At 38.9% G+C, this 68,952-nt stretch overlaps 1 protein-coding gene across 1 annotated transcript; it reads right to left on the bottom strand.

Moving 5' to 3' along the window:
- Positions 1 to 18,590: 18,590 nt before the first annotated feature.
- Positions 18,591 to 21,151, bottom strand: GSPT2 (G1 to S phase transition 2). Its single transcript, XM_006943746.4, has 2 exons — positions 21,014 to 21,151; positions 18,591 to 20,907 (listed from the first exon to the last, which is right to left on the bottom strand). The coding sequence occupies exon 2, from the start codon at positions 20,894 to 20,896 to the stop codon at positions 19,013 to 19,015; it is 1,884 nt and encodes a 627-aa protein (XP_006943808.1). The 5' UTR covers positions 20,897 to 20,907; positions 21,014 to 21,151; the 3' UTR covers positions 18,591 to 19,012.
- Positions 21,152 to 68,952: the final 47,801 nt, after the last annotated feature.

Genomic DNA, 68,952 nt, shown 5'->3' with positions numbered 1-68,952 from the left:
AGATGCTTAACCTACTGAGCCACCCAGGAACCCCAATTTTATTTTAAATTTTACTGATACAAATTTAAATTTAATTTAATTTAAAATTAAATATTAAATTTATTTTTAACTTAAATATTAAATTTACATATTAAGTTAAATTTAAATTTATGTATTGAATTAAGTTTAAATTTAAATATTAAATTACATTTCCTCTATAACTGCTTATATATTTCCCACATAACATGTAGGGTTTCCATTATTATTGTTTTTTTTAATGCTGCAATTTTGGTTTGTCTTTCCCCTTTCACTCAAGAGCTTTTAATAGAGAGTTATATGGGCCCACTGTGCTTTTGCTGTACAACTCTGCTGTCCCTAATAGATTTTTAAAGTCTTTTGATGGAAAAACTTTTTTAAAAATTACCTTGATTTTATTATGATAAAAGAATACTGGTTGTATTTCTACTTTATTGAATTTGATGATACTTTCTTTGTGATTTGACATATAGTAAAATTTGATGAATCTCCTTGTATGCTTGAGATGGTATTTTTCTATTGTCTCGTTGTAAAGTTTGATATATATCCAATATATCTTCATTGATTATGTGGAATCAGGTTCAGTGTCTCCCAGGCAGACTTTGTAGGCCATCTTAGAGGGATGGAAAGGGAGGAGTTTAGCACACAGGAATAAGGAAGGGTGCACTGATCTGGGGACTGAAACATAGCCAGAGATCTAAGATTTTCTTGGCAATCATAAGCATTCATTTAGTCAATAAATATTCAAAACTGCTCTCTATGATAAGCCATCTTTCACTTAGTTCCAGTTTCTGATTAAAAGGCACAGGCAGATCTAACCACAGCAAAAATCTGTCAGTTTCATTGTTACACTGCTTTAATTTTCTTAACGCTTAGTCCTTCTCTGCTGACACTCGATTTTATTTTGTTTAATACCTCTCTCCCCACTAAAATATAAACTCCACAGGGGCACAGACATTTACTTGTTTAGTTTTCTATTCTGTCTACATCACCCAGAACACTGCTGGTCACATGGTACACTCTAAGTGTTTGCTCCATGATGTATGGATAATAAAACCTCCATGCCTTCAGAGAATGAAACATCTGATATAGGGGCAGGGACAGTAATATATTTTTATAAGAAAGCAATCCTATATGATGTCACTATACTTCACTACCTCACTTAATATCCAACACGCATATATATAAGCACCTGCTTTGTTCTTGCCCCTGTGCTAACCACTATGAATGTAGAAAGGAATTCAGCACAGTCCTTGATCTCCACTAGTATCAAATCCAGTAGGAACATCCAATGATAAATTGTGCATTAGGTCGTTATGCACTTAGCAGCTCCATAATGATAACAACAACAACAACAACAACAATCAAACCACAACGAGAATAAAATACAACAACAACATAAGCCAGTGATTCTCAATCCATCCAGAACCTCAGAATCAATTGGGACATTTTCTAAAAAGACAAAGCCTGTGCAAAATGGTAAAATTTTTATGGAGGAGAATTTAGCAATATTTAGCATATACTTGTTGTGCCATAAATCCCAGTTCTCAAAATCAAAGAAACACTTGGAAAATATGAAAGTATTGTTGATTGTAACAATATGTGTTATAACAAGAACTGGAATAATTAAATATCCATGAATAGAGGACTCAAAAATAAAATAATTGAATATTATGCAGCCACATAAAGGAATGATGACTATTTCTACACATTGATTTAGAATGCTCTCCAGGATATATTAATGAGTGAAAAAATCAAGATGTGGAAAGTTGAACATTGCATTATCACTTATAACACATGATGAGTATGAATACATGTGGAATTATAATCAACAAACTATAAAAATGTACACATGGCACAGAAGGTGCAGACTGGGAGGGACAAGAAGACAAGCTAGACTTTGCTAAAATATGTTCTTTAGTAGGTTTGACTTCAGCATTATGCAAAATTTCTACATGTTTATAAAAACTAATTAAATAATGGGGCACCTGTTGGTTAAGTGTCTGACTTCGGCTCAGGTCGTGATCTTATGGTTCGTGAGTTCAAGCCCCACGTCGGGCTCTGTGCTGACAGCTCAGAGCCTGGATCCTGCTTCGGATTCTGTGTCTCCTTTTCTCTCTGCCCCTTGCCCGCTCTCACTCTGTCTCTGTCTCTCAAAAATAAATAAACATTGAAAAAAAATTTTAAAAACCTAATTAAATAAGATAAAAGCAATGAAAAGAAAAAATGAATGTAATAGACTTTATCGTGCATCCAGTTGGTGGCATTACAACACAGAAACTATTTTGAATGATTATAAAATATAGTCATTGGTCCCATAAATTCCCAGTGGAATACAACCTGAGAATCAAAAGAATCAGATGAAAATTTTAAACTATTTTCAGATTCAGTATTGTGATTGGTATTGTTCGCACGTTATATATATATATATATATATATATATATATATATATATATATTTGGTTGTGAATTACAGAATAACGGTAATGAATAATTTTGTTGGTGTCACTGGGAGTCAGGATTTGTGTCTTCAGAGAAAGGATGCACTGATGAAAGTTCAATGACATAAAGTATATACACTGGAGCCCTGAATCTGAATGGGAGATATCAATACAAAGTTGTGTTATATTTTACTTCAAAAATACATATTTCTTAGTTCTGCCCCCTACAAAACACTAGAAACTGTGATGAACCTGGTAGCATGAAGCCAAACATCATGATTTAGCTCTCTACAAAGCACTTTCCACTCAAAAATACATCAAGATTACATGATGAATTAGCTAATTTCAGGAAATGTATAAGGTAACACTAGAACAATTTGATGTACCAGAAAGAAGGAAGGACTACTGTCATCATGTAAAAAGGATTCAAGAGCTAAACTGAAGAGCCTAGCTGCCTAAAAATGAAACAATCTGAGCATTTATAAGAATAGTTATTAAATATATTTAAACACATTAAGTGCCCTTAAATATTATATTCATAGTGATTCTGAAAATATACTGTGTGATAACCTTTAAAAGCACTAGGGAATAAATTCATAATTTTAAACTGATAAATAGAAAGAAAAGATCAAATAATGATCCTTCCATTTGTATACCTACTGTGCTACTACATAATTAAAGTGGGGAAAATTCTCTTTAGAGAATATTCTAGCCAATAAATGAGAAGGATAAATAAAATATCTTTATTCTATAATCTGTAATGAAATATTAGATCTAGGTGTTAATCATCAGTGTCTGCCCACATCATAAAAAAAGAGACAACTAGACATTATGTGTCTCCAGATGGAAACATACAGTACTACCTGTGAGACATTCTTGCTAAAAGAAAAAGAAAAAAAGGAAGAAGAAAAAAAGAACTTGGATCTAATAAAGGCTCTGTCTCTAACAATCAAATTATAGGTAAGCCAGGAGACAGATGGACATGTTAACAATGATAAAGGGAAGACATCAGTAAATCTATGAACCTCTAGAGAGTAAAAGACCCAAATTATTCAATTCATAAATTGCAAGAAAGGCAAAAGTAAAGAAGAAGAACTTATAGATTGAAATAAACCTAATAAGCATATTAAGAAATTATAATGCATGATAGTAAACTGGATCCCGAGTTGAAATAAATATTTATTTTTAAATAAATATTTGAAATCTGATTTTCTTTTTTTATTAAGTTTTTAAATTTTAATTGCAGTATAGTTAACATACAGTGTCATATTAGTTTCAGGTATACAATATAATGATTCAACAATTCTATACATTACTAGGTGCTCATCAAGATAAATGTACTCTTGGGGCGCCTGGGTGGCTCAGTCAGTTGAGCGACCGACTTCAGCTCAAGTCATGATCTCATAGCTTGTGAGTTCAAGCCCCGCATCAGGCTCTGTGCTGACAGCTCAGAGCCTGGAGCCTGCTTCGGATTCTGTGTCTCCCTCTCTCTCTGCCCCTAAACCACTTGCATTCTGTTTCTGTCTCTCTCAAAAATAAATAAACATTAAAAAACTTAAAAAAAAAAAGATAAATGTACTCTTAAATCCCCATCATCTATTCCACAGATGCTCCCCTACATCCCCTCTGATAACTATCAGTTTGTTCTCAATAGTTAAGAGTTTGTTTCTTGGTTTGTCTCTCTCTTTTTTTCCCTTTGTTCATTTGTTTTGTTTCTTAAATTTCACATGTGAGCTAAATCATGCAGTATTTGTCCTTCTCCGAGTGACTTATGAAATCTGATTTTCAAATCAGAGACATAGCCTTTATTAGATTCAAGTTAGATTTTTCTTCTTCTTGTTCCTCCTCCTCCACTTCCTCCTCCTTTTTGGAAAGTATACCTCACAGGTAGTGCTGTGTGATTTTATTTGGAAATACATAAGTGTCTGTTGATGGATGAATGGATAAAGATGTGAGATATATATGTATATACACATACATACACACACAGAGGAATATTACTCAGCCATAAAAAAAGTTTGAGATCTTGCCATTTGCAACAACATGGATGGATCTAGAGGGTATAATGCTAAGTGAAAAACAGACAGAGTCAGACAGAGAAATATGACTACCATATGATTTAATTATATGTGGAATCTAAAATACAAAAACAGAAGCATAAATACAGAGAACAAACTGGTTGCCAGAGGGGAGAGAGTTGAAGGATGGGCAACATAAATGAAGGGGACTAAGAGATACAAACTTCCAGTTACAAAATAAGTCATGGAGATGAAAAGCACAGCATAAGGAATGCAGTCAATAATATTGTAATAACGTTGTATGGTGACAGATGGTGGCTACACTTATCATGGTAAGCATTGACTAATGTATAGAGATGCTGAATTGCTATGCTATACACCTGAAACTAATATAACATTGTATAACAACTATACTTCAATTAAAAATTAAACAAGAAAAACTATCAAACAATTGGAAAATTTTAAGCTAGGAATGAATATTTGAAGATATTTAGGAATTATAATTCATTTTTAAAATACAATAATGCTATTGTGCTTATATTTTTTAAATGTCTATATCTTTTAGAGATACATACTGAAATAATCTTTTAAGTTATATGATGTTTAGAATTAGCTTCAAAATAAACTGTGAGTGGAGAGAAGTATGAGGGAGTATAGATGAAATAAGATTAACCAAGAATTCTTAATTGTTGAAGCTGTGTGAGACCTACCTGATTTCTTTATAATATTACTTCTTGTCATGTATCTCACACTACTTATAACAAAAAGCTTTTTTTAAATATCCAAAGACACAACATAGACTAATAAATCAGCATTTCTGGGTATGGAGCCAGGGCATTGGTATTTTTAAAAACTACTTTCAATGAGTCTACTATGCAGCTAAAGTTTAGGGACAATAGGACAAATAAATAGGGCCTTACCTCACCTTCCCTGGAATAAGAAGTATGGAACTACACTTTCATTGGTTCAGCTACTCAAAGATGCCACAAGTATACCAAAGCTTCCAACCTCCTACTCAACAATTTTCAGCAGGTTGACTCTATAACAACATGCTTGTCACAACATGTCTGCAACAACTCCAGGTATCTCTATCACATTGCAAGCACTGTCATCCTCTTTTCTCACATCTATCCTTTTTATTAAGACACAGTCTTATCTATATAAATACCCATACACTTCATTGTGCAGAACTGGGCCATGTGGCCACCCTTATGTACAAGGGAGGGTGAAAAAAACCTATCATCTGACAAAGGGGAATGGGATAGCCATGATTTGATTGGAGAAATTCTGAGCCTCCCCCCACCTTGCTGGACTGGACATATTACTTCCTTTTTTTTTTAATGAGTTTTTGGGGTGACTAAGTGGCTCAGTCAGTTAAGTGGCCAACTTCTGCTCAGGTCATGATCTTGCGGTTTGCGAGTTCGAACCCTGCATTAGGCTCTGTGCTGACAGCTCAGAGCCTGCAGACTGCTTCAGATTCTGTGTCTCCCTCTCCCTCTCCCTCTCTCTCTGCCCCTCCCCTGCTTGTGTGCTCTCTCTCTCTCAAAAATAAACAAACATGAAAATTTGTAAAAACAAAAAATCAGTTTTGTTTTTTTTTTTTTACCACAGGGCTATAGTAGGAAAAGCTATTGGGTCAGTCAACAACTCCAGTGAAAAGGAGAAGCAACAGAGAATTCCCAGGAAGATGGTGGCATAGGAGGACGCTGGGCTCACCGTGTCCTGCGGATCACTTAGATTCCACTCACACCTGCCTAAAATAACCCAGAAAACCACCAGAAGACTAGCAGAACGGGGTCTCCAGAGCCAAGCACAGACGAGAGGCCCACAGAGGAGGGTAGGAAGGGCAGAGAGGCAGTGCGCACTACACAGGCTGGCAGGAGGGAGCCAGGGCGAAGGGGCAGCCTGCTGGCAAAGCAGAGCCCCGAGTCTGGCTTGCAAAAGCAGAGGGGCCCGATGGAGTGTATTCTGACAGCAAACGGGACTTAACATCTGGAAAGTTATAAGTTAACAGCTCTGCTCAGAGAGCAGGAGGGCTGGAGGACAACGGGAAGGGAGAGTTGTTGAGCCCTGGACAACAGAGCGCAGCTTGGCGGGGAACAAAGGTGCTCACCAGCGCTATCTCCCTCACCCATCCCCCAGCCAAAATCCCAAAGGGACCAGTTCCTGTTAGGGTTAGGGTTAGCACTGCGCAAACACGAATGCTGTGCTTCTTCAAATCCATCCCTCTGGCGGGTCTCACTCCCTCCCTGTGCCTCAGGGCCCCTCACGAAGCGGATCTCTGAAGGAAAAGCGAGCTGAGCCTACCCTTCCCGCCCCTGTGCACCTTGCGATCCACCCCAGCTAATACACCAGATCCCCAGCACCACAAGCCTGGCAATGTGCAAGTAGCTCAGATGGGCCACGCCACCCCACAGTGAATCCTGCCCCTAGGAGAGGGGAAGAGAAGGTACACACCAGTCTGATTTTGGCCCCAGCCGTGGGCTGGGGGCAGACATCAGGTCTGAATGTGGCTCTGCCCACCAACACAAGTTATTCAAGACAGCACAGGGGAAGTGCCATGCCATTCCGCACCACTCCAGGGACTATCCAAAATGATGAAACGGAAGGATTCCCCTCAAAAAAACCTCGAGGAAATAACACCAGCTAATGAACTGATCAAAAATGATTTAAAAAATATAACAGAAAGTGAATTTAGACTAATAGTCATAAAATTAATCGCTGGAGTTGAAAACAGTATAAAGGACACCAGAGAATCCAATGTTACAGAGATCAATGGACTAAGGAACAGCCAGCAGGAGCTAAAGAATGCTACTAATGAGCTGCAAAATAAAATGGAGACAAACAGCTCAGATTGAAGAGGCAGAAGAGAGAATAGGTGAACTAGAAGATAAAATTATGGAAAAAGAAGAGGCTGAGAAAAAGAGAGCTAAAAAAATACAGGAGTATGAGGGGAAAATTAGAGAACTAAGTAATGCACTAAAGAGAAATAATCTACACATAATTGGTAGTTCAGAGAGGAAGAGAGAGGGAAAGGTGCTGAAGGTGTACTTGAAGAAATAATAGCTGAGAACTTCCTGGATCTGGGGAAGGAAAATGGCATTGAAATAAAGAGGCAAAGAGAACTCCCTTCAGACATCACTTGAATCAATCTTCTGCACAACATATCATAGTGAAACTGGCAAAATACAAGGATAAAGAGGAAATTCTTGAAAGCAGCCAGGGATAAACGTGCTCTAACATATAAAGGGAGACTGATAAGAACATTCATGGATCTCTCTATTGGAACTTGGCAGGCCAGAAAGGAAGGCAGGAAATCCTCAATGTGATGAACATAAAAAATATGCAGCCAAGAATCCTCTATCCACCAAATCTGTCATTTAGAATAGAAGGAGAGATAAAGGTCTTCCAAAACAAACAAAAACTAAAGGAATTCATCGCCACTAAACCAGCCCTACAAGAGATCCTAAGGGGGATCCTGTGAGAAAAAGTACCAGAGACATCACTACAAGCATGAAACCTACAGACATCACAATGACTCTAAACCCATATCTTTCTATGATAACACTGAATGTAAATGAACTAAATGCGCCAACCAAAAGACATAGGGTATCAGAATGGATAAAAAACAAGACCCATCTATTTGCTGTCTACAAGAGACTCATTTTAGACCTGAACACACTTTCATATTGAAAGTGAGGGGATGGAGAACTATCTATCATGCTACTGGAAGTCAAACGAAAGATGGAGTAGCCATATTTATATCAGACAAACTAGACTTTAAATTGAAGGCTGTAACAAGAGATGAAGAAGGGCATTATGTAATAATAACAGGGTTTATCCATCAGGAAGAGCTAACAATTATAAATGTCTATGCGCTGAATACAGGAGCCCTCAAATATATAAAACAATTAACCACAAACATAAGCAACCTTATTGACAAGAATGTGGTAATTGCAGGGACTTTAATACCCCACTTACAACAATGGATAGATCATCTAGACACATGGTCAATAAAGAAACAAGGGCCCTGAATGATACATTGGATCAGATGGACTTGACAGATATATTTAGAACTCTGCATCCCAAAGCAACAGAATGTACTTTCTTCTCGAGTGTACATGGAACATTCTGCAAGATAGATCACATACTGGGTCACAAAACAGCCCTTCATAAGTATACAAGAATTGAGATCATACCGTGCACACTTTTGGACCACAATGCTATGAAGCTTGAAATCAACCACAGGAAAAAGTCTGGAAAACCTCCAAAAGCATGGAGGTTAAAGAACAACCTACTAAAGAATGAATGGGTCAACCAGGCAATTAGAGAATAAATTAAAAAATATATGGAAACAAACGAAAATGAAAATACAACAATCCAAACGCTTTGGGATGCAGCGAAGGCAGTCCTGAGAGAAAAATACATTGCAATCCAGGCCTATCTCAAGAAACAAGAAATATCTCAAATACAAAATCTAACACCACACCTAAAGGAAATAGAAGCAGAGCAGCAAAGATACCCCAAACCCAGCAGAAGAAGAGAAATAATAAAGATCAGAGCAGAAATAAACAACATAGAATCTAAAAAAACTGTAGAGCAGATCAATGAAACCAAGAGTTGGTTTTTTGAAAAAATAAACAAAATTGTTAAACCTCTAGCCACGCTTTTCAAAAAGAAAAGGGAGATTGCTCAAATAGATAAAATCATGAATGAAAATGGAATTATGACAACCAATCCCTCAGAAATACAAGCAATTAGGGGCGCCTGGGTGGTGCAGTCGGTTGAGCGTCCGACTTCAGCCAGGTCACGATCTCGCGGTCCATGAGTTCGAGCCCCGCGTCGGGCTCTGGGCTGATGGCTCAGAGCCTGGAGCCTGTTTCCGATTCTGTGTCTCCCTCTCTCTCTGCCCCTCCCCCGTTCATGCTCTGTCTCTCTCTGTCCCAAAAATAAATAAATGTTGAAAAAAAAAAAAGAAATACAAGCAATTATCAGGGCATTCTATGAAAAATTATATGCCAACAAACTGGACAACCTGGAAGAAATGGACAAATTCCTAAACACCCACACACTTCCAAAACTCAAACAGGAGGAATTAGAAAGCTTGAACAGACCCATAACCAGCGAAGAAATTGAATCAGTTATCAAAAATCTCCCAGCAAATAAGAGTCCAGGACCACATGGCTCCCCTGGGGAATTCTACCAGAAATTTAAAGCAGAAATAATACCTATCCTTCTCAAGCTATTCCAAAAAATAGAAAGGGAAGGAAAACTTCCAGACTCATTCTATGAAGCCAGTATTACTTTTATTCCTAAACCAGACAGAGACCCAGTAAAAAAAGAGAACTACAGGCCAATATCCCTGATGAACATGGATGCAAAAATTCTCAATAAGATGCTAGCAAATTGAATTCAACAGCTTATAAAAAGAATGATTCACCATGATCAAGTGGGATTCATTCCTGGGATGCAGGGCTGGTTCAACATTTTCAAATCAGTCAACGTGATACATCACATTAATAAAAGAAATGATAAGAACCATATGATCCTGTCAAACGATGCAGAAAAAGCATTTGACAAAATTCAGCATCTTTCTTAATAAAAACCCTCGAGAAAGTTGGGATAGAAGGAACATACGTAAACATCATAAAATCCATTTATGAAAGCCCACAGCTAATATCATCCTCAATGGGGAATAACTGAGAGCTTTCTCCCTGAGATCAGGAACATGACAGGGATGTCCACTCTCACCGTTGTCATTTAACATAGTGTTGGAAGTGCTACCATCAGCAATCAGACAACAAAAGGAAATCAAAGGCATCAAAATTGGCAAAGATGAAGTCAAGCTTTCACTTTTTGTAGGTGACAATATATTATACATGGAAACTCCGATAGACTCCACCAGAAGTCTGCTAGAACTGATACATGAATTCAGCAAAGTTGCAGGATACAAAATCAATGTACAGAAATCAGTTGCATTCTTATACAGTAACAATGAAGCAACAGAAAGACAAATAAAGAAACTGATTCCATTCACAATTGCACCAAGAAGCATAGAATACTTAGGAATAAATCTAACCAAAGATGTACAAGATCTGTGTGCTGAAAACTATAGAAAGGTTATGAAGGAAATTGAAGAAGATATAAAGAAATGGAAAAACATTCCGTGCTCATGGATTGGAAGAATAAATATTGTCAAAATGTCAACACTACCCAAAGCTATCTACACATTCAATGCAATCCCAATCAAAATTGCACCAGCATTCTTCTCAAAACTAGAACAAGCAATCCTAAAATTCGTATGCAACCACAAAAGGCCCCGAATAGCCAAAGGAATTTTGAAGAAGAAGACCAAAGCAGGAGGCATCACAATCCCAGACTTTAGCCTTTACTACAAAGCTCTCATCATCAAGACAGCATGGTATTGGCACAAAAACAGGCACATAGACCAACGGAATAGAATAGAAACCCCAGAACTAGACCCACAGATGTATGGCCAACTCATCTTTGACAAAGCAGGAAAGAACATCCAATGGAAAAAAGACAGTCTCTTTAACAAATGGTGCTGGGAGAACTGGACAGCAACATGTAGAAGATTGAAACTTAGAGCACTTTCGCACACCATTCAGAAAAAGGACCTAAATGTGAGACAGGAAACCATCAAAACCCTAGAGGAGAAAGCAGGAAAAGACCTCTCTGACCTCAGCCATAGCAATCTCTTACTTGACACATCCGCAAAGGCAAGGGAAGTAAAAGCAAAAATGAACTACTGGGACCTTATGAAGATCAAAAGCTTCTGCACAGCAAAGGAAACAACCAACAAAACTAAAAGGCAACCAATGGAATGGGAAAAGATATTCGCAAATGACATATCAGACAAAGGGCTAGTCTCCAAAATCTATAAAGAGCTCACCAAACTCCACACCCGAAAAACAAATAACCCAGTGAAGAAATGGGCAGAAAACATGAATAGACACTTCTCTAAAGAAGACATCTGGATGGCCAACAGGCACATGAAAAGATACTCAACGTCGCTCCTCATCAGGGACATACAAATCAAAACCACACTCAGATATCACCTCACGCCAGTCAGAGTGGCCAAAATGAACAAATCAGGAGACTATAGATGCTGGAGAGGATGTGGAGAAATGGGAATCCTCTTGCACTGTTGGTGGGAATGCAAATTGGTGCAGGCGCTCTGGAAAGCAGTGTGGAGGTTCCTCAAAAAATTAAAAATACACCTATCCTATGATCCAGCAATAGCACTGCTAGGTATTCACCCAAGGGATACAGAAGTACTGATGCATGGGGGCACTTGTACCCCAATGTTCATAGCAGCACTCTCAACAATAGCCAAATTATGGAAAGAGCCTAAATGTCCATCAACTGATGAATGGATAAAGAAATTGTGGTTTATATACACAATGGAATATTACGTGGCAATGAGAAAAAATGAAATATGGCCTTTTGTAGCAACGTGGATGGAACTGGAGAGTGTGATGCTCAGTGAAATAAGCCATACAGAGAAAGACAGATACCATATGTGTTCACTCTTATGTGGATCCTGAGAAACTTAACAGAAACCCATGGGGGAGGGGAAGGAAAAAAAAAAGAGGTTAGAGTGGGAGAGAGCCAAAGCATAAGAGACTGTTAAAAACTGAGAACAAACTGAGGGTTGATGGGGGGTGGGAGGAAGGGGAGGGTGGGTGATGGGTATTGAGAAGGGCACCTTTTGGGATGAGCACTGGGTGTCGTATGGAAACCAATTTGACAATAAATTTCATATATTAAAAAAAAAAAAAGAAAAAGAGAAGCAGAGGTACTAGGGTCAAAACACAGTCAATGGTAAGGATTGAATATGCCCCGAGGTGAATAAACTCATAAGCATTGAGCCATGTAGTATTTCCAGGCATTTTCATAACAGCTACCTTGTTCAGGCCTCACAAGAATCCCATAACACAGGGAGCCAGTGTTATCCCCATGTTATGCATGGGGGACCAGAGACTCATATAAAAGGGATGAGGTGGCTTGTTTGGGGGTCTTATTGGTGCCTCTACAGCACATTGCTTTATCCTTCTGCCACAGGTCATAGTTCCTTCTCTGGCTTACCAAGATCACTTTCTGAAATATAAAAGGGGGAAGAAAATGAGGTCCACTACTTCCTAGGCAAAAAGCAGACATTTTGGTGTTGGCCACTTCTCTTATGATGGAGTCTTCTGGCAGAGGTGGAAGCATTAGAGTTACCTAGAGCAGAACTTGCCCTTCATTGTAGCTGTTTACAGTCTGCACACTTAGGTCATATGTGTTATCTTGGATCCCACTCATTGATAGATTGATAGATAGAGCCTAACACTTATACCTGGGGGTCTTGGCAATGTTACCATTCTCAGAGTTGGCTTCCTTCCTGCCGGTATTGCCGGCAGTTTTGACCTTTTCATCTTACAGAATGAATCTGATGTGCATTCATCCCCCCAGATACCTGCAGGCCCAGCTCAGATTCTGCTATGAATTTTCTGATTTCTCATGCCCCCTACTTCCCTTCAGGCCTCAAATAGTGTGCTATCCATAGAGGCAAACTGTTCTTGAATTACATTAATTTGTGGTAAATGCAATGTTTTACTCACCACCAGGATTTTATGAAGCCACTTCTCATCCATCCTGAATCACCATCCTTTAAAGTTAGGGCCTCCTTAGATATATCTCCTGTCCTTCAAACCCTCTGTATTCCCTTCTTAAATATGTCAAATGCATAGTCTCAGCTCGTCTACTATTTCAGACCACAGTTCTTTTTGGTTTAGTATGCACTGAGGAACATGGGTGTGAATGGAGCATTCTGTCATGAGCACCACTCAGAGCTAAGCCTTTAGATGTTTAAAAAATGTATTAATACATTTTATTTCACGTATTGACTTATACCCTACCATCTTGGCAAAAGAGGCTAAAGCAGTTTAGAAAGCTAAATAATATATGCTACATGAACATCAGTTAAAGCAGTGTGCCAAAAGAAATACAAAGGTAGAAATCAAACACTAACCTTTAATCCGGGGACTGCCAGTTAAACCTGCAGAAGCCATTTGGGAACTTTCTTAGTCATTTGTCATATGACAATGTATTCTTCTGGGAATTGATTGGTGTGGAAAAAGGTCACTGATAGATTGTAGCAGAGCTAGTAAGAGCAGTCTCTAGAGGAGATGATTCATCTAAGTTAATGTCAGAGACTTGAGGAAGCCTTTTACTCAGTGCTCCAAATGTGAAAAAAGAGCTATAATTGGATACATATTGGATAAATATTGCATCAAGTGAGAGATACAGTGACACAATTGTGTACAGCAGCCTGACTATGGACAGGTCTCTTTTTCTTATTTTTGTCCTCTCATGTTAAAACTGAGGGACAGGTCTTTTTTTTTTTTTTTAATTTTTTTTTCAACGTTTATTTATTTTTGGGACAGAGAGAGACAGAGCATGAACGGGGGAGGGGCAGAGAGAGAGGGAGACACAGAATCCGAAACAGGCTCCAGGCTCTGAGCCATCAGCCCAGAGCCCGACGCGGGGCTCGAACTCACGGACCGCGAGATCGTGACCTGGCTGAAGTCGGACGCTTAACCGACTGCGCCACCCAGGCGCCCCTAGGGACAGGTCTTAATATTCTCTGTTCACGCTTTTGAAGTTCACCAATCAGAAAGGGATACCTTCATGGGATGGCTGAGAAATGTCTGCAAATTATCTGTGTATGTAAATTCTGGTTGTTTAATATTAATCTATAGAAAATAAAGGGCTTTGCTGAACATTTTATTGATGTCTGATTCTTAGAGCTTGAACCTTTCATCCACTGACTTATAAAAGAAACTATACAACTACGTGGATGGAACTGGAGGGTATTATGCTAAGCGAAATTAGTCAGAGAAAGACAAATATCATATGACTTCACTCAGATGAGGACTTTAAGATACAAAACAGATGGACATAAGGGAAGCGAAACAAAAAGAATACAAAAACAGGGAGGAGGACAAAACAGTAGAGACTCAAATATGGAGAACAAACACAGGGTTGCTGGAGGGGTTGTGGGAGGGGGCATGGGCTAAATGGGTAAGGGGCATTAAGGAATCTACTCTTGAAATCACTGTTGCACTATATGCTAACTTGGATGTAAATTTAAAAAATAAGTTAAATAAGAAAAGAAAAAAGAAAAGAAAAGAAAAGAAAAGAAAAGAAAAGAAAAGAAAAGAAAAAGAAAAAAAGAAAGTATACAATATTTTTGAGGCCAAGTGAAGGAAAAGAGAATCCCCTAGAATTTAGACAAACTACATCTGGAACAATCTGACATTGTTGAGTGCAAGATGTAACTATGAGGAAAACCAATATTGAATATTTTGCAGGCTATGGTGTCAAATTATAAACTGTGCCCTCTTGGATATAAACATTTTTTTTCTTTTTTTCCCTTGTGCATGGCATGTTACATGGCAAGTTCTTTCTTCTTTTCCCTTTCCCCTGCTGATTTAAGTGATCTGTTGAACATTAACAAACACAGTGTGTTTTGAAAAAGCCTCTCCTAAATCTTTTTTGAAGGTGACCTTTTATTTTTTTTAATACAATATATTGTCAAATAGGCTTACATACAACACCCAGTGATCATCCCAACAAGTGCCCTCCTCAATGCCCATCACCTATTTTCCCCCTCCCCCACCCCCCATCCACCCTCAGTTTGTTCTCTGTATTTAAGAGTCTCTTGTGGTTTGCCTCCCTCCCTTTCTGTTTGTAACTATTTTTTCCCCTTCCCTCCTGCCATGGACTTCTGCTAAGTTTCTCAAGATCCACATATGAGTGAAAACATGATGTATGTCCTTCTCTGACTGACTTATTTCACTCAGCATAATACCTTCCAGTTCCATCCGCGTTGCTGCAAATGGCATGATTTCATTCTTTCTCATTGCCAAGTAGTATTCCATTGTATATATAAACCACATCTTCTTTATCCATTCATCAGTTGATGGACATTTGAAGCCTCTCCTATATCCTAAGGCAAGTCCACTTTCTCCACTCTGTGGAAATAGTGATGTTCTGATGAGAAACTTTGGATCAAATTTTCCTCCCCCATCCTCCACCAGACAACCATGAATAAATATTGTAACTGAAAATTAGAACAAATGGAAATATGCTACCAGTCTCAACAGAAAATACAGAAAGAACCCTATTAAACATAAAATCTGGATCAATGTGAACATGTTCAAAGGCTCAGGTTTTAGCAGAACTTCTGTGGTTGTTGGAGAGTTTCCTTTTTAATGGTTATTTTAACTAAAATGGACTGAGTATTTCTACTGCAAAATGTTTATAAGTAAACTTTATACAGAGAGGTTCTTGCATTGTAGTAAACCAGAATCAGGATATTGTGAAATGAATGTCTAATTTGAAAAAGGATTTGTCTTTTGAAGACAGGAACAGTAACTGTAGTAGGTTTTAAAAGCACTGGCAGTTTGTTCTGGTTACCAGAGAAAGATGGTCAAAGTGAGTCAAGTGGAGGTCTGCTAGCTTCGACCCAGTCCAAACTTTCCATTTTCTTTCCTTTCGGGGTCTTTGCTGAAATACAGAATAAGTTGGCCCCTTTCTCTGAATTTCAGATTTGTCCCACAATGACCAAAGAAACAAAGGAAGAGGCTTGGGAGAAAAGTTGCCAAGAGCCAACGGGTAGACATTTATTGAGAAAGCCTTAAGCAGGAAGTTCATAATGTATTTACAGCATTCAGCCTGACATGGGGAGATTCTACATTATTCTCGTTGCCAGATAAAACTCTGAAGACTGTTAGGTTAAACTGACATGAAATGGAGGCAATATGGGACTTCTGAAAGGACAATGCTCTGTGTGCCCTAGGGAAACCTAGTACTGTGTTTGTGAACATCCCAAGTTTGTAGTATTGGAGACCACCATCAGACATTAAGACTTATAAAGGAAGGTATTCAGGAAGTTAAAAAGAAATGTTACCATGAGTTTACATCCAGTTTCCTAAAGAGCCAGAGTCTGGTGCTTCCAATCACTCCATCTGTTTCTCACTGAAATGAAAAGAATTAGTTTCTAAAATCTACTTCAAAAGATGTATGTCCTGCTCTCTGAAGACACACACACACACACACACACACACACACACACACACACTCACACACACACACAGTCCAGAGCTCCTGATGGAGAAATTGCTATATAACTGGCTATTGAGAAATACATTTAGGGGGTGCCTGAGTGGCTCAGTTGGTGAAGCATCTGACTTCGGCTCAGGTAATGATCTCACAGTTGGTGGGTTCAAGCCCCATGTGGGGCTCCATGCTGACAGCTCAGAGCCTGGAGCCTGTTTTGGATTCTGTATCTCCCTCTCTCTCTGCCTCTACCCTGCTCACACTCTGTTTCTCTCTTTAACTTTTTTAATTAAAAAAAAAGAGAAAGACATTTAAGAGACAGTTTTTGATGGGAAATTATCCATCACAATTATCCATCACAAGCTGCTGGCTTTTAAGAATTCTGTCCTGCCTTGTGGCTTTGGCCTATTAGTGAAAGAGATCCACAATAATCCTATTGGTAAGTTACTAAAATTGTGGAAAAAATGACACTGATTCAGCATCAGAAATATATATTTTTTAATTTAAATGTTTATTTTTGGGAGAGAGAGACAGAGGGTGAGTGGGGGAGGGGCAGAGAGAGAAGACGACACAGAATCCAAAGCAAGTTCCAGGCCCTGAGCTGTCAGCACAGAGCCCAATGCAGGGCTTGAACCTACAAACTGTGAGATCTTGACCTGAGCAGAAGTCGGACACTCAACCGGCTGAGCCACCCAGGCGCCCCAACATCAGAAATATTTTTTAAGTGGCTGCAGGGCAAAACTTCTGGCAAACACTGAATTGGCCTGTATTTTGTACAAAATACAAAGCACAGAAGCAAGAGAAGGAACTCTAAAATAAAGATGAAACTCTTGCCACTGACATTGTATTATTAAAGGCCTGGGCCCAAGATGACATCAGGTGTATCCCTGTAGATTAGGTTAGCTGACACAGGACAAAATAAAAATCCTGGTTTCCCAAAAGATCTATGATGAATGATTCACAGAACCATGCTGTTGATGCTATGATAAGACCAGTGGCTATCTTTGACAGGTTAGAAACCCTGGAGGTAAATGGGTACACAAATAAATGGACCATGAAGAAGGGGACACGGTCTCTGCTTAAGCATGGGTACAGGACGTTCTGGCAGTCAGTCTCCGCCCCTGTCCAACCAGCCCACAAGTGTGAGAAACTGGCCCTGCCCACCATTGGGCAGGTGTTTACACTGGGTCACTACCCACTTACCAGGACTGAAGGTTCTTTCAGCTGTTGATAGCTACGCAGGTTATAAAGTCAATATCCTGGCAATAAAAGTAGCCAGCTCAGCATCGAGAGTTGGCTGTTTTTCAACACACTATTCAGAGACAAGTCCAGTATCTCTGGCCCAAAAGTGTATTTTGATCTGATTGTAAAAATGACCCTGTAGCTTTCCTACTAACCCCCAGAACTGAAGGATACAAGGGTGGAATAGTCTCATTTCCCAGCTCAGGACCCACACTAACCCTTAATTTTTACTAAATGACTTACAGCCCTATTATAAGCATTTATCTTGTCGATAGTCATGCCCCTTACTGTGTTGTGTCCCCCATTCCAAGTCTGGTGGTGAACAAAGCAAAGGGGTATATTAAGATGATGGGGTATGGATAACTGTCTAGTCAACATATGATCTGCATCCCCAGATATATTTGTAATTTGGCAATGCTCAACATTATGGGACCTGAAAGATGGTCTGAGCCTTTCTTTTTCAAATTACAAGTGGGGAAACAGAAGAGCTCCATTATTGATTCAAATTGGAGAAAACAAAGTTCACTGGGAAGAGCCCTCAAAGAGATATTTTTTCAAAGTGAAAATGTTTCCTTTAATATGAAACTGTGCATTGTTTGCAAATGCCTCGTTTAAAACAGTGAGTGGAGGACAGTTTTTGAAACCCCAAGTAATAAAATGTATTTAATTATCTGAGAAAGTAAAAAAGCTAATTGAAAACTATTATGTACAAACTTTAAAAAATATTCAAAAGCATTTTGGATACCAGTAAGAGTTTCAAATGGAATATTTTATTGACATGTTAGTTGTCTTTTTAACATGTACACACACACTGACACACTCTGATTGATCTGTGTGGAACAAAGGTTGACTAAATATCCTAAGGGAAAATGAAAAATTAAAAAATATATTAATTTTTCATTGTTATAGACAATTACACCCACATCACCTACAAAGCTATTACTGGTTCTGTCCAAGGAAGCAAAATGGCAAAAGAGGAAAGTTGTGGGTAATTCAATAGTGACATAACTGAAATCTCAACATGAGAAAGGTGACAAAACATGAATTTTTGCTGTGAAATTTCTTTGCAAAATATGAAGAAAAGTCTGTCAGTGGGCAGTAAATAAGAGAAGATGGTGAACTTCTTTAGTCAATTCTCACAGTATTGTGCAGGGGCATCAAGAAAACTGCTCAGTCCTTCTCTGGGACCAGTTTCAGAACTTTTCCAATCGCAATGGTCTTACCCTCATCTCTTAAAGTAAAACGACCCATCTGAGGAAAATCCTTGAATGTTTCGAGGCAGATAGTTCCTGCTGTCCTTAAACGGGCAATGCACACTTGATCTTGTTTCACAAAGCGGGGTCGTGTCTTACTTTTCTCTCCTGATTTTTTGTCTACCAAGGAGATTAAGGCTGTTATCTCAACTTCCTCAATACAAGTATGAATGTGCAGCACCGCATTATAGCCTGGGCAGATGATAGACTTGTGCTCAATAATCACTATCTGAACATCAAATGTGCGTCCAGAATGGCACAGATTATTAGGGTCACAAAGTATGAATCCAGGAAGAATCTCTTCTTCTTCAATTCCCTTCAGTCTGATTTTAAGGTTTTCACCTGGGGCTACATAATCAGTTTCAGCATCATCAGAAAGAATTCCAAGAACTTCCACATTGTGCTTGTTCGGCATCATCACAAGCTGCTGGCCTTTAAAAATGGATCCTGATTCCAGCTTTCCCAGGACCACAGTACCCATATCCTTGTACTTATCCACAATTGGCAGTCTAATTGGTCCATCAATTGATCTGTTGAAGTTTGGCATATTATCCAAATATGGAATAAATGGTAATCCAGTGTACCAAGGGCAAAAATCTGATTGCTCTTTAATATTTGCCCCAGTCAGCCCTGAGCAGGGCATAAAGTGAATGTCCTTTTTGGGACTAAAGCCGACTTTTTTCAAAAAGGGCACCAGTTTTTCTTTACATTCTTCGTACCTCTCACTGCTCCAATTTACTGTGGGATCATCCATCTTATTGATAAGCACTACTAAATGTTTTACCCCTGCTGTTTTTGCCAACATCGCATGTTCTCTTGTCTGTCCACCTTTCTCAAATCCAGTTTCAAATTCTCCTTTCCTGGCAGAGATTACCAGTACAGCCAAATCAGCTTGAGAAGCACCACCAATCATATTTGGGACAAAACTCTTGTGGCCAGGAGCATCTAAAATGGTGAAATGTTTCTTTTCTGTTTCAAAATAGGCACGACCCACTTCTACTGTTTTACCCTTGTCTCGTTCTTCCTGATTTGTATCTAAGGCCCAGGACAAATACCAAGTTTCTCTGTTTTTTTCTTTAGCTTCTCTCTCATATTTCTCAAGTGTCCTTTTGTCAACCATTCCTGTCAAAAACATAATTTGTCCTCCAATGGTTGACTTTCCAGCATCTACATGCCCAATGAATACCACATTTACGTGTTCTTTTTTAGGAGCACCTGAGGGCATAACCACAGATTTAGATTTTCTCACTTCCTCTTTCTCCATCATTTCTTGGCCACTCTCTTCTGGGGGCCCTGAATCTCCCAAGGAACTACCCCCTGGCTCAGCTTCACTTACTTCTTTATTGTGCTCCCATGATTCTTCTAGAACCATTTCCACCTCTCCATTTTCTACAACAGGTTCTGAAAGTTCCATAGTAATGGCTGAATTGGAACCTTCACGCCACACTAACTGTTCCTCTTTGGAATGTTCCACAGGTGCCTCCCGTCCCAGCCTTTTACCTTGAGGGTCGCCCGCGCCGGTGCAGGTTTCATCGATGCTGGTGATGTCGGCCAGGGGGGTCTGCGGCTGGGCCGGGCCCCGCAGAAAAGACGGCACGAACTCCGCGGCGTGTACATTAGGCACGAAGGGTTTGGCGTTGACGTTGAGCTGACGGCTGAATGCCGAGCTGAGATGCTCCCGTTGGGCCTCGGCCACCGCGGAGGAGGCTCCGTCTCCGCTTGGGGCCAAACCCGGGGTTTCCATGTCCACCTGGTCCCAGCAGTCGGGCGCGGAATCGCTGCTGCTGCTGCCCAGATCCATGGTCTGAGGACCTGATGGGTGGCGGGGAGGGAGTGGGATTAACACGCCAGAAAGAGCGGGCTACGCCGCCAGGGGTAAGGCTGCAAGAGCGAAGGGGCAAGGGGGAGCGACACGAACCTTAGCGGCAGCGCGGCAGCAGCTAAGTCCCAACACTGCATTCGCAACTGCGGCAGCAGCAGCAGATATGGCGGCTCAACCCTCTCCTCTTGTGTGTGAGCGGATCTCCTCCCCCAAACCCCAACCACTTCCGACTCCTCCACAGCCGACCCAACGCGGGGCGTGGATTGACCCCTCGCTGCCATCCGTACGCTGGGCCTGCTTAGTTCTCAGCCATGGACTAAGTCCGAAAGTAGGATTTGTAAAACGAAATTTTCCATTCATTTTTGTTCACAGGATCTGGGAGAGCAATTTGCCAGTGTAATAATTAAACCTAGACTGACACGGCTGATTGACAATTCTACTCAAAGATTCAAGTAAAAATGAGAATTGCTATTGGACAAATGGAGGCAGGAGATGGTTTAACTACCCAGAAACCCAGCAACCAAAGGAAGAAATTACTGACTAGAGAGGCACTCATGAAATACATGAAGATGTAGTTGAACCCAGGAAATGTAACTTGAAATCACTCATTTAATTTGAAACCCAGAGGCTTTTTGATTTTCCCTCATCCAGAGGACCCCATAAGCCTGTAACTTTTGTTGATGACTTCTGTGGTGTAAGGATGGGGTTATAACTTGTTTTCATGTTAAGTACTCTGACTGTGTCCATGAAAGGAATTGCCAAGGAGAACGTTGTCCCACTGAACCTGCCCAACTTACAGTATTTGTGCTGGTGCCTGAACAATGGCTAGCCCAAAATGCTGTGATGGATCACACAGACAGGCACTGGCCCCAGATCACTTGTATCTTCTAACCAATTTATATTCTGAGTATTCCTGCCTCACTCACCAGCACCTCCTCAGAATACACCCCAGGTCCTCAGTATTTCCTGTCCCATTCTGGAGGCTTAGAACCCTATTCACTGCTCATACTTCTGGCACTGGGTTTGTCTAAGGACAAATCAGTGTCATGTTGGAACCTTCCCCAGTTAGTGGTAGTGACAGGGTGTGTGGATGCCAGCCTATTTAAACTGATTAAGACCTCTGAGATGAACAAAGTCCATAGATACTAATCAATAGAATCTCACCTTCAGAAAGACTTTATAATATTTGACCCAAAGCTTAGAAGAGTTAGTCTGTAAATTATTTTAATTTAGATCAAACTGAAATAGAAAAAAAGATACAGTTTGCTAGTACAAGATGAGGTCATAAAGTTGGATATTAAATAAATCCAACAAGTCAAAATACTTGAAAAATTGGTCACTGGTTTATAACTTAACAATTTTGTTCTCCAGACTTTAGGAGTAGAAAAAATGTTCTAAGTCTAATAGACCTGGACGTTTATGGTTTCAGTCTGAGGCTGCCACTATTTCGCTACTTCTGTGCTATTTCCAAGCCATTAGATATCAAACCCCTTCATTGTTTTTTGCCTCTGGTAATGGCTTAATTATTTGTTGTCACATAAAAAGAATGTGCATGCTTATTCACAATGAATAGTAAGAATTGAGAGTTTGAATGTGCAGAAACCCTTGGACAATACTGCATACATATGCTGGAGCCTTTCTCCAGCATTCTATAAACCTAGGATAGACTTTCTAAAATGTCTCTGAGAACAAACTGAGGGTTGATGGGGGGTGGGAGGGAGGAGAGGGTGGGTGATGGGTATTGAAGAGGGCACCTTTTGGGATGAGCACTGGGTGTTGTATGGAAACCAATTTGACAATAAATTTCATATATAAAATAAAAAAAATAAAAAAATAAAAAAGTAAAAAAAAATAAAAAAAATAAAAAATCAACCAAAAAAAAAAAAAAAACTGAGAACAAACTGAGGGTTGATAGGGGGGTGGGAGGGAGGCGAGGGTGGGTGATGGGTATTGAGGAGGGCACCTGTTGGGATGAGCACTGGGTGTTGTATGGAAACCAAGTTGACAATAAATTTCATATTAAAAAAATAATAAAAAAAATAAAAAAATAAATAAAATGTCTCAGAGAGCTTATCAAGGGATAGGCAGTTGTGTTCACATAAGGTTAGTATTAGCAAGGAATCAGGACAGACCTGGGATGTTTCCTTTGCCTAGGTCAATTGCATTGATCATGAGAATGCTAATATGACTGCTACTTAGAACAGAGGATGCTTCACTTTTAAAACCTTAAAGAAGAAATGAGAAACAGTGAGAGAATGTCCTGACAAGCCCACACCCTTGGGGTTTAGGGGGAAGCAGGTCCACCCAAGAGAGAGAAACACTGACAGGGCTATATAGACAGAAACTAATTTTGGACAAAATTCATTTAGTTTGTGTGATGGGGTGAATGTCTGAAGATTATCTACTTAGAACTTTGAAAGAGTGTATCAATAAATGAGAGAATTGTCTTCACCAAAGTTTTTTTTTTTTTTAAGTGTAGGCAATATTTGGCCATTGCTTAATCATTTCTTCTTAATTTTTTTTGTGAAATATAATACAAATATAGAAAATTGCATAACAAAAAATTATTGTTTATTGACTTAGAAGGAAAACACATGTGGGGCACCTGTGTGGCTCAGTCGATTAAGCGTTCAATTCTTGATTTCAACTCAGGTCATGATCTCATGGTTAGTGAGTTCAAGCCCTGAGTTGGGCTCCATGCTGACAGCACAGAACCTGCTTAGAATTTTCTCTCTCCCTCCCTCAATGCCTCTCTTCCTTGGCTCTCAAAATAAATAAATAAACTTTTTTGTTTTAAATAAGGGAAACACACTTGTAACCACCACACAAATCAATAATTAGAAATTTGCTGGTCAACCCAAAAGACTTTTCAGTACCCTCTCCAGTCACAACCTACTCCCGCTAACCTTAAATGTAACCACTATCATGACATTTATTGTTTAGCCATGACTTCCTGTATAGCTTTATCACATTAAAGGGAAAATGAATGATGTGAATTGTGGAATTTTCTGCATTCTTGAGTTTGCTGATTGTATTTCTGTAGTATAGTTTAGAATATTTTTCTATTTCTTGTATATCAATAATTGGATCTATGAGCTTGATCAGAGATAGGTGCAATTTTTTTCGCATTTTGAGTATTTTCAAAACATTTCACATAAGATCAGGTTGTTTTACAGTTAGAAGGAATTAATTATGATTGTGTAGAAACATGTCATTAGAGGTTGCAAAATGTGATACTGTACTTCTGTCATTTCTTTTTTTTAATGTTTATTATTTTTGAGAGAGACACAGTGCAAACGGGGGAGAGGCAGAGACAGAGAGAAGGAGACACAGAATCTGAAGCAGGCTCCAGGCTCCGAGCTCTCAGCTACAGAGCCCGACCCTGGGCTCGAACCCATGAGCTATGAGATCATGACCTGAGCCCAAGTCGGATGCTTAACCAACTGAGCCACCCAGGTGCCTTTTTTCTTTATTAACTGTAATGCAGTTTTAAAACAATTTTCCTTCATCAACAATTTTGTTACTCTGAGGTATGAATTGTAACAGAAACACATGGAAGTGATTGATTATTTCTATTTATTTGAGTTTTCAAAACAATGACTTGGTTGCCTATAATTGTTCACAGATGACAAATAAGGATATTCCAAAAGAATAATTATGAATTATTGGATTTATATATATTTGATGTGTTTTGAACATTTCCTTACTATACTTATTGATGTTAAGATGGTCCTTCATTGGCCAGTGGAAGCCACTTCAGGATGAGTTCTGAATCGTTTTGAGACTGTGCTAGTAGTCCTTGATGGTTTATTCATTATCTGGTATGACAAAATGTACCAGCTCAATTTTATACATTTCTATTAAACCAGGAATACTGGTTCTCAATGAGAACAGGGGATAATAAAATTAGAAAATAAAATAATTACTCATATGACTTATACTATCCATACATATAGTAGTGTCAGTACTACCAGAACTAATATGATAGAGAAAACAGATTTTTTCATATGTTCTCCATGTTATCATCCAGTACATTATAGTTAAACTACATCTATCTTATAATAATTCACTTTTGTTGAGTGTTTTTTAGTAGCAGGTCATATGTCAATTATTTTCTATGGATTCTCTCATTTTGTTTTCCCTACCATTCTGTGAATAAGATAATCTATCACTCTTTTATAGATAAGAAATGGATGTTTAGAGGGGCTGATTGGACTATCCAAGGTCACATAGCTAGTAAATAGTGGACTTGGAGTTCAAACACGGACAAAAAGATGCTAAGGCCATACTGACTTGTAGCATCTATTATATATTAAGAAAGGAATTGGGAGATTTGGTGGGTGTAAGTCACAAATGGAAGAAGAGGATAAAGTCTTAGGTTATTTATAGAGAATGGAAATATGAATGAACTTGAGAGAAAGGATAATGCAGTTGAGTTCTTTTATGAGGACTTATGTTTTTTTCCTGAAGTAAGAGATGATCCTGTGGAGATTCTGAGGTAAGATTCCAATATTAAAAATGGGGAATGGGGGAAGATACAGAATAGACTTTTGGGGTATAGGTAAGGTGGCTAACTTGGGAGTAGTAACATCTTTTTTTTTTTTTTTTTTTTTTAGAATTCCAATTAGGGCACCTGGGTGGCCCAGTCAGTTAAGCATCTGACTCTTGATTTAAGCTCAGGTCATGATCTCAGGGTCGTGGGGTCAAGCCCCATATCAGCTCAGCATGGAGTCTGCTCAGGACTCTCTCTCTCTCTCTCTCTCTCTCTCTCTCTCTGCCTCTCTCCCCCACTCATGAGCTCTCTTTCACTCTCTCTTTCTCTCAAATAAAAAATAAATAAAAATAAAAAAGAATACCAATTAAACAAAAGCAGTTTAGACTGGAAAACATAATACAGTACTCCAGGTTTTGAGATTCCCCTTTCCCCCCAACATATGCTTAGCATAACTGAGCAGGCCGGAGCACAGAGTCTTAAAACTCATCTACAGTCGAGGAATAGTAGTATTAGATGGGCTAAAATAAGAACAGAAAAATATCTAGGAGCTAGTGAACACAGGGTTAAGAAGACTGTGTTGGAAGCCTCATATTTGTTCTCTCAGGATGTCTTTGAGCTCTGTACATAAATTTGACTCTCTATTCTAAGGAAGATGGAAAGCCACTCCACTTCCTAAAGTTTTTGCTACTAAGATTTCAGATGCTCTTTACCTCCTGCCAATCTGACACACACAGATCAGATTTATTTTAAAGCCCATTTAAATGTAGAGAGATGTGGGGTAAGGCAGGCTTGATTTGGAGTTGCGAATCCAGCTGAAGAAGTATCTTCATTGAGCTAACAGTTTGGTAAACTTTCCCGTATCCAGGTAGGCAACTAAGGTACCATATACCTAAAGCCAACAGTTGCACTGAAAACATACTCATTTCCCCGCTCCCAAAATGTGGCAGCAGTGACAAATCCCCTTGGGAGCCAATTCTGCTGTATGCAATAATAATTCTGTGAGGCCATGAATAGACCTGTATATCCAGGCCCTATAGAAGGACAGTATTTAAAAGCCCGTAACTCCCCAATTATCCCTGCCCTAATTAACATAGACTGTTTTCGGTTAACAGCAACCAAACACTGAATAGTAGAAGTGCCAAATAGCTGGGGTTCATTTCAAGGCCTAGCATTTCAAACTAATTCTTTGTTAAATTTCTTTAACTGCTCTGTGCCTCAGTTTCCTTATTTGATAAGTGGAGATGAATCCACATTCATATGTACACCGTGGGTTGCTAGCGCAAGGATGCATTGTGGGTACAAAGAAACACAGGGAATGAAATTACAAAATACTTCAGCAGATTCGTTATTACTCACATACCACTACTATAATAAAGTATGGGACAGCAACATCAATCAGGGCTAAAATGCTTGTTAGCCAGGCCTTGGAGTATGCACAGAGAAAATAGCCTAATTTTGAGGTTAAACTGGGAAAAACATATCTCCATTCTAAGGCAGTTTCTATTGCCTGCATGTCCATACCACACTCTGGGAAGTTATTTCTCCAATGTTTCAAATACTAGGTGAGAACAGAAGTACAAAACCAAAGCTAATGAGGTAATCCTGTTACTTTTGGAATAATATGAACACAATTATGGGAATCTGAAGAACTCCAAAAACTAGGATATTATGCACTCAGTATTACTCATTTTACACCGGTAGTAATAATTGCTACAGTAAAATTTGGTGAAGCGTACAAATAATACTATAATTACATGACATCATGTAGATGTTAGTTAACAATAGGTTGTAATCATATATGTGTATGTACACATAAATCATATACATATGTATCAAATAAACATACCCATCTTAAATTTACACAAGATTATACATCTATTATCTCAATTAGAAACAAAAAATAAAATAAAGTTTGGGGAATCACCCTCAGCTAGAATTGAATTGCCTGATAGCCAATAGCTAAAGAAGCCCCTCTCAGACAAGAGCCTATATTGGGGAAAAAAGGTGAAAAAAGGTCCTTATATGTAAACATGATGGCCAACCAATTCCTGCATATAATCCAGTGACCCATGTGTAAATATTACTGTCATTTCTAAGAGTAATGGAATAAGTTCAAGGTGTCATCTAATTCCCCTACACTTAATCCAACATTTATTATACAGCAGCCTGTATTCAAGTAATTGTGGGTACAAAAATTTACACATCCGGATGTTGTATGATTTATAATGTTCTAACAATCTTTTGCGAAACTCATTTCACATCGACATAGGAGAGCTAGCTCTTGGTCCCATGTTTGAAATCAGAAAATTGAAGTTTGAGGAAAAGGAGGCCGGTCGCCAGAGGGTCTTTGATGTGACCAAGTCCAAACACTCAGCATCCAAGATGCACGGACATAATTGGAAAAACCACTGAGATGAAGAAGCAGAATAAAGAAAGACACTTGTTGATGTGCTGACAAGGTACTTCCATAAGAGTGCTGGGACAGCGGTAAGGAGGAGCTGTGTTAGGGAAAGTGGGAAATTTGGGCTCTGCAAGTTTCTGGGAAGTAGAGCAATAGCAGATGATGGCACAGATGAGCACAGAGAAAACAGCGTGAGTGAGGATTAATGGTCATGTGAGGGAATGAATTTTGGAAGCCAAAAGATAATGAAATTCATGAGTTGAGGTCACTTGTCTCCCACCACACCCCCATGAAACTAGAAGTATCCAATGAAGGAGAGTGAGTGTTACATTTTCTGAATCCCAGTGTAGTAATACTTGAATAACACCAAAGACGGCAAAGGCATCGTGTCAATTTCAAACATCTGATGGCAGGGCGGGCACAGAAATATAATGTTATGACAAAACAATCAAGTTATGATATCAATACACCTCACTCAGTTATTTGACATACTTAAAACACATTTACTAAGCACCTGCTTGTGTTCGCTCCTGTGTAGGCAGATTCAGATTGAGTCTGCATCACTTAGGGCCAAATTGAGTGTCAGTGAGAATAATAACTAAGACGGACCTAAACACATCAGGTGTGGTTAAATATCGAGTCCATAGCGACTCTAAAGAAACAAAGACTGCCTAGTCACCATTATGAAATGCTATGAAATAAACTCGTTATTTTGAAATTGGGTGAGCAGAGACAAATAATGAAACAATTATCCCATGTGATGTTTGGCACATGAACTGTAACATTGGTTCCCAAAGAGTGGATGAGGGAAGCTGTTCATCAGAGAAGAATTCCATCCAATAAATAAAGAAGGGTAAATAGAAGTAAAATATCTCAACTTTAATTTTTTTAATGTTTATTTAGTTTTGAGAGAGAGAGAGAGAGAGAGAGAGAGAGAGAGAGAGAGAATCTAAAGCAGGCTCCAGGGTCTGAGCTATCAGCACAGACCCTGACGTGGAACTCGAACCCATGAACCGTGAGATCATGACCTGAGCCAAAGTCAGAAGCTTAACTGACTGAGCCACCTGGGCACCCCAAAATATCTCAACTTTAAGCTTCAAAGGACGCCAGCGATCTATGCTGGCAATATAAAAAGAGGGACAGCCATACAGTATGTGCCTCCTCTCAGGGAATAATGCAACACTCCTCTGAGGCTTTTTTGCTAAAATATGAAGACTGACCCAGAAGAAGACTCTACCTCTAATTCCCTGTCACAGATGGCAGGATATCCTTCTTTCTCATGGCTGAATTAACATTCCTCTGCACATATGTCCTTTTTATCAACAAATAGAATCTTTCACAGGGGACCCCTACATATGCCCCATCAACTTTAGTGGGCAGAACTTGGTCACATGGCCGCCGCTGTTAGGTGTAGGGGAGGCTGGAAATACCATCACCCGGCAGAGGAGAATGAGAGAGCCATGACTGCATCGGAGAAGTCCAGAGTCCCATTTTTGGGATTAGGTATAATTTTTTTAATTTAAATTTCAATTAGTTAATAATTCAGTGCAATAGTGGCTTCAGGAGTAGAATTCAGTGATTCATCACTTACATACAACACCCAGTGCTCACCACAACAAGTGCCTTTCTTAATACCCATCACCCATCTAGCGCATCACCCACCCACCTGCCCCCATGAACCCTCAGTTTGTTCTCTATTGTTAAGAATCTCTTGTGGCTTGTTTCCCTTTCTTTTCTTCCCCTCCCTTCCCACAATTTTATCTCTTTTGTTTCTTAAATTCCACATATGAATGAAATCATATATTTGTCTTTTATTGATACACTTATTTCGCTTAGCCTAATACATTCTAGCTCCATCCATGTTGCAAATGGCAAGCTTTCATTGATTTTGATGGCTGAGTAATATTCCCTTATATATACATATAATACTACTTCTTTATCCGTTCATCAGTCGATGGACATTTGGGCTCTGCATAGTTTGGCTATTGTTGATAATGCAGCTATAAATATTGGGGTGCATGTACTCCTTTAAATCTGTATTTTTGTATCCTTTGGGTGAATACCTAATAGTGGAATTTCTGGATCATTTGGGTAGTTCTTTTTTTAGTTTTTTGAGGAACCCCCAAGCTGTTCTCCAGAATGGCTGCACCAGTTTGCATTCCCGCCAGCAGTGCAAGAGTGTTGTCATATCTCCGCATTCTCGCCAATATGCGTTGTTTCTTCTGTTGTTAATTTTAGCCATTATGACAGGTGTGAGGGAATATTTCATCATGGTTTTGATTTGTGTTTCTCTGATGATGAGTAATGTTGAGCATCTTTACCTGAGTCTGTTCACCATCTGGATGTCTTCTTTACAAAAGTGTCTATTCATGTCTTCTCCCCATTTCTTCACTGTGTTGTTTGTTTTATTGCATGTTGAGTTTGATAAGTTCTTTTGAGAGAGAGAGAGAGAGAGAGAGAGAGAGAGAGAGAGAGACAGGACGTAGGTGAGCAAGGGGCAGAGAGAGAGGGAGAGAGAAGTGGGGCTCACCAGTAGGGTGCTCGAGTTCACCCAAAGTGGGGCTCCTGCTCACCTGAAGTGGGGCTCAAGCTCACCCGATGTGGGGCTCATGCTCACTCAAAGTGGGGCTTGAGCTGACCCAATGCAAGACTTGAACTCACGAACCATGAGATCATGAGCTGAGCCAAAGCAGGTGCTTAAACAACTGAGCCACCCAGGCGCCCCGATGAGTTCTTTATAGATTTTGATTGCTAACCCTTTATCAGATATGTCATTTGAAAATATGGTTTGTTTCCCTTTCTCTTTTTTTCTCCCTTCCCATATGTTCATCTGTTTTGTTTCTTAAATTCCATATATGAGTGAAATCATATGATTGTGGTGAGCACTGAGTGTTGTATGTAAGGGATGAATCACTGAAAACTACTCCTGAAACCAATATTGCACTGTCTGTTAACTAACTAGAATTTAAATGAAAAATTTTAAAAAGTAAATAAAGAAATAGATTTTAAAAATAAATTAAAATAAAATGTAAATTTTATTTTCAAAAAGCACATTGCTACCATATTACAGTAGTTGCAGCTATCTTGATGCTGTCTGGACAGATATACGTTAGGACATAAAATTTAATTTTTAAAAAATTATACTCAACTTTATTCCCATAACATGGCTGCAGCCAACTGTTTTTGAGCTGCTGAATTGTGGGTGGATGAAATTACAGAGCTCTTCTAAGAGAGAAAAAGTGGCAGAAGGTATAAGTGAGCAAATTATAGCCGAAAACATTCCTAGTCTGTGGAACAGTACATACATCAAAATCCAAAAAGCACAGAGAACTTCCATTAGATTCAACAAAAACTGACCATCACTAAGGCATATCATAGTCAAATTTACAAAATACATAGACAAGGAAAGAATAATAAAAGCAGCAATAGAACTTAAAAAAAATCCTTAACCTACAAGGGAAGACAGATCAGGTTTGTAGCAAATCTTTCCACAGAAAATTTGGCAGGCTAGAAAGGAGTGACAGGATATATTCAACATGCTGAATTGGAAAATATGCTGCCAAAAATTCTTTATCCAGTTAGGCTATCATTCAGAATAAAAAGAACTAAAGGAGTTTATGACCTCTAAACCAGCCTTGCAAGAAATTTTAAGGGGGTCTTTGAGTGGAGAAAAAAAAAAAAGAACGAAAGTAACATATTAGAAAGGACCAGGGAGCATCACCAGAAGCTCCAATTCTACAGGTAACACAAAGGAACTAAATTCATATCTTTCAATAATCACTCTGGATGTAAATGGACTAAATGCCCGAATCAAAATACATATATATTCTGATATATATATATATATCAGATTGAAGGTAAGGGGATGGACAACCATCTATCATGCCAGTGGACATCAAAAGAAATCCAGAGTAGCCATATTTCTATCAGACAAACTAGGTTTTAAAACAAAAACTGTAAAAGAGATGGAGAAATACATTATATCATAAATAAGGGGTATACACAATAAGAATATCTAACAGTGGTAAATATTTATGCCCCCCAAATTGAAAGCACCCAAATACATGAATCAATTAATCACAAATATAAAGGAACTCATTGATAATAATACAATAATAGTATGGGACTTCAAAATCCCAGTTACAAAAATGGACAAGTCCTCTAAGCAGAAAATCAGCAAAGAAACAATGGCTTCGAATGACACACTGGACCGGATGGACTTAACCGATATGTTCAGAACATTTCATCCTAAAGCAGCAAAATATATTCTTCTCGAGTACACATGGAACATTCCCCAGAATAGATCAGATACTGGGTCACAAATCAGCCCTCCACAAGTACAAAAAGATTCATATCATATGATGCCAATTTTCAGACCAGAATGCTATTAAACTTGAAATCTGCCACAAGAAAAAATTTGAAAAGACCACATATACAGGGAGATTAAAGGATATCCCACTAAAGAATGACTGGGTTAACCAAGAAATTAAAGAAGAAATAATAAAGTACATGGAAGCCCATGAAAATGAAAACATGACAGTCCAAAACCTTTGGAATATAGCAAAGGCAGTCATAAGAAGGAAGTATATAGCAATCCAGGCCTTCCTAAAGAAGGAAGAAAGGTCTCAAATAGACAACCAAACCTCACACCTAAAGGAGCTGGGAAAAGCACAGCAAATATAGCCCAAACCAGCAGAAGAAGGGAAATAATAAGGATTAGAGAAGAAATCAATGATATTGAAATGAAAAAAAAAAAAAGAAAAAAGTAGAAGAGATCAATGAAACTAGGAGCTGGTTCTTGAAAGAATTAACAAAATTGAGAAATCCCTAGACGAATTTATCAAAAAGAAAAAGGAGAGGACCCAAGTAAATAAAATCATGAATTAAAGAGGACAGATCACAACCAACACTTCAGAAATACAAACAATAATAAAAGAATATTATGAGCAATCATATGCCAAGAAATTAGGCAATCTGGAACAAATGGAAAAATTCCTAGAAACATATAAACTACCGAACTGAAACAGGAAGAAATAGAAAATTTGAATAGACCCATAGCCAGTAAATAAAGTGAATCAGTAATCAAAAATCTCCCAGCAAACAAGAGTCCAGGGCCAGATGGCTTCCCAGGGGAATTCTATCAGACATTTAAAGCAGAATTAATACCTATTATTTTGAGTCTGTTGCAAAAAATATAAATGGAAGAAAAAACTTACAAACTCATTCTGAGGCTAGTATTACCTTGATTCCAAAACCAGACAAAGACCCCGCTAAAAAGGAGAACTATAGACCAATATCCCTGATGAACATGGATGCAAAAAATCTCAACAAGATACTAGCAAATATAATCCAGCAATACATTAAAAATTAATCACCACGATTAAGTGGGATTTATTCCTGGGCTGGAGGGCTGGTTCAACATCTGAAAATGAAACAATGTGATACATTACATTAATAAAAGAAAGGATAAGAACCTTATGATCCTGTCAATAGATGCAGACAAAAAGCATTTGACAAAACACAGCACCCTTTCTTGATAAAAACCCTCAAGATAGTAGGGATAGAAGAAACATACCTCAACATCATAAATGCCATATATGAAAGACCCACAGCTAATATCATCCTCCATGGGGGAAAAACTGAGATCTTTCCCCCTAAGGTCAGGAACATGAAAGGGATGTGACCTCTCATCACTGTTGTTCATCATAGTGCTGGAAGTCCTAGCCTCTGCAATCAGACAACAAAAAGAAACAAAGACACCCAAATTGGCAGTGAAAAAGTCAAATTTTCACTCTTCACTGAGGACGTGATACTCTATGTGGAAAACCCAAATGTCTCCACCAAGGAACTGCTAAAATTGATACATGAATTCATCAGTCAGATATACAATAAATGCACAGAAATTAGTTGCATCTCTACAGACCAAAAATTAAAGCAACAGAAAGAGAAATCAAGAAATCCACCCCATTTACAATTGTACCAAAAATCATAAAATACCTAGGAATAAATCTAACCAAAATGGTAAAAGATCTGTATACTGTACAATATAGAAATCTTATGAAAGAAATTAAAGAAGACACAAGAAATGGAAAAACCTTCCATGCTCATTGATTTGAAGAACATTGATAAAATGACAATACTACCAAAAGCAATCTACATATTCAATGCAATACCTATCAAGATAACACGAACACTCTTTACAGAGCTAGAACAAACAACCCTAGAAGTTGTAGGGAACCAGAAAAGACCCTAAGTAGCCAAAGCCATGTTGAAGAAGAAAAATGAAGCCGAATCTGAGCTGTAATCATCAAGACATATGGTACTGGCAAAAACAAACAAACAAACAAACAAACAAAAAACAAAAACAAAAAACAAAAAACAAAAAACAAAAAACAGACACATAGATCAATGTTACAGAATAGTAAACACAAAAATAACCCACAAATGTATGGCCAACGAATCTTTGACAAAGCAGGAAAGAATATCCAATGGAAAAAAGATAGTCTCTTCTTCAAATGGTGTTGAGAAAACTGGATAGCGACATGCAGAAGAATGAACCTAGACCACTTTATTACACCATACAGAAAAATAAACACAAAATGGATGAAAGACCCAAATGTAAGACAGGGAATTATCAAAATACTAGAGGAGAAAACATGCAACAACCTCTTTGACCTTGGCTGCAGCAACTTCTTACTAGACATGTCTCTGGAGGCAAGGAAAACAAAAGCAAAGTTGAGCTATTGGGACCTCATCAAGATAAAAAGCTTCTGCACAGAGAAGAAAACGATCAGCTAAATTTAAAGGCAACCAACGGAATGAGAGAAGACATTTGCAAATGACCTATCAGATAAGGGGTTAGTGTCCAAAATCTATAAAAAATTTATCAAACTCAACACCCAAAAAACAAATAATCCAGTGAAGAAATGGGCAAAAGATATGAATAGATACCTTTCCAAAGAAGATATCCAGATGGTAACAGACACATGAAAAGATGCTCAGTATCACTCATCAGGGAAATACAAATCAAAACTGCAATGAGATATCAACTCACACCTGTCAGAATGGCTAAAATTAACAACTCAGGAAACAACATGTTGGCAAGGATGCAGGGAAAGAGGAGCCATTTTTTGCATTTATTGTGGGAATGAAAACTGGTGTAGCCACTCTGGAAAACAGTATGGAGGTTCCTCCAAAAATTAAAAATAGAACTATTCTATGACTCAGCAACTGAACTACTAGGTATCCATCCAAAGGATGCAAAAATGCTGATTTGAAGGCCACATGCACCCCAATGTTTATAGCAGCGCTATCAATAATAGTCAAATTTCGGGGCGCCTGGGTGGCTCAGTCGGTTAAGCGGCCAACTTCGGCTCAGGTCATGATCTCACAGTCCGTGAGTTCGAGCCCCGCGTCGGGCTCTGTGCTGACAGCTCAGAGCCTGGAGCCTGCTTCAGATTCTGTGTCTCCTTCTCTCTCTGACCCTCCCTTGTTCATGCTCTATCTCTCTCTGTCTCAAAAATAAATAAACATTAAAAAAAAAATAATAGTCAAATTTGGAGAGAGCCCAAATGTCCATAGACTGATGAATAGATAAGGAAGATGTGGCATGTACACATAATGGAATATCACTCAGTGATCAAAATGAATGAAATCTTGCCATTTGCAACAACATGGAGAGAACTAGAATGTATTATGCTAAGCAAAATAAGTCACTCAGAGAAAGACAAATATATGATTTCACTCATATGTGGAATTTCAGAAACAAAACAGATGAACACAGTGGAGGGGAAGGAAAAAATAAGATAAAAACAAAGAGGGAGGTAAACTATAAGAGACCCTTAAATACAAAGGGGTTGCTGGAGAGGAGGCAGGTAGGAGGATGGGATAAATGGGTGATAGGTATTAAGGATGGCACTTGTTGGAATGAGCACTGGGTGTTATATGTAAGTGACGAATCACTAAATTCTACTCCTGAACCCATTAAAAAATAAATAAAATAAAGTAGTACTTACAAAAATAAATAAACAAAAATAAAGAGCTCTTCTACCATCACGGCCCTTATGCTCCCTTGGAATCCTTTGGGGATGTGACAGAGAGGAGGCAGCTTCGTGCAAAACTATAGTGTAAGGATGTACAATATAGTGATTCCAGAATTCCATATATCACCTGGTGGTTATCATGAAAGTGCACTCCTTAATCCCCATCACCTACTTAATCCATCCCCTCACCCTCCCCTCTTGTAACCCTCAGCTTGTTCTCTATAATTGCGTCTGTTTCTTGACTTGTATTTCTTTTTTCCCCCTTTGCTCATTTGTTTTGTTCCTTAAGTTCCACATATGAGTGAAATCGTGTTATGTGTCTTTCTCTGATTGACTTATCTGACTTAGCATTATACTATCTAGCTCCATCCATGCTGTTGCAAACGGCAATATTTCTTTCTTTTTTATGGCTGAATAATACTCCATTGTGTATATATACCACATTTTCTTTGTCCATTCACCTACTGATGGACATTTGTGCTGCTTCCATAATTTGGCTATTGTAAATAATGCTGCTATAAACATAGGGGTGCATGTATCCCTTTGACTTAGTATTAGTGTGATTACTGGATCATAGGGCGGTTCTATTTTGAACTCTTTGAGGATGCTCCACGCTGTTTTCTGGAGTGCCTGCACCAGTTTGCATTCCCACCAACAGTGCAATAGGGTTCTCCTTTTTCTGCATCTTCGTAAGCAATATGTTGTTTCTTGTGTCATTGCTTTTAGCCATTCTGACAGGTGTGAGGTGATAGCTTATTGTAGTTTTGATTTGCATCTCCCTAATACTATTTGATGATGAACATCTTTTCATGTGTCTGATGGCCATATGTATGTCTTCTTTGGAGACATATCTGTTCATGTCTTCTGCCCATTTTTAAATTGGATTATTTTGGGAGGGTGAGCTTGATAAGTTCTTTATATATTTTGGATACTAATCCTTTATTGGATATGTCATTTACAAATGTCTTCTCCTATTCTGTAGGCTGTCTTTTAGTTTTGTTGATTGTTTCCTTTGCTTTGAATAAGCTTTTAATTTTGATGTAGTCCCAGCAGTTTATTTTTGCTTTTGTTTCCCTTGCCTTAGGAAACATATCTATAAAGATGTTGCTATGGCTGATGTCAAAGAGGCAACTGCCTGTGTTCTCCTATAGGATTTTTATAATATCAGGTCTCACATTTAAGTTTTTAATCCATTTTGAATGCATTTTTGTATATGGTGTAATAAAGTGGTCCAGTTTCTTTCTTTTGCATGTTGCTTTCCAGTTTTTCCAATGCTACTTGTTGAAGACACTGTCCTTTTCCCATTGGATATTCTTTCCTGCTTTGTCAAAGATTAGTTGACCATATATTTGTTGGTTTATTTCTGCATTTTCTTGGTGTTAACATTCTTGTCAGCAGGTTGAGGAAAAAACAGAATAAGGAGATCTCACAGGGGGCTTTTGGCAGTCATGCTGGTCAGTGTTGTACATCACTTAGGCCCACTTTCCCTTGACAGGATTCAGTCTACCAGCCACAGTGACCTTCTGGAAGCCTGGAAAACTCCAGGAGGAAAAGAAAAGGAGTTTGGAAAACAGCTAGTCAGTCTGTGCTATTGGTGTGACAAATATGCTCACAGGACAGAATATACAAATTTATCTGTGTATTTTCAAAATTCCCAGCCTCACACATAATGAAAGAAACGTGTATTTTAATTATAGTAAGATACCATCCATTCTCTATCATATTGACAAATATGCAATCATTTGAAGCACACTGTTTTGGTGAGGATGTGGGGAAAGGGAAATGTCACAGCATTGTTAGTGTGAATTTAAATTGATATAGCATCTAGAGAGGGCAATTAAGCAATATCTGTCAAAATTATGTGTGCATTTACACTTTGATCCAGAAATCCTACTTCCATGAATTTATCCATTGGACATATTTGCACAGGTGTGTAAAGAAGTTACATATAAGCTTATTCAGTGCAGTATTGTCTGTAATAACATTAGTTTGGTAAATCCATAAGTGTCAATCAGCAGCAGACGTGTTAAATAAAAAAATAAGAGAGAATACGTCAATGTAAAAGGACACCATGCACCTATATTTTTTTTTAAAAAAGTATAATATTATTTAGCTGAATAGCTAAGTGTACATTCTGAAACTATATTGCAGGAATCCAATCCTGGTTCTTCCTGCTTTTAGCCATATTAACATTGGCAATTTATTTAAATTCTATGTGCTTTAGTTTCCTCATCAAGAAATGAGGATAATTGGAGACAAGCGGCAAGATGGCGGCTTAGGAGGACGCTGGGCTCACCGCGCGTCCTGCTGATCACTTAGATTCCACCTACACCTGCCTAAATAACCCAGAAAACTGCCAGAGGATTAGCAGAACGGAGTCGCTGGAGCCAAACGCAGACGAGAGGCCCACGGAAGAGGGTAGGAAGGGTGGCGAGGCGGTGCGCGCTCCACGGACTGGCGGGAGTGAGCCGGGGCGGAGGGGCGGCTCGCTGGCCAAGCAGAGCCCCCGAGTCTGGCTGGCAAAAGCAGAGGGGCCTGACGGACTGTGTTCCCACAACAAGCGCGACTTAGCGTCTGGCAGGTCATAAGTTAACAGCTCTGCTCAGAAAGCGGAAAGGCTGGAGTACAAAGGGAGGGAGAGCTGCTGAGCCCCCTGACAACAGAGCTCAGTTTGGTGGGGACAAAGGCGCTCACCAGCGCCATCTCCCCCGCCCATCCCCCAGCCAAAATCCCAAAGAGAACCAGTTCCTGCCAGGGAACTTGCTCCCTCCGCACAAACACCCAACTCTGTGCTTCTGCGGAGCCAAACCTCCGGCAGCGGATCTGACTCCCTCCCGCTGCCACAGGGCCCCTCCTGAAGAGGATCACCTAAGGAGAAGCGAGCTAAGCCTGCCCCTCCTGCCCCTGTGCACCTTGCCTACCCACCCCAGCTAATACGCCAGATCCCCAGCATCACAAGCCTGGCAGTGTGCAAGTAGCCCAGACGGGCCACACCACCCCACAGTGAATCCCGCCCCTAGGAGAGGGGAAGAGAAGGCACACACCAGTCTGACTGTGGCCCCAGCAATGGGCTGGGGGCACACATCAGGTCTGACTGCGGCCCCGCCCACCAACTCCAGTTATACACCACAGCACAGGGGAAGTGCCCTGCAGGTCCTCACCACTCCAGGGACTATCCAAAATGACCAAGCGGAAGAATTCCCCTCAGAAGAATCTCCAGGAAATAACAACAGCTAATGAGCTGATCAAAAAGTATTTAAATAATATAACAGAAAGTGAATTTAGAATAATAGTCATAAAATTAATCGCTGGGCTTGAAAACAGTATAGAGGACAGCAGAGAATCTCTTGCTACAGAGATCAAGGGACTAAGGAGCAGTCACGAGGAGCTGAAAAACGCTTTAAACGAAATGCATAACAAAATGGAAACCACCACAGCTCGGCTTGAAGAGGCAGAGGAGAGAATAGGTGAACTAGAAGATAAAGTTATGGAAAAAGAGGAAGCTGAGAAAAAGAGAGAGAAAAAAATCCAGGAGTATGAGGGGAAAATTAGAGAACTAAGTGATACACTAAAAAGAAATAATATACGCATAATTGGTATCCCAGAGGAGGAAGAGAGAGGGAAAGGTGCTGAAGGGGTACTCGAAGAAATAATAGCTGAGAACTTCCCTGAACTGGGGAAGGAAAAAGGCATTGAAATCCAAGAGGCACAGAGAACTCCCTTCAGACGTAACTTGAATCGATCTTCTGCACGACATATCATAGTGAAACTGGCAAAATACAAGGATAAAGAGAAAATTCTGAAAGCAGCAAGGGGTAAACGTGCCCTCACATATAAAGGGAGACCTATAAGACTCGTGACTGATCTCTCTTTTGAAACTTGGCAGGCCAGAAAGAATTGGCACGAGATTTTCAGGGTGCTAGACAGAAAAAATATGCAGCCGAGAATCCTTTATCCAGCAAGTCTGTCATTTAGAACAGAAGGAGAGATAAAGGTCTTCCCAAACAAACAAAAACTGAAGGAATTTGTCACCACTAAACCAGCCCTACAAGAGATCCTAAGGGGGATCCTGTGAGACAAAGTCCCAGAGACATCACTACAAGCATAAAACATACAGACATCACAATGACTCTCAACCCGTATCTTTCTATAATAACACTGAATGTAAATGGATTAAATGCGCCAACCAAAAGACATAGGGTATCAGAATGGATAAAAAAACAAGACCCATCTATTTGCTGTCTACAAGAGACTCATTTTAGACCTGAGGACACCTTTAGATTGAGAGTGAGGGGATGGAGAACTATTTATCATGTGACTGGAAGCCAAAAGAAAGCTGGAGTAGCCATACTTATATCAGACAAACTAGACTTTAAAGCAAAGGCTGTAACAAGAGATGAAGAAGGACATTATATAATAGTTACAGGGTCTATCCATCAGGAAAAGCTAACAGTTATAAATGTCTATGCACCGAATACTGGAGCCCCCAAATATATAAAACAATTACTCATAAACATAAGCAACCTTATTGATAAGAATGTGGTAATTGCAGGGGACTTTAACACCCCACTTACAGAAATGGACAGATCATCTAGACACACGGCCAATAAAGAAACAAGGGCCCTGAATGAGACATTGGATCGGATGGACTTGACAGATATATTTAGAACTCTGCATCCCAAAGCAACAGAATATACTTTCTTCTAGAGTGCACATGGAACATTCTCCAAGATAGATCATATACTGGGTCACAAAACAGCCCTTCATAAGTTTACAAGAATTGAAATTATACCATGCATACTTTCAGACCACAATGCTATGAAGCTTGAAATCAACCACAGAAAAAAGTCTGGAAAACCTCCAAAAGCATGGAGGTTAAAGAACACCCTACTAACGAATGAGTGGGTCAACCAGGCAATTAGAGAAGAAATTAAAAAATATATGGAAACAAACGAAAATGAAAATACAACAATCCTAACGCTTTGGGACGCAGCGAAGGCAGTCCTGAGAGGAAAATACATTGCAATCCAGGCCTATCTCAAGAAACAAGAAAAATCCCAAATACAAAATCTAACAGCACACCTAAAGGAAATAGAAGCAGAACAGCAAAGGCAGCCTAAACCCAGCAGAGGAAGAGAAATAATAAAAATCAGAGCAGAAATACACTATATAGAATCTAAAAAAAATGGTAGAGCAGATCAACGAAACCAAGAGTTGGTTTTTTGAAAAAATAAACAAAATTGACAAACCTCTGGCCAGGCTTCTCAAAAAGAAAAGGGAAATGACCCAAATAGATAAAATCATGAATGAAAATGGAATTATTACAACCAATCCCTCAGAGATACAAACAATTATCAGGGAATACTATGAAAAATTATATGCCAACAAATTGGACAACGTGGAAGAAATGGACAAATTCCTGAACACCCACACTCTTCCAAAACTCAATCAGGAGGAAATAGAAAGCTTGAACAGACCCATAACCAGCGAAGAAATTGAATCGGTTATCAAAAATCTCCCAACAAATAAGAGTCCAGGACCAGATGGCTTCCCAGGGGAGTTCTACCAGACGTTTAAAGCAGAGATAATACCTATCCTTCTCAAGCTATTCCAAGAAATAGAAAGGGAAGGAAAACTTCCAGACTCATTCTATGAAGCCAGTATTACTTTGATTCCTAAACCAGACAGAGACCCAGTAAAAAAAGAGAACTACAGGCCAATATCCCTGATGAATATGGATGCAAAAATTCTCAATAAGATACTAGCAAATCGAATTCAACGGCATATAAAAAGAATGATTCACCATGATCAAGTGGGATTCATTCCTGGGATGCAGGGCTGTTTCAACATTCACAAATCAATCAACGTGATACATCACATTAACAAAAAAAAAGAGAAGAACCATATGATCCTGTCAATCGATGCAGAAAAGGCCTTTCACAAAATCCAGCACCCTTTCTTAATAAAAACCCTTGAGAAAGTCGGGATAGAAGGAACATACTTAAAGATCATAAAAGCCATTTATGAAAAGCCCACAGCTAACATCATCCTCAACGGGGAAAAACTGAGAGCTTTTTCCCTGAGATCAGGAACACGACAAGGATGCCCACTCTCACCGCTGCTGTTTAACATAGTGCTGGAAGTTCTAGCATCAGCAATCAGACAACAAAAGGACATCAAAGGCATCAAAATTGGCAAAGATGAAGTCAAGCTTTTGCTTTTTGCAGATGACATGATATTATACATGGAAAATCCGATAGACTCCACCAAAAGTCTACTAGAACTGATACAGGAATTCAGCAAAGTTGCAGGATACAAAATCAATGTACAGAAATCAGTTGCATTCTTATACACTAACAAGGAAGCAACAGAAAGACAAATAAAGAAACTGATCCCATTCACAATTGCACCAAGAAGCATAAAATACCTAGGAATAAATCTAACCAAAGATGTAAAGGATCTGTATGCTGAAAACTATAGAAAGCTTATGAAGGAAATTGAAGAAGATTTAAAGAAATGGAAAGACATTCCCTGCTCATGGATTGGAAGAATAAATATTGTCAAAATGTCAATACTACCCAAAGCTATCTACACATTCAATGCAATCCCAATCAAAATTGCACCAGCATTCTTCTCGAAACTAGAACAAGCAATCCTAAAATTCATATGGAACCACAAAAGGCCCCGAATAGCCAAAGGAATTTTGAAGAAGAAGACCAAAGCAGGAGGCATCACAATCCCAGACTTTAGCCTCTACTACAAAGCTGTCATCATCAAGACAGCATGGTATTGGCGCAAAAACAGACACATAGGCCAATGGAATAGAATAGAAACCCCAGAACTAGACCCACAAACGTATGGCCAACTCATCTTTGACAAAGCAGGAAAGAACATCCAATGGAAAAAAGACAGCCTCTTTAACAAATGGTGCTTGGAGAACTGGACAGCAACATGCAGAAGGTTGAAACTAGACCACTTTCTCACACCATTCACAAAAATAAACTCAAAATGGATAAAAGACCTAAATGTGACACAGGAAACCATCAAAACCTTAGAGGAGAAAGCAGGAAAAGACCTCTCTGACCTCAGCCGTAGCAATCTCTTACTCGACACATCCCCAAAGGCAAGGGAATTAAAAGCAAAAGTGAATTACTGGGACCTTATGAAGATAAAAAGCTTCTGCACAGCAAAGGAAACAACCAACAAAACTCAAAGGCAACCAACGGAATGGGAAAAGATATTCGCAAATGACATATCGGACAAAGGGCTAGTATCCAAAATCTATAAAGAGCTCACCAAACTCCACACCCGAAAAACAAATAACCCAGTGAAGAAATGGGCAGAAAATATGAATAGACACTTCTCTAAAGAAGACATCCGGATGGCCAACAGGCACATGAAAAGATGTTCAGCGTCGCTCCTTATCAGGGAAATACAAATCAAAACCACACTCAGGTATCACCTCACGCCAGTCAGAGTGGCCAAAATGAACAAATCAGGAGACTATAGATGCTGGAGAGGATGTGGAGAAACGGGAACCCTCTTGCACTGTTGGTGGGAATGCAAATTGGTGCAGCCGCTCTGGAAAGCAGTGTGGAGGTTCCTCAGAAAATTAAAAATAGACCTACCCTATGACCCAGCAATAGCACTGCTAGGAATTTATCCAAGGGATACAGGAGTACTGATGCATAGGGCCACTTGTACCCCAATGTTCATAGCAGCACTCTCAACAATAGCCAAATTATGGAAAGAGCCTAAATGTCCATCAACTGATGAATGGATAAAGAAATTGTGGTTTATATACACAATGGAATACTACTTGGCAATGAGAAAGAATGAAATATGTCCTTTTGTAGCAACGTGGATGGAACTGGAGAGTGTGATGCTAAGTGAAATAAGCCATACAGAGAAAGACAGATACCATATGGTTTCACTCTTATGTGGACCCTGAGAAACTTAACAGGAACCCATGGGGGAGGGGAAGGAAAAAAAAAAACAGGTTAGAGTGGGAGAGAGCCAAAGGATAAGAGACTCTTAAAAACTGAGAACAAACTGAGGGTTGATGGGGGGTGGGAGGGAGGAGAGGGTGGGTGATGGGTATTGAGGAGGGCACCTTTTGGGATGAGCACTGGGTGTTGTATGGAAACCAATTTGTCAATAAATTTCATGTAAAAAAAAAGAAATGAGGATAATTACTTCAGTGGGTAAGATGAGATTAAATTAATTAAGCACTAATTTTTGCCCACATTATGATCACCCAGCACTATCTCCAAGACACGTTAAAAATGAAAGAATGCAGGTCCCAAAAGCTGTTTGGTATTGAACCATTTGTATAAAAAAGGGAGTGGTTAAAATATGTAAATGTTTATATATGTGTAATATACTTCTGCAAGGAAGGACATATAAGAACCTAGTCGAAAAGAGTGCTTGTCTTTGGGGACAAGAACTGGATGCTTCCACAATTGGGGTGAGAGGCATACTTGTAACTGACTGTTTTGAAACTTTTGTATTTTATACCATGAAGGCATGTATCATGTAGTCCATTTTTCTTTTTTGTTAAAGGCAAGAACAGAAAATAAAAAGCAATAACACAGACCAAGTTCTATGCAATCTGAATTTGTGACCTCTATGCACGTACAGCTGTGTAATGTGTAAACTGAAAATGTGGGGTTTCTTGTTAAAAAATCGGGAAAATAGTTTTTCCCCTTTCTTCCATTGTCCTTCATTTGACTTGTCATTGTGTTTTGTATTTGCAGTTTAATGTTGTGAAGGTCCTCAGAGGTGTCTGGGGGCCCTGCCCCAGACCTGGCAGTCTCCGTCCTGAACCTTCCTGCACCCACACGCAAGTCCCACCAGAGGGAGGAAGGTAGTAGCAGTTACTTGGGCGGGAGAGGGAGAGGGAGTCTGGGTGAGTGAAAGAACCCGTCCCAGTGAGGCCAGTAGCTGGTAGAACTGAACCATAGGAAAGCTGAAGCTCCAGGCCCCAGCACATACTGCATCATCCCATGAGACATCATTTACAAAATATAAATTCAAAGAAAAAAGGTTAAGAATTTCAAGAATCAACATTAACCCACAAGCCCAGGCACCCATTACCAGCATGAGCCCCGTGGGACCAACTATACCGGTTGCAGGTCCTTAAAGTCGGCCCTGCTACCATGTCTTACCTGTGAGCCATTGGCTAACTTCTCTGGGGTTTCAGTTTCTTCACCAATAGAATGGAGAGTGAAGAAAAAAAAACCCTCATAGGTGTCTTTGTGAGATTTCAATGGGATTTTATATGTAAAGTGCTTAGCATAGTACCTGGCACACTGTAATAAATCATTATAAGTTGAATATAATTATTAAATTATTAATGAGACTATAGTTTATATTACATTATCAATTAAAATGAGTTATTGTATTGAAATTTGAAATGATTAAAAGCTTTATTAAAATAGTTAATGAACACATGCAAACATTACAACAAATAGAAACATAAACCACAACAGATTAAACAGCGGTACTCCTCCTACTCCACCCAGCTTTGGTTGTAGGGCATTGACATATACAATATCAGTTGTTCTTCAAATTTATCAAGCATGACAATTTTTATTTATGTTTATTTTTTTTAATTTTTTAAATACAATTTATTGTAAAGTGAGCTAACATGCAGTGTACACAGTGTGCTCTTGGCTTCGGGAGTAGATTTCCATGATTCATCCCTTACATACAACACCCAGTGCTCATCCCAACAAGTGTCCTCCCATCACCCATTTTCCCCTCTACCCCACACTCCCCCATCAAAACTCAGTTTGTTTTCTGTATTTAAAAGTGTCTTGCACTGTTGGTGGGAATGCAAACTGGTGCAGCCACTCTGGAAAACAGAGTGGAGGTTCATCAAAAAAATCAAAAGTAGAATTACCCTACAATCCAGCAATAGCACTACTAGGAATTTACCCAAGAGATACAGGAGTGCTGATTCATAGGGGCACATGTACCCCAATGTTTATGGCAGTGCTTTCAACAATAGCCAAATTATGGAAAGAGCCCAAATGTCTATCAACTGATGAATGGATAAAGAAGATGTGGTTTATATATACAAAACATTCCAATTTCTTTCTTGCCACAGGGATTTTGCAAATACTATTCTCTCTGCTTAGAACACTGCTCTCCTAACCCCCTTAACCTCACTAATCCCTCTGTAATTAATTAATTCCACAAATAGGTGTGAAACAGTTACCTGGTGTTAAGCACTGTGTTAGTTTGGAGGACTGTATAGCAGGATGATCAAAACCAGACATTTTCCTAGATCTCCTTTTGCTTCCAGTGAAGCAGGTAAAATAAAAAATAATTCAACACCACAATAGTGCATATATATCTTCCTTAATTTACAATGTGGTTATTTTTGTTTCCTTTCTCTTATGTTCATCTGTTTTGTCTCTTAAAGTCCTCATATGAGTGAAGTCATATGATTTTTGTCTTTCTCTGACTGACTAATTTCACTTAGCACAATACCCTCCAGTTCCATCCACGTAGTTGCAAGTGGCAAGATTTCATTCTTTTTGATTGCCGAGTAATAATCCATTGCATATAAAAACAGGGAGGGGGACAAAACAGAAGAGATTCATAAATATGAAGAACAAACTGAGGCTTACTGGAGGCGTTGTGGGAAGGGGGATGGGCTAAATGGGTAAGGGGCACTAAATAATCTACTTCTGAAACTATTGCTAATTTCTACTTCTGAAACTATATGCTAATTTGAATGTAAATTTAAAAAAAATTTTAAAAATTAAAAAATTAAAAAAAATAAATTAAAAAAACAATTTACAATGTGGTTATGCCCTGATAAACCCATTGCAATTTGAAACATTGTATGCCAAAAATGCATTTAATACACTAATTTACCAATCATCACAGCTTAGCATAGCCTACCTTAAATGTGCTCAGAATGCTTACATTAGTATATAGGTGGGGAAAATCATCTAACACAAAGCCTGTTTTATCATAAAGTGTTCAATATTTCATGTAATGTATTGAATACTATACTGAAAGTTAACAACAAGATGATTATATATGTACAGAATGGTTGTAAGTGTATTGGTTGTTTACCCTCATGAACACATGGCTGACTAGGAGCTGTGTCTCACTGCCACTGCCCAGCATCACAAGAGAGAATATTACCATGTCTCTAGTCCAGGAAAAGATCAAAATTCAAGATTAAAAATTCTGTTCTACTGAATGCCTATCACTTTTGTATCGTCATAAAGTTGAAAAATCATAAGTTGGCCATCATAAGTCAGGGACCATTTTTATAGAATTCTAAAATGACTTAATCAGTTTGATAATAAGAATCACACTCTTGTGAGTTCAAAATAATAGGAATTTAGTCTAGACTTGAGGGTGGGGGACAATTGAGTGGCACTAAAGTCAAGTCTGAAGGATGAATGGGATATTAATTAATGGCCAGTCAGTCCTGACTGCAGGAATAGCATGTTGAAAAGGCCCTGTGGTCAGAGTAAATACCGTAGGTTCAAGGAATGGAAAGGGGTTTATGTGACTGGATTGCAAGGTACAAGTAGAAGAGTATTGTGAGATGGGGAGGCAAAGAAGTATAATGGCTGATTTGGCCTATATTTGGCCCTCAACTCTCTCACTTACTAGCTTTGTAACAGAGGTCAAATTCCTGAACCTCTTTGTGCCTTATCTGTGTACCATGGCATGATTAAAAACTGCCTTATAGGGTTGTTTGTGAGAATTCAGTGACATAATACCTGTAAAGCCTATAGGACCATAAAAACTGATTACAAGTGGCATTCACTAAATGTTAATTGTTATTATTAGGACTATGGTGGTTAGGCAAAGATGGCAGGGCTGGGACTAGGATGAGATAAGAGCTATGCAAAATTTAAAAAGGCACTTACTTCTTGGTGCTGACCCTGTATTTGGACTATTCAGAGTCTGGGCATTCCCTTACATTTTTTAATTTTAGGTGCTTATCTTTTCCCATCCTAGTCCTGGATCTTAGTGAGAGATAGGACCATGCATACCATATTAAAGACTTTGATTTTTCTTCTATGAGCAAGGGAAGATGTCTGAGAGTTTTAACCAGGTGGAGTGAATGGGGTATGCATGTGGCATGCCATAATGTTTGTTTTATAAATATTATTTGGAAAAAATATGGATTAGAAGGAAGCCAGAATCAATGTGGATAGTGGCCAGTTAGGAAGCAATTTAAATAGTCAACATATGACATGATGAGACCTTGGACAAAAATGGTGCCAGTGGAGATAGAAGGACATAGACAATTTTGATAAATATCTAGGAACAAATCTCATAGTACTTGACTGTGAGTAGCATGTGAAAGGCAGGGTGAAAAAGGTAATAAGGATGTTGCCTTGATTTCTGGTGTATATAAATAAATGACCGTGATACCATTGGAAAAGATGATAACACTGGAAGAAATTTAGGAGAAAGAGCATACATTTGTCTTTTGTCATGTGGAGTTTGAGGTGCTTTTGAGATACTTGATTGGATATATTGGATAGAAAGTTGGTTATTTTAGTCTGGAGTTCTGTTGACAGTATGGACTGAGAAATAAATGTCCTTGGTAGCTTACAGATGGTGATTAAAGATTAAGGTCTTAGTGGCACTTCTTTAGGGAGAGCATGGAGTGATAAGAAGAGGCCTTGGAATCAAGCCCCAAGAAACTCAAATATTTAATGCCTAGATAGAGGAGGATGGCCTTACATCAAGGAGATAAATAAATGGCCAGAAAGGCAAGAACACCAGGAAATTAGTGACAGTGAAGTGAAAAGAAAAGAGTGTTTCTAGGATAAACTCATGTTCTGTGGGGTCAGAGGAGGAAGGATGGTCAAGGGATTGAAGATTGGAAATTTTTCATTGCCTTTAGCAATCCAGAGGTCGTTGGTTATATTAAATAGTGAGAAATATTGCAGGGAGTGATGGAGTGAAAGTCAGATGTAAGCTACGAGGTAAGAAGTAGGTAGGATAATGGCAACAGAGCCATTTCTTTCAAACATCTAGTTGTGATGGGAGGCAGAGAGCACAATTTCTGGAGTATTCATATGTTAAAGGAAGGGTGACTTTTTTAAAAAAGAGAGAATTTGCCAGGTTTCAATTTTCAACACTTTATTATGAGTTCTTTTTTTTCTTACTGGTGCCAGGCATTGTGCTAAATTCTTTACATATATTATGACATTTAATATTCAGAGCAATCTGTAGAGGGATTATTATCTCCATTCTACAAATGAAAAAACAGAGGCTTGAAGAGGTTAAGTGACTTACCTAAAACCACACTGTATCTAAGCGGCAAGGCAAGATGCTGGAGCTAGTGTGACACCAAAGCCTATGCACTTAACCCCTGCAGTAATCCATATCCTTGAATTTCAGCTGTGTCTCTCCCATTCCTTCAGTTCTGCCTGTCTTTCCTCTACTTTAGCTGTCTAAGAGATCTGAGGTAACCAGAGCAACACAGAGAAAACCAGACCTCCCATCATGCTAGAGGGATAGTGAAACTTCTTTGAAGTGGAGGTGAAGGGGCAGCACTTCCGGTGGTGTCTCCGACATTTCTCTCCCGCTGGTGAGTTTGGGTGGCGGTGACCTGCCATTCTCTCCAGCCTACGTTTTTTTGTAACACCAGGGATGGAGGATGGCGATTTGTCCGGAGATTCAGGATGGTGGGGTGGGGGTGGGGGACAGACGCTTGGAGGTTTTGTCTGTCTGGCTGCTCTACCTAACTTCTGAAGCATAGTCGCCAAGCTCAAGGACGTAATCACACTGTCTTCTATGAAACAAGAAGATTCCTTCACAGGGTTCACTCACATCAAAGGAGAATAACAGAGAAAGGAGGGATTCTCACTGAAACCTGGCTTGTTTGAGCTGTGGACAGAAGTACGGACACCTGTGCAGATGGGGTTTATGTTTTAAAAAGCTGCTTCTAAAATGTATTTTCAGTGCCCTTTCAGTCTGCATTTACCTACACCTCTGATAGGCTCTGAGGACCCATAAGGAAGTAAGTCATCAGTGTCATCTGTGCCTTCACATAACCTTACAGCAAGGAGGGGACACACACATTAATCAAAAAAATAACATTTGGATCTCTTTTGTTCACTGCTCTATCGCTAACACCTAGAACAATTCTAATTTTATTAAATTAATGAAATAATAGTTGGAAAAAAGACATAATTATATGTTTAAATGATAATAATACCAAAATTTATTGAGTGCTTGTTGTGTGTCATGCAGTGTCCTAAGTGTTTTATATGTATAAATTAATTGTAGTATGTGATATGAAAGAAAGCCACCCAGTGCTATAACAGGGTGACCTAACCCAGTTTGAGGGGCCAAGGAAGACCTCCCAAGGAAGGTCATTTGCACTAAGATTTGAAGGAAGAGTAGGCTTTGGGTGAAACAATGCAGCAGAGATGAAAATTATTCTAGGCACAACATTCTAGAAATAACAACAACAACAAAAAAACCTTTGTGAAGGGGAGGGAACTTGGCTGCGTTGAGAGATTGAAAGGCATGTGTGGTTGGGTTTGGGTGTTTTTGTCTAAGAGTGATCAAGAATTTTAAATTAGAGTATGATATCAGTTTTGCAGAAAATACTGTCTACACAATAAATAAGAGATGGAAGAGATGTGAGTAGGTCAATAAGGAGAATATTGTAGTAGTTCAGGTATGGCATGCTTAGTCACTTGTATTAGAGTAGTGGTAGTAGAAATGGAGAAAAGTGGAGAGATTTAAGAGCTATATAGAAGCTACAGTCAGCAGGACTTAATGTTGGACAGAATGTCAAAGATGACTCCCAGGGCTGGCCTGTACAACTGGATAGATGATGATACCATCTGCTAAGACCAAAGAAGACCAGGTTGGGAGTGGGGCAGTGAATATCATGTTATGCTGACTTTGAGGGAAGGCAACAATTATGGATATAGATGCAGGTATGATTTTAGATTTGGTAGTAGGAAGCTGAGATAGTCCCTCCTGAAGATTTTTATTTTCTCAATAAAATAAGAGGTATGGTCAGCTTCTGAGAGTGAGAGGAAAGGAAAACAGGTGTCTGAGGAGATTTTAACTTTGAAATTGCCATTATTGGTAATTGGAGGGAGAGCTGATTGGAAAAAAAATACAGTAAATTTATTGGACACTATCTAGGGCTTGGTTGAGGTTGATGTCTGTGATTGTACATGGTACTGGCGTCTCTTCATTTGATTTTTAACCAGAAGCCTGCTTGCTTCTTGACTGAGGCCTGGGTTCATCCAAACTTTGATATGGGAAAGTTTCTGTGTTGGGCAACTGAGTAAATCAAGTGTCCTTAAATGAAGAATTGAATACAGATATGTGCACATATCTGCAGGTAAGGGGAGTGCATTTAGATGAGATCTAAGTTTGAGGTGCTTGTAGAAATATACAGGATGAGCAGGTGGCAATTGGACATTTTAGTCTGGTGGTCAGGAATGAGCTCCAGACCAGAAATATATATTTAGGATTCACCTCAACTATCGATATCAGGTTTTGAATTAATTCATCAACGATGTAAGAAATAGCTGATGGCCAAGAGTGGGATCTTGGGAGTACTAAGAGATTGAGAAAGAAATTTCAGAAGCATAGGAAAGTAACCAGTAAAAAAAAAAAAATTAATCACAGACACAAAGGAAGGGTGTGTGTGTGATGCTACAGAGAGGGAAAGTCAAATGAAACTGAGAAATGAGTCCTTTAATTAGGACATCCTTGTGACCTTATTGAGGAGTGTGTCAGTTGTGGCAGGTGGAGACCTCTCGGGAATGAAGTGAGACTGGATTAAATTGGAGAGTGAGGAGGGGAAGCCTATTTTCTTTGAAAGAAAAGGAGGAGGAGAGTTTGGTAGTTAGAGGGGGATGCAAGGGAAGGTTATTTAGGATGGGAAATACTTGAATACATTTTTTAGAATGATGAAAAGGAGGCATTAAAAAGGGAGAAAGTGAAAATGTAGGAGAGAGTCAGACAATTTTTATCCTTCTAATCTCTTAGTCTCAGAACAATCCTCCAGGGAATGTACTGTTATCCCTCTTTTGCAGAGATGGGGCAATGAAATGAAGAATTTCAGTCACTTTTCACTGGTCACACAGCTAGTAAGAACGATACAGGACTTGAATCTGGTTATAATTCCAAAATGGCTGCACTTACCACGGTACCATGTCACAAACACCTTGAATATTGCTCTCTCTTAGAACAAAAAAGTTGACATAGTAGCTTCAGTACATTAAAAAAAATTACCCTTTTAATGAAAACCCGCCTCATTCTGACAAGTAATATGAGGTTCACCTTTTCTGTAATGACTATTAATGCCAAACACTAAGCGGGATGTTTCATATTCATTATTTGATTTAATTTTCACCGCATTATGGTAAAATAGGTGTAATTAATTAAATTTACTTTAAAGTGAGGAAACAAAGATTCACAGTGGTCACACCTCTTGCCATACCTTAGCACCATTGATATATTTGTTTAATTTCCCCCCAAAAGACCAGTTTACCTGTGTTTTCCAGAGTCTCTCCAAATTAATGGACAATAGATGATACTTTAAAAAATCCAACTTCATAGACGCATACTCCACATACCATAAATTTCACTCATTTAAAGTATACAATTCAATGTTTTTAGTAGTATTCACAGAGTTGTACAATTATCACTACAATGTAATTTTAGAATGTTATAATCACACTCAGAAGAAACCCCATGCCCATCAGCAGTCACTTTCCATCCTTCAACACTTCAAAAGGCAAACACAAATCAAATTTCTGATTTCATAGATTTCCTTTTCTGAACATCACATGCAAATGGAATCATATAACATGTGCTCCTCTGTGATTGGCTTCTTTCACCCAGAATAATGTTTCAAAGTTCATCCATATTGTGGTATGTATCAGTACTTTATTCCTTTTTATTGCTGAACAGTACCCCACTGAATCAATATGCCATATTTTAACCATCTATTCATCAACTGATGGACACTTGGGTCCCTTACAACCCTTGGCAACTATAAATAATGATGCTAAGAATATTTGTGTATAAGTTTTTGTTTAGACATATGTTTTCATTTCTCTTTGGTAGATACCTAAGAGTGGACTTGTTGGTCATATGGAAACTCTTATATGTCAAGTTTTGAGAAGCTGCCAAACTGTTTCAAAAGAGGCTGCACTATTGTATATTCCCACTATTAGTATCTGTGGGTTCTAATTTTTCCACATCCTTGTTGACAATGGTTATTGCCTGCCTTTATTATATTTCTCCTAGTAGATACTCATCTTTTATGTGTTCATTGCCTATGTTTATAACTTATTTGGCAAAGTGTCTGTTCAGATTATTTGCCCAATTAAAAATTAGGTTACTTGTATTTTTATTATTGAGTTATAAGAGTATATTACATATTATGGGTACATCTTTTGTTGGACATATGACTTTCAAATATTTTCTGTGAGTTGTCTTTTCAATTTCTTGGTTTTTACCTTTGAAACACAAAGGTTTTTTTTTTTTTAATTTTGATAAAGTCCAATTTATCTATTTTTTTTCTTTTCTTGCTTGTGTTTAGTGTCATATAAGAAGGCTTTGACTAACCCTAAGAATTTTATACTTTTAGTCCTTACATTTCAGTGTTTGATCAATTTACAGTTTATTTTTATATATGGTATGAGGTTTGAGCCTAATTTATTCTTTTGTATATGGATATCAAGTTGTCCCTTATCTTTGTTGAAAGACTATTCTTTCCCTGTTGATTTTTCTTCATACCCTTTTAAAAAATTAATTAGCCATAAATGTAAGGATTCATTTCTGGACTCTAAATTCTATTCCATTGATCTATATATCAATCCTTACACCATTGCAACATTGTCTTGATTACTATAGCTTTGTTGTAAGTTTTGAAATCAGATAGGGTGAATGAATTCTTCAACTTTATCCTTTTTTCAAGATTATTGTGTTTTTTCTTTGTCTCTTGAATTTTTATATGAATTTAGGATCAGTTTTTCACGTATGAATTTTAGGATCCATTTCTTATTATAAGAAAAGGCCAAAAATTGCCAGAGAAGATGGCAGTGAAGGAGGACGCTGGGCTCACTGCATCCTGCTGATCACTTAGATTCCACATACACCTGCCTAAATAACCCAGAAAACCACCAGAAGACTTAACAGAAAGGACTATCTGGAGCCAAGCATAGACAAGAGGCCCAGGAATGAGGGTAGGAAGGGTGGAGAGGCAGTGTATTACATGGACTGGAGGGAGGGAGCCGGGCGATGGAGGGGCAACCTGCCCTGCAAGGTGAAATCCCCAAGTCTGGCTTGCAAAAGTGGATGGGCCAGACTGCATGAGTTCTGACATCCAGCAGGACTTAACATCTGGAATGTTATAAGTCAACAGCTTTACTCTGAGAGCTGGAGGGCGAGAGGACACCGGGAGGGAGAGGTGTTGAGCCCTGGAGAACATATCTCAGCTCAGGGGGGAACAAAGGTGCTGGCCAGTGCCATCTCCCTCACCCGTCCCCCAGTTGAAACCCCAAAGGGAACCAGTTTCTGTCACCGAACTTGCTTACACTGTGCAAACACCCAACGCTGTGCTTCTGTGGATCCATCCCTCCAATGGGTCTGCCTGCCTCCCTCCTGGTGCTGCAGGGCCCCTCCCACAGTGGACCATTAATGGCAAAGCAAGCTAAGCCTGACCCTCCCTCCCCTGTGCACCTTGCAGATCCACCCTGGCTAATACACCAGATCCCTTCAAAGCAGCACCATAAGCCTGGCAGTGTGCAAGTAGCCCAGACAGGGACCACACCACTTCACATTGAGTCCTACCTCTGGGAGAGGGGAAGATAAGTTACACACCAGTCTGACTGTGGCCCCAGCAGTGGGCAAGGGACAGACATCAGGTCTGTCTCTGGCCCAGCCCACCAACACAAGTTATTCCAGACAGCACATGGGAAGTGCCCTGCAGTTCTGCGACACCCCAGGGACTATCCAAAATGACAAAATGGAAGAATTCTCCTCAAAAGAAACTCCAGGAAGTAGTGGCAGCTAACAAATTGATCAAAATGATTTAAGCAATATAACGGAACAAGAATTTAGAATAATAGTCATAAAATTAATCCCTGGGCTTGAAAAAAGTATACAGGACAGCAGAGAATCTATTGCTACAGAGATTAAGGGACTAAGAAATAGTCATGAGGATCTAAAAAATGCTATAAATGAGGTGCAAAATAAAATGGAAGCGACCAAAACTCAGATTGAAGAGGCAGAGGAGAGAATAGGTGAATTACAAGATTAAATTATGGAAAAAGAGAAAGCTGAGAAAAAGAGAGATAAAATAATCCTGGAGTATGCGGGGAGAATTAGAGACCTAAGTGATGCAATCAAATGCAACAATATCCGTATAATAGAAATTCCATAAGAGGAAGAGAGATTTCCATAAGATAGAGAGAAAGGGGCTGCAGGTGTACTTGAACAAATCATAGCTGAGAACTTCCCTGATCTGGGGAAGGAAAAAGGCATTGAAATCCAAGAGGCACAAAGAACTCCCTTGAGACGTCACTTGAAGCGATCTTCTGCACAACATATCACAGTGAAATTGGCAAAATACAAGGATAAAGAGAAAATTCTGAAAGCAGCTAGGGATAAACACGCTCTAACATATAAAGGGAGACTGATAAGACTAGTGACAGATCTATCTACTGAAACTTGGCAGGCCAGAGAGGAACCGCAGGAATTTTCAATGTGATGAACAGAAAAATATGCAGCCGAGAATCCTTTATCCAGCAAGTATGTCATTCAGAATAGAGGGAGAGATAAAGGTCTTCCCAAACAAACAAAAACTAAATGAATTCATCACCACTAAACCATCCCTACAAGAGATCCTAAGAGGGATTCTGTGAGTGAAATGTTACAAGGACGACAAAGTACCAGAGACATCACTACAAGCATGAAACCTATAGACATCACAATTACTCTACCCCGTATCTTTCTATAATAACACTGAATGTAAATGGACTAAATGCTCCAACCAAAAGACATAGGGTATCAGAATGGATAAAAAACAAGACCCATCTATTTGCTGTCTACAAGAGACTCATTTTAGACCTGAGGACACCTTCAGATTGAAAGTAAGGGGATGGAGAACTACCTATCATGCTACTAAAAGTCAAAAGAAAGCTGGAGCAGCCATACTTTTATCAGACAAACTAGACTTTCAACTAAACGTTGTAACAAGAGATGAAGAAGGGCATTGTATAATAATTACAGGGTCTATCCATCAGGAAGAGCTAACAATTATGTCTATGAACCAAACACAGAAGCCCCCAAATCAATAAAACAAGTAATCACAAACATAAGCAACCTTATTGATAAGAATGTGGTAATTGCAGGGGACTTTAACACTCCACTTACAGAAATGGATAGATCATCTAGACACACGGTCAATAAAGAAACAAGGGCCCTGAATGACACATTGGATCAGATGGACTTGACAGATCTACTTAGAACTCTGCATCCCAAAGCAACAGAATATACTTTCTTCTCAAGTACACATGGAACATTCTCCAAGATAGATCACATACTGGGTCACAAAACAGCCCTTCATAAGTATACAAGAATTGAGATCATACGATGCACACTTTCAGACCGCAATGCTATGAACCTTGAAATCAACCACAGGAAAACGTCTGGAAAATCTCCAAAATCATGGGGGTTAAAGAACGCCCTACTAAAGAATGAATGAGTCAACCAGAAAATTGGAGAATAAATTAAAAAATATATTGAAACAAATGCAGATGAAAATTCAACAATCCATACTCTTTGGGATGCAGCAAAGGCAGTCCTGAGAGGAAAATACATTGCAATCCAGGCCTATCTCAAGAAACAAGAAAAATCCCAAATAAAAAATCTAACAGCACACCTAAAGGAAATAGAATCAGAGCAGCAAAGACACCCCAAACCCAGCAGAAGAAGAGAAATAATAAAGATCAGAGTAGAAATAAACAACATAGAATCTAAACAAACTTTAGAGCAGTTCAATGAAACCAAGAGTTGGTTTTTTGAAAAAATAAACAAAATTGTTAAACCTCTAGCCAGGCTTCTCAAAAAGAAAAGGGAGATGGCCCAAATAGATAAAATCATGAATGAAAATGGAATTATGACAACCAATCCCTCAGAAATACAAGCAATTATCAGGGCATACTATGAAAAATTACATGCCAACAAACTGGACAACCTGGAGAAATGGACAAATTCCTAAGCACCCACTCACTTCCAAAACTCAAACAGAAAGAAGCAGAACACTTGAACAGACCCATAACCAGCGAGGAAATTGGATCAGTTATCAAAAATCTCCCAACAAATAAGAGTCCAGGACCACATGGCTTACCAGGGGAGTTCTACAAGACATTTAAAGCAGAGATAATACCTATCCTTCTCAGGATGTTCCAAAAAATAGAAAGGGAAGGAAAACTTCCAGACTCATTCTATGAAGCCAGCATTACTTTGATTCATAAAGCAGAGACCCAGCAAAAAAAGAGAACTACAGGCCAATATCCCTGATGAATATGGATGCAAAAATCCTCAATAAGATGCTAGCAAATCAAATTCAACAACATATAAAAAGAATTATTCACCATGATGAAGTGGGTTTCATTCCTTGCATGCAGGGCTGGTTCAGTATTCGCAAATCAATCAATGTGATACATGACATTAATAAAATAAAAGGAAAGGACCATATGATCCTATCAATCGATGCAGAAAAAGCATTTGACAAAATTCAGCATCTTTCTTAACAAAAACCCTCAAGAAAGTCGGGATAGAAGGAACATACTTAAAGATCATAAAAGCCATTTATGAAAAGCCCACAGCTAATATCATCCTCAATGGGGAAAAACTGACAACATTCTCCCTGAGATCAGGAACACGACAGGGATGTCCACTCCCACTGCTGTTGTTTCACATAGTGTTGGAAGTGCTAGCATCAGCAATCAGACAACAAAAGGAAATCAAAGGCATCAAAATTGGCTAAGATAAAGTCAAGCTTTCACTTTTTGAAGATGACATGATATTATACATGGAAAACCCAATAGACTCTACCAAAAATCTGCTAGAACTGATACCTGAATTCAGCAAAGTCGCAGGATACAAAATCAATGTACAGAAATCAGTTGCATTCTTATACAGTAACAATGAAGCAACAGAAAGACAAATAAAGAAACTGAACCCATTCACAATTGTACCAAGAAGCATAAAATACCTAGGAATAAATCTCACCAAAGATGTAAAGGATCAGTATGCTGAAAACTATAAAACCTTATGAAGGAAATTGAAGAAGATACAAAGAAATGGAAAAAATTTCCATGCTCGTGGATTGGAAGAATAAATATTGTTAAAATGTCAATACTACCCAAAGCTATCTACCCATTCAATGCAATCCCAATCAAAATTGCACCAGCATTCTTCTCGAAACTAGAACAAGCAATCCTAAAATTTGTATGGAACCACAAAAGACCCTGAATAGCCAAAGTAATTTTGAAGAAGAAGACCAAAGCAGGAGGCATCACAATCCCAGACTTTAGCCTCTACTACAAAGTTGTAATCCTTAAGACAGCATGGTATTGGCACATAAACAGACACATATACCAAAGGAATAGAATAGAAACCCCGGAACTACACCCACAAAAGTATGGCCAACTAATCTTTGACAAAGCAGGAAAGAATATCCAGTGGAAAAAAGACAGTCTCTTTAACAAATGGTGCTGAGAGAACTGGACAGCAACATGCAGAAGAATGGAACTAGACCACTTTCTTACACCATTCACAAAAAATAAACTCAAAATCGATGAAGAACCTGAATGTAAGACAGGAAACCATGAAAACTCTAGAGGAGAATGCAGGAAAAAACCTCTCTGAGATCAGCCACAGCAATTTCTTACTTTACATATCCCTAAAGGCAAGGGAATTAAAAGCAAAAGTGAACTGTTGGGACCTCATCAAGATTAAAAGCTTCTGCACTGCAAAGGAAACAATCAACAAAACTAAAAGGCAACCAACGGAATGGAAAAAGATATTTGCAAATGACATATCAGACAAAGGGCTAGTCCCCAAAATCTATAAAGAGCTCACCAAACTCCACACCCGAGAAACAAATAATCCAGTGAAGAAATGGGCAGAAAACATGAATAGACACTTCCGTAAAGAAGACATCCAGATGGCCAACAGGCACATGAAAAGATGCTCAACGTCGCTCCTCATTAGGGAAATACAAATCAAAACCACACTCAGATACCACCTCACGCCAGTCAGAGTGGCTAAAATGAACAAATCAGGAGACTATAGATGCTGGCGAGGATGTGGAGAAACGGGAACCCTCTTTCACTATTGGTGGGAATGTAAACTGGTGCAGCCGCTCTGGAAAACAGTGTGGAGGTTTCTCAAAAAATTAAAAATAGACCTACCCTATGACCCAGCAATAGCACTACTAGGAATTTCCCAAAGGGATACAGGAGTACTGATGCATAGGGGCACTTGTACCCCAATGTCTATAGCAGCACTTTCAACAATAGCCAAATTATGGAAAGAGCCTAAATGTTCATCAACTGATGAATGGATAAGGAAATTGTGGCTTATATACACAGTAGAATACTATGTGGTAATGAGAAAGAATGAAATATGACCTTTTGGAGCAACGTGTATGGAACTGGAGAGTTTTATGCTAAGTGAAATAAGTCATACAGAGAAATACAGATAACATTTATTTTCACTCTTATGTGGATCTTGAGAAACTTAACAGAAGACAACGGGGGAGGGGATGGAAAAAAAAGGTTAGAGAGGGAGGGAGCAAAAACCTAAGAGACTCTTAAAAACTGAGAACAAACTGAGGGTTGATAGGGGGTGGGAGGGAGGGGGGGTGGGTGATGGGTATTGAGGAGGGCACCTTTTGGGATGAGCACTGGGTGTTGTATGGAAACCAATTTGTCAATAAATTTCATATATATATAAAAAAAGCCAGATAAGTTTTTTTTATATGAAATTTATTGACAAATTAGTTTCCATACAACACCCAGTGCTCATCCCAAAAGGTGCCCTCCTCAATACCCATCACCCACCCTCTCCTCCCTCCCACCCCCCATCAACCCTCAGTTTGTTCTCAGTTTTTAAGAGTCTCTTATGCTTTGGCTCTCTCCCACTCTAACCTGTTTTTTTTTTTTCCTTCCCCTCCCCCATGGGTTCCTGTTAATTTCTCAGGGTCCACATAAGAGTGAAACCATATGGTATCTGTCTTTCTCTGTAAAAAGCCAGATAAGTTTTGATAGGAATTGCATTTAATCTGTATGTCAATTTGAAAAGTATTGGCATCCATCTTAGCAATATTAAGTCTTCTGGCATATGAACATGCAATATCTTTTAACTTATTTAAATCTTTAATTTCTTTTGATAGTATTCTCTAGTTGTTAGTGTACAAGTATTGCATTACTTTTAAAAAGTAGACTAGTTTGTAGAGCAGTTTAGGTTCAGAGAAAAATTTAGCAGAAAGTTCAGTTTGTTCCCATTTACCTTTCTGTCCCCACATGTGCACAGCCTCCCCCATTATCAACCTCCCACAAAAGAAAGGTGCAATTTTTGCAACTAATGAACATACATTGACACATCATTATTACTCATCGTCTCTATTTTACATTAGGGCTCATTCTTGGTGTTGTACACTATATGGGTTTTCCCAAATGTATAATGACATATATCCACCCTCCCTTCCCCCAACCCTTGGCACTTTTACTGTCTTTTACTCTCTCCATAGTTTTGATTTTCCAGAATGCCAGATAGTTGAATTATACAGGATACAGCTTTTTCGTGTTGGCTTCTTTCACTTAGTAATATGCATCCAAGGTTTCTCTGTGTTTTCTCATGGCTTGAAGAGCTCATTTAGTTTTGGTGCTGAATAGTACTCCATTATCCATACCATAGTTTATTTGTCTCTTCACCTACTGAAGGACATATTTGTTGCTTTCAAGTTTTGGCAGTCATCAAGAAAGCTGCTATAAACCCTGTGCAGTTTTTGTGTGGATATGTTTTCAACTCATTTGGATAAATAGCAAGGAGGGTGAATTCTGAATTTTACACTATTTTAAAAAATTATTTCCAAGTATTTTATACTTTTTTGATAATATTACAGATGGAATTATTTCCTCAGTTTCATGTTTGGATTCCTCATTGACAGCCTATAGAAATATAAAAGAGTTTTGTATTGATTTTGCATCCTGAAATTATGCTGAACTCATTTATTAGTTCTAACAGTGTTTTTGTTGATACCGTTGAATTTTTAATGTATTGCATCATGCTATCTGCAAATGGAGATAGCTTTAGTTCTTCCTTCCAATCTGGATTCCAGCCTTTCTTTTTCTTGCTTGATTTACATGGCAAAAACTGTCAATACAATGTTGTATAGAAGTGATAAAAGCAGACATCCTTGTCTTTTTTCCTGATGAAAGAGGGAGAGCATTCAGCCTTTCACAATTAAGTATGATGATAGCTGTGGGGTTTTCATAGATGCCTTTATCAGTTGAGTAAATTTGTTTCCATTTCAAGTGTGTTGAAAATTTTTATGATGAAACGGTGTTGGGTGTTAGAAGTGCTTTTCCTTTAACTATTGAGATGATAATGTTTTTGTCCTTTATTACATTAATACAGTATATTATATTAATTAAATTTTGGAAGTTAAAACATCCTTGTATTCCTGGGATTCATCCCACTTGGCCATGGTGTATGATCCTTTTTGTATGTTTCCGGATTCAGTTTATTACTATTTTAGTTGGAACTATTTATATCTATATTGATAAGTAATATTAGTCTATATTATTTCCTTGGCATATCTTTCCCTGGTCTTGGTATCAGAGAAATACTGGCCTTACAGAATTAATTGCAAAGTGTTCCTTCTTGTTCTATTTTTTGGAAGAGTTTGTAAAGGATTAATATTAATTCATCTTTAAACAATTTAGTGGAACTTTGTGAAGCCACCTGATCCTGTTTTGTTTTTGTTTTTGTTTTTTGTCAGAAGTGTTTTGACTACTAATTCAATCTCTTCACTTATAAGTTTATTCATATTTTGTATTTCTTTTTTGAGTTAGCTTTGATAGTTTGAGTGTTTCTAAGAATATGCTTTTTTCGTATAGGTTATGTAATTTGATGGCAGACGATTGTTCATGGTATTTCATGTATAATTTCTGTAAGGTTTACTGATGGTCCCTATTTCATTCTTGATCTTAGTAATTTGTGTCTTCTATCTTTTGTTTCTTGGTCAATCTATTTGTCATTTTCTTTACCTTTTCAAGGAATTAACTTTGGCCGTCATTGGTTTTTTTCTATTGGTTTTCTTTTTCTATTTCATTTGTTTTCACTCTAGCTGTATACTAACCTAGCCTTCCTTTGGCTTGCTTTGAGTAAACTTGCCTTCTTTTTCTAGTTTATTAAGGGAGAACTTTAAGATCCTTGTTCTTTTTTAATATAGGCATTTGCAGTTATAAATTTCACTCTGAGCATTGCGTTAGCTGCATCCCATATATTTTGTTGTGTTTTCATTTTCATTCACCTCAAAATATTTTCTAATTTCCCTTCTTATTTTTTCTTTTCACTATTTATTGGGATTAGCATTGTTTAGTTTCCACATATTTGTGATTTCTCTAAATTCCTGTTTCTTATTTTTTCTAATTCTATTACATTGTGTTTGGAGAAGATAATTTATATTATTTACGTTTTTTAAATACACAGATTTTTTATTACCTAGTATATTATTTTTCTTTGATAATATTCTGTGTGCACTTGAAAAGAATTATTTATTATTGTTGAGTGGAATATTCTATGGATATCTTTTATTTTTTTATTTTATTTTATTTTATGTTATTTTATTTTATTTTTTTAATATATGCAATTTATTGTCAAATTGGTTTCCATACAACACCCAGTGCTCATCCCAAAAGGTGCTCTCCTCAATACCCATCACCCACCCTCCCAACCTCCCACCCCCCATCAACCCTCAGTTTGTTCTCAGTTTTTAACAGTCTCTTATGCTTTGGCTCTATCCCACTCTAACCTCTTTTTTTTTTCTTCTCCCCCCATGGGTTACTGTCCAGTTTCTCAGGATCCACATAAGAGTGAAACCATATGGTATCTGTCTTTCTCTGTATGGCTTATTTCACTTAGCATCACACTCTCCAGTTCCATCCACATTGCTACAAAAGGCCATATTTCATTTTTTCTCATTGCCACGTAGTATTCCATTGTGTATATAAACCACAATTTCTTTATCCATTCATCAGTTGATGGACATTTAGGCTCTTTCCATAATTTGGCTATTGTTGAGAGTGCTGCTATAAACATTGGGGTACAAGTGCCCCTATGCATCAGTACTCCTATATCCCTTGGATAAATTCCTAGCAGTGCTATTGCTGGGTCATAGGGTAGGTCTATTTTTAATTTTCTGAGGAACCTCCACACTGCTTTCCAGAGTGGCTGCACCAATTTGCATTCCCACCAACAGTGCAAGAGGATTCCCATTTCTCCACATCCTCTCCAGCATCTATAGTCTCCTTATTTGTTCATTTTAGCCACTCTGACTGGCGTGAGGTGGTATCTGAGTGTTGTTTTGATTTGTATTTCCCTGATAAGGAGCGACGTTGAGCATCTTTTCATGTGCCTGTTGGCCATCCGGAGGTCTTCTTTAGAGAAGTGTCTATTCATGTTTTCTGTCCATTTCTTCACTGGGTTATTTGTTTTTCGGGTGTGGAGTTTGGTGAGCTCTTTCTAGATTTTGGATACTAACCCTTTGTCTGATATGTCATTTGCAAATATCTTTTCCCATTCCGTTGGTTGCCTTTTAGTTTTGTTGGTTGTTTCCTTTGCTGTACAGAAGCTTTTGATATTCATAAGGTCCCAGTAATTCACTTTTGCTTTTAATTCCCTTGCATTTGGGGATGTGTCGAGTAAGAGATTGCTACGGCTGAGGTCAGAGAGGTCTTTTCCTGCTTTCTCCTCTAAGGTTTGGATGGGTTCCTGTCTCACATTCAGGTCCTTTATCCATTTTGAGTTTATTTTTGTGAATGGTGTGAGAAAGTGGTCTAGTTTCAAACTTCTGCATGTTGCTGTCCAATTCTCCCAGCACCATTTTTTAAAGAGACTGTCTTTTTTCCATTGGATGTTCTTTCCTGCTTTGTCAAAGATGAGTTGGCCATACGTTTGTGGGTCTAGTTCTGGGGTTTCTATTCTATTCCTTTGGTCTATGTGTCTGTTTATGTGCCAATATCATGCTGTCTTGATGATGACAGCTTTGTAGTAGAGGCTAAAGTCTGGGATTGTGATGCCTCCCGCTGTGGTCTTCTTCAAAATTCCTTTGGCTATTCGGGGCCTTTTGTGGTTCCATATGAATTTTAGGATTGCTTGTTCTAGTTTCGAGAAGAATGCTGGTGCAATTTTGATTGGGATTGCATTGAATGTGTAGATAGCTTTGGGTAGTATTGACATTTTGACAATATTTATTCTTCCAATCCATGAGCAGGGAATGTCTTTCCATTTCTTTAAATCTTCTTCAATTTCCTTCATAAGCTTTCTATAGTTTTCAGCATACAGATCCTTTACATCTTTGGTTAGATTTATTCCTAGGTATTTTATGCTTCTTGGTGCAATTCTGAATGGGATCAGTTTCTTTATTTGTCTTTCTGTTGCTTCCTTGTTAGTGTATAAGAATGCAACTGATTTCTGTACATTGATTTTGTATCCTGCAACTTTGCTGAATTCATGTATCAGTCTAGTAGACTTTTGGTGGAGTCTATCGGATTTTCCATGTATAATATCATGTCATCTGCAAAAAGCGAAAGCTTGACTTCATCTTTGCCAATTTTGATGCCTTTGATGTCCTTTTGTTGTCTGATTGCTGATGCTAGAACTTCCAGCACTATGTTAAACAACAGCGGTGAGAGTGGGCATCCTTGTCGCGTTCCTGATCTCAGGGAAAAAGCTCTCAGTTTTTCCCCGTTGAGGATGATGTTAGCTGTGGGCTTTTCATAAATGGCTTTTATGATCTTTAAGTATGTTCCTTCTATCCCGACTTTCTCAAGGGTTTTTATAAAGAAAGGGTGCTGGATTTTGTCAAAGACCTTTTCTGCATAGATTGACAGGATCATATGGTTCTTCTCTTTTTTTTTTGTTAACGTGATGTATCACGTTGATTGATTTGCGAATGTTGAACCAGCCCTGCATCCCAGGAATGAATCCCACTTGGTCAAGGTGAATAATTCTTTTTATATGCCATTGAATTCGATTTGCTAGTATCTTATTGAGAATTTTTGCATCCATATTCATCAGGGATATTGGCCTGTCATTCTCTTTTTTTACTGGGTCTCTGTCTGGTTTAGGAATCAAAGTAATACTGGTTTCATTGAATGAGTCTGGAAGTTTTCCTTCCCCTTATATTTCTTGGAATAGCTTGAGAAGGATAGGTATTATCTCTGCTTTAAACGTCTGGTAGAACTCCCCTAGGAAGTCATCTGGTCCTGGATTCTTATTTGTTGGGAGATTTTTGATAACCGATTCAATTTCTTCGCTGGTTATGGGTCTGTTCAAGCTTTCTATTTCCTCCTGATTGAGTTTTGGAAGAGTGTGGGTGTTCAGGAATTTGTCCATTTCTTCCAGGTTGTCCAATTTGTTGGCATATAATTTTTCATAGTATTCCCTGATAATTGTTTGTATCTCTGAGGGATTGGTTGTAATAATTCCATTTTCATTCATGATTTTATCTATTTGGGCCATCTCCCTTTTCTGTTTGAGAAGCCTGGCTAGAGGTTTGTCAATTTTGTTTATTTTTTCAAAAAACCAACTCTTGGTTTCGTTGATCTGCTCTACAGTTTTTTTAGATTCTATATTGTTTATTTCTGCTCTGATCTTTATTATTTCTCTTCTGCTGCTGGGTTTAGGCTGCCTTTGCTGTTCTGCTTCTAGTTCCTTTAGGTGTGTTGTTAGATTTTGTATTTGAGATTTTTCTTGTTTCTTGAGATAGGCCTGGATTGCAATGTATTTTCCTCTCAGGACTGCCTTCGCTGCGTCCCAAAGCGTTTGGATTTTTGTATTTTCATTTTTGTTTGTTTCCATATATTTTTTAATTTCTTCTCTAATTCCCTGGTTGACCCACTCATTCTTTAGTAGGGTATTCTTTAACCTCCATGCTTTTGGAGGTTTTCCAGACTTTTTCCTGTGGTTGATTTCAAGCTTCATAGCATTGTGGTCTGAAAGTATGCATGGTACTATTTCAATTCTTGTAAACTTATGAAGGGCTGTTTTGTGACACAGTATATGATCTATCTTGGAGAATGTTCCATGTGCACTCGAGAAGAAAGTATATTCTGTTGCTTTGGGATGCAGAGTTGTAAATATATCTGTCAAGTCCATCTGATCCAATGTCTCATTCAGGGCCCTTGTTTCTTTATTGTCCGTGTGTCTAGATGATCTGTCCATTTCTGTAAGTGGGGTGTTAAAGTCCCCTGCAATTACCACGTTCTTATCAATAGGTTGCTTATGTTTATGAGTAATTGTTTTATATATTTGGGGTCTCCGGTATTCGGCGCATAGACATTTATAATTGTTAGCTCTTCCTGATGGATATACCCTGTAATTATTATATAATGCCCTTCTTCATCTCTTGTTACGCCTTTAATTTAAAGTCTAGTTTGTCTGATATAAGTATGGCTACTCCAGCTTTCTTTTGGCTTCCAGTAGCATGATAAATAGTTCTCCATCCCCTCACTCTCAATCTAAAGGTGTCCTCAGGTCTAAAATGAGTCTCTTGTAGACAGCAAATAGATGGGTCTTGTTTTTTTATCCATTCTGATACCCTATGTCTTTTGGTTGGCGCATTTAATCCATTTACATTTAGTGTTATTATAGAAAGATATGGGTTTAGAGTCATTGTGATGTATGTTTTATGCTTGTAATGATGTCTCTGGTACTTTGTCTCACAGGATCCCCCTTAGGATCTCTTGTAGGGCTGGTTTAGTGGTGACAAATTCCTTCAGTTTTTGTTTGTTTGGGAAGACCTTTATCTCTCCTTCTATTCTAAATGACAGACTTGCTGGATAAAGGATTCTCGGCTGCATATTTTTTCTGTTTAGCACACTGAAGATCTCGTGCCAATTCTTTCTGGCCTGCCAAGTTTCAGTATATAGATCTGTCACTAGTCTTATCAGTCTCCCTTTATATGTTAGAGCGTGTTTATCCCTAGCTGCTTTCAGAATTTTCTCTTTATCCTTGTATTTTGCCAGTTTCACTATGATATGTCATGCAGAAGATCGATTCAAGTTACGTCTGAAGGGAGTTCTCTGTGCCTCTTGGATTTCAATGCCTTTTTCCTTCCCCAGTTCAGGGAAGTTCTCAGCTATGATATCTTCAAGTACCCCTTCAGCACCTTTCCCTCTCTCTTCCTCCTCTGGGATACCAATTATGCGTATATTATTTCTTTTTAGTGTATCACTTAGTTCTCTAATTTTCCCCTCATACTCCTGGATTTTTTTATCTCTCTTTTTCTCAGCTTCCTCTTTTTCCATAACTTTATCTTCTAGTTCACCTATTCTCTCCTCTGCCTCTTCAATCTGAGCCGTGGTGGTTTCCATTTTGTTTTGCATTTCGTTTAAAGCGCTTTTCAGCTCCTTGTGACTGTTCCTTAGTCCCTTGATCTCTGTAGCAAGAGATTCTCTGCTGTCCTCTATACTGTTTTCAAGCCCAGCGATTAATTTTATGACTATTATTCTAAATTCACTTTCTGTTATATTATTTAAATCCTTTTTGATCAGTTCATTAGCTGTTGTTATTTCCTGGAGATTCTTCTGAGGGGAATTCTTCCGCTTGGTCATTTTGGATAGTCCCTGGAGTGGTGAGGGCCTGCAGGGCACTTCCCCTGTGCTGTGGTGTATAACTGGAGTTGGTGGGCGAGGCCACAGTCCGACCTGATGTCTGCCCCCAGCCCACCGCTGGGGCCACAGTCAGACTGGTGTGTGCCTTCTCTTCCCCTCTCCTAGGGGCGGGATTCACTGTGGGGTGGCGTGGCCCGTCTGGGCTACTTGCACACTGCCAGGCTTGTGGTGCTGGGGATCTGGCGTATTAGCTGGGGTGGGTAGGCAAGGTGTACGGGGGCAGGAGGGGCAGGCTTAGCTCGCTTCTCCTTAGGTGATCCACTTCAGGAGGGGCCCTGTGGCAGAGGGAGGGAGTCAGATCCGCTGCCAGAGGTTTGGCTCTGCAGAAGCACAGAGTTGGGTGTTTGTGCAGAGGGAGCAAGTTCCCTGGCAGGAACTGGTTCTCTTTGGGATTTTGGCTGGGGGATGGGCGGGGGAGATGGCGCTGGCGAGCGCCTTTGTTCCCCACCAAACTGAGCTCTGTTGTCAGGGGGCTCAGCAGCTCTCCCTCCCTTTGCCCTCCAGCCTTCCCGCTTTCTGAGAAGAGCTGTTATCTTATGACCTCCCAGACGCTAAGTCGCGCTTGCTGTCGGAACACAATCCGTCAGGCCCCTCTGCTTTTGCCAGCCAGACTCGGGGGCTCTGCTTGGCCGGTAGCCGCCCCTCCGCCCTGGCTCCCTCCCGCCAGTCCGTGGAGCACGCACCGCCTCGCTGTCCTTCCTACCCTCTTCCGTGGGCCTCTCGTCTGTGCTTGGCTCAGGAGACTCCATTCTGCTAATCCTCTGGCGGTTTTCTGGGTTATTTAGGCAGGTGTAGGTGGAATCTCCAGAGTAATTAACAGGCGTTATCTACCCAAGGAATGGAACAAATAGGAAGTTCAGGTTCTAAGGAGCTGCCTTGTTTGTGCCAGTGGCCCCATGCTAGCTCTTTATTAATTGCACTACCTGGGATGCTGATACCGAACTGAGCTTTGGAACATTTCAGGCCTGGCATGGAATGCAGTTTTTACACAAGTGTCTTGTGGTTCTGAAATCCGATTTCACAGCTTATCTTCCGTTAGATGAAAGTGTTTACGGTGTGTCTGGAGCTGGAGTAAGTTCCTGTGGGTGCCCAAGAGCAGGGGCCTCCTCTCTCCTCTCATTAATTTGCTGATGCCTAACTGCACT

This window comes from Felis catus, chromosome X (genome assembly GCF_018350175.1).
Source record: "Felis catus isolate Fca126 chromosome X, F.catus_Fca126_mat1.0, whole genome shotgun sequence".
NCBI classification, from domain to species: domain Eukaryota; kingdom Metazoa; phylum Chordata; class Mammalia; order Carnivora; family Felidae; genus Felis; species Felis catus.
Note: the sequence above shows the minus strand (reverse complement) of the source record. Positions and strands in the feature narration are given on the sequence as shown.

What these genes read in the sequence shown, in the direction of transcription:
- GSPT2 (XM_006943746.4), bottom strand. Translation starts at nt 20,896, where the DNA reads ATGGATCTGGGCAGCAGCAGCAGCGATTCCGCGCCCGACTGCTGGGAC.